Below are 70,089 nucleotides of genomic sequence, written 5' to 3'. Positions count from 1 at the left end.
CCCCCAGGCCTTCGGGGCCATTCTCCACCCAGTTGCCAGAAGTACCTGCTTCGAATTCAAATTCACTAGGTCTTCCCCCCCTATTTAGAATTCCCCAGGGGCTTCCCAGCGTTCTTAGTCCCAAGACCAACATTTTCAATAAGGCGCTGAATGATCTGTTGAGCTTCCCGTTGAGCCTCTCCGCACCTGAGGGGCCACAGTGACCGACGGGCACCAGGACTGGGTGGTGGGGGACGTTAAAGCAGGGATCTGCTCCGCCCTGCTGGCATTTGGGGCCAGACAATCCTTTGTTGTGGGGTCGTCCTGTGCATTGTGGGCTGTTTGGGAATATTCCTGGGCTCTATGATTGGTGGCCATTAGCGCTCCTTCCCCTAGCCGGGACAAGCAGAAATGTCCTAGGCATTGCCACGTGTCCTCTGGGGGACATAATACCCCCACCCGTTCAGGGATTTTGCTTTAAGAGAGACTCAGACTTAAGTCCAATCCCAACCTGTGGTGTTTGGTAGGTCACTTACCGTTGCTGCGCCTCAGTCTCCTCATCTGTGAAGCGGGCTCGCTCATAGGAGCAGCTGCATGGAGATCTGGCAATCCACTCAGATTACCTGCGCACGGTACCCGCGTGCTTAGGCGTCCAAGGGTAGCACGGACCATGTCACGCATGCACGTGTCCAATAAATAAACGTCAGTTGTTTTCATTGCCGGTGGCTTTCTCAAGGCGTCCACTCAGAGCCCTGCGGTGGGGTCAGTGCGGGAGAGGAAAGGGCCTCAGATGCACGGCGCTGCCCCCACCCCCACCTCTCCGTCCCCAGAAAAAAGCAGCAGCTTCTTCTCAAGCCGGGGAATCAACCTGTATGTTTTTTTTTTTTTTCTAGAAAGTCAGTTTCTTGAGGGAATGAGCATAAATGGCCCCTTCTCCTTTGGGACACAGTGGCCTTTTCCAGGGGACGGTTTAATCTTTCGGAGACAGATGAGTACGAGCCGCGGCAAGCCTGCGATGCTGCCAGGGGAGCTGCAGAGGGGGAGAGAATCTCAATAGGGCCTGGGAGTTTCCCGGGGGCTCCGATGGCAGCCCTCGGTGACACTTTCCTGAAACGACAGCTCAGGCAGCCGGGGAGCAAGTTCCTGGGCGGACGGGGGAGGTCAGGTCCCTGCCAGGCTCCGGTCCAGCTCTCTGAGGCAGGCAGGTGTGCCGCGTGCACCGGGTTGGCCCTCCCCAGCCGCTCCCGGGCCTCGCCGCTCAGCCCTGTGTGCAGGGAGGCCGGCCCTACGGACCACACGGGGCGGGAGGGGGGCTCACATTCTGGATTCCCTGTTGGATTCAGCCAATGGGAGGCAGTGGCAGGACACCCAAAGGTGGGGCGAGAGGGATCAGACTCATTTCCCTTTCCTTTCTCCCCAGACAAGCCCCTGCTCAGACCGGGGAATGGTGACCCCAAAATACTGCGTTAAGTCCTGTGGGTTTTCTCTAGCCTTGCCCTGTCCCTGTAAACCGGAGCCTTTATTGCACTCTCCTCGGTGACCGTGTTCGCGTAGGCGCTGGTTTCCTGCTGGGCCTCGATCAGCGGGGCTTCTAGGAGCCCAGGGTAGGGGGCGTAAATCCAGTCTTGGGTGAGTCCTCCTGTAGGGCCTGGGTTTTGACGGCCCACGTCCTGTTCGTCTCCGAGTCCTCGTTGCAGCGCCTGGCACGGGGTAGGTGCTCAGTGAACGTCTGTGGACTGGAATTAATGGCGTTTGTGGTGAATACAGGAAAGAGCAGCCAGGGCAGAGAGCTCCTCTTCCTGGGGCCTGTCTGCACTTGCTGCTGCTGCGGGCATCACGAGGACACGTCGGTAAGTAAGTGGCAGGAGACGTGGCGGGTCCTGATCCAGCCCTGCAGCCTTAACCTCAGGGTCCTGTTGGACCCACGGGAGGTCCCTTGGGGGGTTGGTGACCTACTGTGACACGTTTGGGAAGAGGAGCGTCTTAGTGGGAACTCTGGACAAGAGGGGAGTAGGAAAGGCTCAGAGGGGGGAGGCTGCCTGCCTAACCCCACACAGCCAGAGGCAGAGCAAGCCCCACTCGTGACCTACCCACCAGGGCCAGCGGTCACCTTACTGGAGCCACAGGCACTTTTTAGCTTGCCTCAGTTTCCACAACAACCTTGCGGGGAAGATAGCCTCAGTCCTTGTCACAGGTGATAAAAGTGGGGCTCAGAGAGCTGGAGTGGTTCACCTGAGGTCACCCTCTGCTTCAAATTTGCTTTTTGTGGCTGCTGCAGACTGTCTAAATCTACTCTCCTAGAATGGGATTCCTTTATTTTTATTTTTATTTATTTTTTTATTTTTTTGGATGCCTTTAAAAGGGCTTCGTGAGTCTCAAAAACAGGTTGTGGCTCAAATAGAAAGAAGGAAAAAAATAAGTAAATTGTTATTCTTTCTTTTTTTTTTTTTTGAAATTTTACTTTTGGGGGGAGGTAGGCAAAAACTGGCCAATGTGGATGGGCACAGGGAAGGCATTGGTGATGAGTGGACGGACGTGGGGAATTTTTAGAAGGTAAAGGTTATTGGACGGGGACTGGTGGAGAACGACTAGTCAAGCATGACCCTTTGGAACTAACTACCCTGTGGTTTTCCGTATCTTTGTACCCTGGGTGGGGAAGCTAGACTCCAAGATCCAGATTCCACTAGTCCTTCTTCTCCGAGGCCCCCACCCTTGACGCAACCCATGATCCTGACTCCAACACTCTTTATTCAAAAAACGTTACTGCTGTGTGCCAGGTGCCGTCTTAGCTGCTGGAATCTACAGCAGCAAACAAGTCAGACAAGATCCCCTCCCTCCTGGGTGCCAGCATTTGGATGGGGAAGACAAAAAACAATGAACAGACAAAAGAAGGTAATTTCAGAGACAGGTGCTATGAGAGCAGTAGATAAAATAGGGCAATGTGACATAGGGAGACTGGGCACAGGCGTGGAGAACCCAAAGGGCAGGTATATGGATTAGGTTTGAGGGGTTGAGCGGGGAAATAAAGAATTTCCCCGGTTATGGACCAGTTACCGGGATTACCTGTCTAGGCCCCATTTAGGCTCTGTGGCCCTCATCTCAGCTCGGGCAGCAAGGTGACCTTACTTGTCTACCTTACGTTGGCCACGGGGCACTCTGCCTCTCTAGGCCTTGCTCCTCTGCTTCACTCCAAGGCTGAAGTCTTCTTCCCAGGGCTGGGCCACCTTGCTCCAAGGTGGACATCTCTTATCTTCATTCCCAGGAACCTCATAATTCTTGTTTTTATTCTCCAAAGAATTTGGCAAGAATATCTACAGCATCTCAAGCTTTCCTTGCTGTTCTTTCATGGCCAAATGATTTGAGAAGCTAGGGAGGAGGGGATTATGGCAAGTAGGGACCCGGAGAGCCCAGGAGGCCCCTCCCCCTCGTCATCTCACCCGGTGGGGAGAATTCCTCTGATCTTGGGCCCCCTCTTCAGGTCAATCGCTGTCCTCAAATGCAGTTGTGGCTGAGAGGAGCATCGCATCTGTGTCAACCTCTTTGTCATCCCTAACACGAGGACGTCTGCCAGCTTGAAAGCTAGATACCTGCGGAGGGTCGAAAGGTCGTGGACTTTGGGGCCAGGAAGATTCACCTTCGATTCTTGGTTCCTCCACTTACCGGCTGCAGGAGCTTGAAAAGTTTCCTCATTTCCTCAAACGGAGCTTCCCCTTCGTGAGGCTCAAGCACTGCAACCTTGCAACACTATTCGAGGATTACAGGCTGCATGAGGGAAGCACCCAGGGCGGTGCTCGGTCCGTGGTTGGGGCCGCGGTGCTCGAAGAGTTCCCTTCCGTTTTCCCCTCGATTTCCGTCCCGCGCGCTGTCCCGCCTGCCCGGCCGGAGCTCCTACTCTTCCTTCGGTCTTGCATGGATATCAAGCAAGTCTTGGTTGAGACATGGCCTGTGGCTACCTCTTCTGGCAAAGGCTGCCAAATGTCAGCCCCTCTGTAATAAAACTTTCTCTCCCCTTTGGGCTCGGAGGAGGGCTGGACAGTCTGATTGTGTCTGTCCCTCCATGATTAAGGTCTGCAATCAGCCCAGCTGCTTGTTGGAATCTGAGCGGGCTGATTAGCAGGGCGCACTCTGGCCTCAGGTTAATGGATGATCTCACACTGTGGCTGCAGAGTAATTACCAGTTAAAAGGTCTGAGGCCAGGGCTCTGTGGTCTTGGGGAGGTCTGGGCCCATTTAAATGCAGAATCAGGAAAATAATCTTATATCAGCCAGCTGCACGTAGTTAAGGTGGGGGCCCAGGACCCCGTGAATGCCGCCCTAGAGCTCTGGGCTCATTCTCAAAGTGACCAGATGGGCTTTACTTGTCTTGAGGGAGACGGCTGGGGGACGTGATGTGGCAAGTGCAGAGTTGTAGGGTCAGACTGACTTGGGGGTGAATTCCAGCTGGACCATCTGTTGCTGGTGGGATCTTTGGCAAGGCATTTGAGCTCTTTGGGCTTCCACGTCCTCACCTATGAAGTGAAGTTAAAAATGCCTGCCTCCTACGATCAGTGTGCCGCGTGCTTAGGTCTGTACAGCTCGTGGGGCGTAGGAGCTCAGCACAGATGCTCTCTTCACCCTCCTTGTGGTTTGTGTCCCTGGTTGGCCAGTGATTCTCCTTCCAGTTCTCTGCCCACACTATTCTTGACAATTGATTGACTTTATAAGTATTTACTGAGTATCGATTGTGTGCCAAGTTACGACGGCAGCTGTAGGAAGAAGACACTCTCCCCAAATTCAAGGAGCCCATGGTCTTGGGAGGGTGTCAGGCTGAGAAATCAACCCCTGGAACAATGCTGTGGGAGATGGAAACGGGAGCTGGAGCCCTCAACCGAGATGGCAAGTCAGAGATGCTTCCTGGAGGGGGTGATTCTACGCCAAGCACCGGGGATGGAGATGAGCAGGGGTCAGGTCTCAGGCTATGTGAACAGTCGATGCAAAGGCCCAGAAGAGGGGTTGGGGGGTGAGAGGCATATCCGTGGTAGGAAGTGAAATGGGCTCGGTGCCTGAGACACTGCAGGCCGAGTGAGGGCATGAACGAATGTATGAACGGGAGGGTGAGAGAACTAGGGATGGGGGAGAATGAATGGTTGGTTGGCTTAGTGATTCAATAAATGAACGTCTGGGTGGCGGAGAGAGGGAATGAGTGAACGAAGGCGCGTGTTCAGGGCTTTGCTCTGACGTCACTGTGTCAGACAAGCTAACTCGTCCATCCACTGAAAACCACGATCTCCCCATTCCCACCCCACATTCTGCATCACCCTTCCCTCCTCTGCTTAGTGTCTTCCCCGTAGCATGCAACACCTTCTGGATAGCTATTTCCCAATAATTTAGTGTATGTATTGTCGACTGCCCTTGTCTCCCCTCTTATCCGAGAGGGCGGGGAGTCTTCAGTTGTGTTTGCTTAGGTGTTGCTAGTATGGTGCCGGGGCATGCAGTGGGGACTCAATAAATGCTTGGGGTATGAAGGAACTACAAGAGAAGTGAGGGTTGGGGAGAAGGAGAGGACTTCCAGAGCCTGAGCTTCTGGGCCCCATCCTCAAGGTCTCACAGCCATGCTTCCATGCTTCAGCGAACCGATGTGCCCTTCTCTCTAGGCCTTTCTTTCCAGAACTCAGCAGCCCTGGCCCTGGATCCTGAGAGTGCAGCAGTCCTAGGTCTTCTGGGCCCCCTTCCTGCCGCTCCGGAGCCGGTCCTGTAGTGGGGAGCGTTATCTCCTGGAGGAAGGGAGGGAGGAGAGGGAAGGAGGCAGCGGGAAGGCATGAGCTGCCGGTGAAAGCAATTCTGTCTCCCCCAGCAAGCTCAGCAGTGGCCACTTGTCAGAAGAATCGGCAGGGGAAAAAAATGACAAAAAAAATCAGGTCCAATTTATCACCTTGAAATCGTGTTGAACAAGCTACTGCAGCTACTTGGTTTTGAAGAACTCCCCCCTTTCCCCCCTGTACAGAACAAACACCACTAAATGCCTCTCCGCCCGCACAGCTGAGTGTTGGCAACGTTGCTGCCAATTATAGGGCTCCCTGCCGTGGGGTTGATCCATGGTGGCCGTCAAGGGGGCTGGTGGAGGGAACGGAATCATTAAAATGGGAGAACAAAGGAGGCAGGACAAGTTCAAAAGGGATTAAGGCACAGGGAGAAAGTCTGCTTATCTGGGCCATTTATGCCCAGGGTGGGGCTGGGCTGGGCATCTCTGGTGGAATTTACCTCCGGGCCAGGCAGGGGCTCCGGTGGGATCACGGGGGGTGTCCCTCTACAGAAGGCTTTCGAGGCACCCCGGGTATCTCCGTGTCTACTGAGCCCCTCTTCCCTCAGGTCCCCAGCTTCCAGACAATGATTGGGACAGTTGCCAGGCCCTGGGTTCCAAGCCGTGCCTCAACCCCAGTCCCCTGCAAGTCCCCAGTGGCCACTGTTTGCACGCCTCCTGTGACCGAGAGCTGTCTCCCCCCTGCAGCACACCTCTCCCACCTTGGTGTAACCCCGACTCTCCCAGAGTCCCCTATGACGGCAGTGATGATACAGAGTCTGAGTTCACGGAGTGTTTACTACGCACTGGGTGCTGTTTTAGGAGCTTTGTAGGTACTGGCTCCTTTACCCTCTCAGCTCCATCTCACCCCACTCTCATCTCTGCTGTCCTCTTCCACCTCCAATTCCTCTTCCAGTGCCATTAAACAGGATGTTCCCCCTGTTGGGAGCACTGACCCTACTTCTCAGAGTGCTGTAGGGGGAAACGGGACCCTGAATGTTGAAGCACCTAGTGCCTTGCTGCCCACAGTGAGGGCCCAGCGGATGACAGATATACTTACTGTCCACCCCCCAGGACCAGCTTCTGCTGGTATGAAACAAAGCATGTGCCTTCTCAGAGGCCCACAGCTGTTACATTTCTTTTTCTTTCCACCCGGATGCTTATTCTCCACCGCTCAAGGTCTTCAGAATATCTGAGATCTATGAGGTATGGCGAGAAAGTGTCATTACTGCCTGGCTTAATTAAAGGACATTATAATCTTATTTGTCATCGCTTTTGTCACTACCACCTCCATCACATTATCGTCATCACCACTACCACCATCACACCACTGTCATCACCATCATCACCACCTCCATCATCCTCATCATCATCACCACCACCTCCATCATCATCATCATCACCACCACCACCTCCATCATCATTATCATCACCACCACCACCTCCATCATCATAATCATCACCACCACCACCTCCATCATCCTCATCATCACCACCTCCATCATCACCATCATCATCACCACCACCACCTCCATTATCACCATCATCATCACCACCACCTCCATCCTCATCCTCATCATCACCACCACCACCTCCATCATCCTCATCATCACCACCTCCATCATCATCATCATCACCACCACCACCTCCATCATCATCATCATCACCACCACCACCTCCATCATCACCATCACCATCATAATCACCACCACCACCTCCATTATCACCATCATCATCACCACCACCTCCATCCTCATCCTCATCATCACCACCTCTATCATCACCATCATCACCACCACCTCCATCATCACCATCATCATCATCACCACCACCTCCATCATCACCATCATCATCATCACCACCACCTCCATCATCACCATCATCATCACCACCACCACCTCCATCATCATCATCATCATCACTACCTCCACCTCCATCATCATCATCATCACCACCACCTCCATCATGACAATTGATCATCATTGTCACTTTCTTCAGCATTAAAGATGATTATATTCTGAGCCACCTCTTTTGTGCCAGGTTTTGTATCAGTTGCTTTACATCTGTGTTCTCTAATCTTCTAAGTAACCTTTCCAGTTGAGGAGACTAAGGCCTAAAATAACTGACCTCAGGCTGCATAGCTACTAAGTGCCCAGTCAGGATTTGAACTCATGTTTGTCTGACTCAGCCTTGGTGCTTTTCATCAGACCACCCACTGGTCCGTGCATCTTTAATTTCCTGTTTCTTCTACGAGCCTCTGTGACATCCTGACTGCACATCTGAGTGTGATGCATTTGGGATAACTGTAATGAACCTAGGTTTAATTTCGGGCTGGCTTCTACAGAGCTGGTAGTTATTTCTTACTTTTAAATCTATTTCATATAATTTCTCTCCACTGGTATTTCTTCCATCTTGGACTTAGGTAGCTGCCTTTGAGATAAAAATGCAAACATTTTGCTGCCAGTTTCATGTATCCAGTGTTGTACATTTTCCAGACCCTACTTCATTCCAATACAGTTCCTCTATCCCCCAGTCTGGAGCTCCCTGAACCCCATCTGTGACTTCATCCTGCCACCAGGGCTAGGATTGTCCATAACTTGAACCCCTCCCTCCACTTCCATTCTGGCCCAGACCTGAGGAGTGTTTTCTATGCCAAGTCATGTTTCCATCTTGTTACCTCTTGCCCTTCAGTCTTGCTACTGCTGGGCTTCATGACCATTCCTCTTTATCCCAAGGCATGTTACGTGGGAACAGGACTAAGTTGAAGGTGACCTCATCTATAAAAATTTTCCTGACTTGAGCCCATTATCTCTACTGGTAGAGTTGACCTCATTCTCTTTTTTGACCTTGGACTTTGGGCAGGTTCCATCCTGCACTCACATCCCCATTGCATTCATTTCTCTGACTCTCTCCCCAGATGTTGAAATGAAGCAATTTCAAGCTGACTCCTTCTGGTCCCACTTTAGTCAGGGTTTGAGACTTGTCTTTCAGGTCATGATCATTCCATTAGATTTCTAAGGCTTCCATCCCCTCTTTTGAGGATCTTGTAACTGTCAAAGACTCTGAGATGGTTTTCGTGGGATGGACCAGTCATGAGCATCATCTGTGGGGCACAGACCAGCACCACTGAAGGTTGGGTGACCAATGGTTGATGAAGCTGACTTCTGGCCAGTGGGAGCCCCTGAGTCAGTTGGTGTTCCTGTATACCCTGACACTGTATGTTCAAGATCTTTTTCTTCCCCTAAGTAAATATCTACTCCATACTTTCTGGTCCTAATAGTCCCTCCCCAAGTTTTTTTCTTTTTTCATTCTTCTGTCCTTTACATGATCTCTGCAATCAGAAAATCTAGCTCTGCTGCTATACATCTGATTCCTTTTGCATTTGGCAGTGTTCACAGCAGCCTTTGCTTTATATTCTGCAGAGGATGACTTATACCTACATGTGCAGCCTGGGAAATGGGGGAGAGGAGAGACCCTTTGGATCCAGTGAAGAGAATTCAGTGATCCCAGAATCTGGGAGCAAATCCATAGATTAATTCTTAAAAGCATTCCCTACCACACTGCATTTCCCATAAGAGTAAGGGCTTGGTCTCATTTATCTTTCTCCCCGTAGTATTTAACCTGGTGTAAGGCCCACGACAGGTGGTCAATGAATGCCGTGAGCAATGGAATGAATGGCAGATCCAGTTTTCTGGAGCTGACTTCCAGCAGTTACTATATCTGGATGTTGCTGGGCACGTGGGACCATGATGACTCCTCTATGGAAGTTGAGGCTCAGAAAGTCTAATATTTCCCCCAAATCACCTGAGTAGCCACCTGAGTCATAAGTGGTGGAGCCTGGATGGGAACCCTGGTCTTCTTGGCTGATGCTCCTTCTATTCAACACTCATCTCCCATTTTCCCTAAGAAGCTATGAGAACTACTCCAGGTCTGCTTTCAATAACTCACGGTTACACTTCTCTTGTATCCCTACATGGACACTTACTGGCTGTAATTCTTTAGGGAATTACTTCACCTCTCTATACCTTAGTTTACTCATCTATAAAACGGGGATAACAATAGCATCTACCTAAGGGTTATTGTGAATTATTACATAATTTAAAAGTACATAAAGCTCTTAGTTACAAGGCTTGAACATAATAGCATTATATAGGTATTGTATCAGCATTAGTCATTATTATTATTGTTGTTGTTAATTGTGGAGCAGGGGATGTATTTTAATGTTCTATTCATTCTTCAAGACTCTAGTCAAAGGGCCCTGCTTCTATCAAGTCACCCTCACTCCCCTCCTCGGGTCAGAATCAATCTCTTTCCTCCTTCCTCCTATTGTCTTGGTCTGTTTTGTCTTTTGTGGACTTTCTGTGTATGTCTTTTACTGGCCTGAGCAACCAAATAGCAAGCATGCCTCGCTCATCCCAGGGACCCAGCATAGGCAGCGAGGGCCCCATAAATGCACAGTGAACCGTCCAGGACCAAGAGGAATTTTCTCCATTCATCAAACCCTGGGGGATCCTTGGGCTTTCTTCAGAAGACTGAGGGTTAAGTGAGCCATTCCCAGAAGATGCTGGAAGGTGAGCTCGTGGCTGCAGGAAAGCCTACTTCTGCCTCCGCTTCCAAGCATTCATCATCGCGCCTGCCTCCTGCCTAATGAGCACCCAAAGTGATTTTCTATTGCTTGTAATTCACCAAAATTGTTCTAACATTTGGAAGGGCCCGGAAATTGACAGCCTAATACCCCAGCTTGCCTGTTGGTCTTGATGACTTGTCGAAGGATGAGCTGATTGCTTCTCCTGCAACAATTATCTTGGAGCTTCAGACAACATCAGAGGCAATAAACAATTGGAAAGGTTAGAGACAGGGACTGAAGGAAAGAAGGCAGGGAGGGGATTTGGCAGGATTAGGGAGAGCAGCTGCATTTGAGGTGAGATGGAGGCTGTCCTAAACCTTGGGGAAGGGCATGGGTAGGAGAACCCACTTCCTGTGGTCACTACTCCCGGTCCTCAGGAAGTCTCAACGACTGTTGGAACCTGAAGTGGCACAAGAGATGGCAAGTTTGACCCCTTTTAGCATTCACTGGGACCTTCTAGAATTTCCTGCCCCACTTCTCATTTGGTAGATGAAGAAACCGAGACCTGGCTGGGGGAAGGGGTTGACTTTGCAGAGTGAATGTCCAAGGCGGGATTGAACTCACACGTGTTGTCAAAACCTAAAACGGGCTTAGAACATCTCAGTGTTGCTGAGAACGTTATACAAAGTGTAAGTGAGCACATGACCCCGACAAAGTGCCTTAGGAAGGGCGTGGTTCCACTTTACCACAGGGCAGATGATAGGACCATGTGTTTTGGTGCCAGGTGCAGGGAGGGACCGCAGCAGAAGAGAAGACACAGCCCCTCTGACCTGGAAGCCCCAAGGACTCTCACCTGCAGGCCAAGTCCTGCTCAGGACAAGGACACCGACCATCTCAGGTTAGTCTGCTGCTCCAGTGAAGGTCAGTCTGCCACGTAGCCCTGGGGTCCTATCTCCTCCTGGGCCCTCAAAGGACCCCACTAATTCTTTCTCTCTCTTTATCGAGCATCACAGATCCCCCTGTCCAGGGCTGGTCCCTCGGGCCTACAAGCAGGCCTTCACATCCCCGTCGGCTTCTGCACTGATTCTCTGCATCACTTTGAAGCAGACTTCTTCGGAAGAGTTCTACACCCTCTTCACTTCCTTGGCTCTTGTTCCCTCCTCAGTCCACTCCAGTCAAGCTTCTCCCACCTCCTTCTATGATCTGCTCACATCAAGGTCATAGAGGATCAGTCTGTCCAAAGTCACGACCAGCTCCCGGCATCACTGTCCTGGGTTCTCTGCAGAACTGAACATGGTCACTTCCTCACTCCTGAGGCACGTCATCTCTTACAGCTGCTTCCCCTGGTCTTCTGTCTACACCCACCCCCACCCCGGCCATCCCCGAGGCTTCTTTACTGGCTCCAAGGACTTCTCAATGCCAAAAGACCCCAGGGCCCTATCCTCTGCTGCGTCTCTTGTCTAGCTGCACATGCTCCGTGGATGATCTCATCTGTGTGGAGGTTCCTCAAGGAGTCAAAAATAGACCTGCCCTACGACCCAGCAATTGCACTGCTGGGGATTTACCCCAAAGATACAGATGCAATGAAACACCGGGACACCTGCACCCCGATGTTCACAGCAGCAGTGTCCACAATAGCCACACTGTGGAAGGAGCCTCGGTGTCCATCGAAAGATGAATGGATAAAGAAGATGTGGTCTATGTATACACTGGAATATTCCTCAGCCATTAGAAACGACAAATACCCACCATTTGCTTCAACGTGGATGGAACTGGAGGGTATTATGCTGAGTGAAGTAAGTCAATCGGAGAAGGACAAACATTATATGGTCTCATTCATTTGGGGAATATAAATAATAGTGAAAGGGAAAAGAGGGGAAGGAAGAAGAAATGGGTAGGAAATATCAGAAAGGGAGACAGAACATAAAGACTCCTAACTCTGGGAAACGAACTAGGTGGAAGGGGAGGTAGGCGGGGGGTGGGGGTGACTGGGTGACGGGCACTGAGGGGGGCACTTGACGGGATGAGCACTGGGTGTTATGCTATATGTTGGCAAATTGAACACCAATAAAAAATAAATTTATAATAAAAAATAATAAAAAATAAAACACATACAGATCAATACAGAAGTTATTACTTGAAAAAAAAATCAAATGCTGCCTTTTTAAAGGCTGAAAAGACTCTTGACTTTATATCTGATTTTATATTTTAAGCCTAAGCTTCTACAATGAGCTTTGAACCTTTGTGTTCGAGTGTCTACTTGAACGCTTGAATGTGTCCACTCACTATACCTGTCTCCACACCGTTGCATGGCCTGTATCCTCTTCCTGGTTGTCACCTCGCCTTTCAGATTTTGACTCAAATGACACTCCTTAGTGATCCCTTTGCCAACCACCAACCACTCTGGCTAAACGCTAACCACTCAGCCTCACAGGAATTCTCTGTTAATTGATATTATGATCTGTATAACATGGACGGATAACTGAAATTTTCTTTCCCTCCCCCCCTCCTTTCCTCTATCCTTCATTCCCTCCTCCCTTCCTCTCTTCCTCCCTCTCTCCTTCTTTCTTGTTTGCTCTTTCACCCCACTAGAAACTGAGCACATCGAGGACAAGGATCCTGTCTATCTTGTTCAGTCCTATCCCCCAGGGCTAGAACAATGCCCGGTATATAGAAGGAAAGTCAAAGTGTTTGTACCTGATTGATACTCTGCTATTCTTAAGCCCAATTTCTAGAGGGAACTAGAGGAGGCCTGGCTGCCCACATATCTGACAAATGCCAGCCTGCCCCTAACACCGTCATGATTACTCAGAGGCCCCAAGAGATGGAGCTGCAGAGTCCAGGAGATAGGGGTTCAAGTTCTGACTCTGCTACTTTCAGCTGGATGAACTCAAGATGGTCACTTGATCTCTCTGGACTTTGGTTTCTTAAATATAAAATGAGGCCCTCAGTACGTGATGGGTATTAATGTCCACTTGAAGCCGTGGCATCCAGAGCTGGATGGTTTGCCCAGTCAAGGCCAGATGGAGTGGAGCCGTCTCCTCCATCAATCTGACTGCTCTGTTTGTGCCACAGCTCTACAAACACATTCTTCTTCTTTTTTTCTTTTGGCTGTCACATGAAACATCTGATAATTCAATTTTGGGAGTAAACAAGGGGGAACATTTCTACCCCTTAGTATTCATTTTAGTTTGGGCTCAGGAAAGATGAAAGTTCTGCTCTGGAGTCTTCTCCCCATTGGGAAGCACCACCAGCTGTGCTCCCTTCTCCCCTTGGAGGCCTTCCTAGTGGTCACTGCATGGAAAGGCCATGACCCTCCACGTGTCGGCGCCCTCCGTGTCCATGTTATGGGAAAGGAAGCACCCAGTCTGAGGGCAGATGGTTAGCCAGCCCCCAGCTCACTCTCCAGCCAGTGATGACGGAGAGGCAGATGGATTTCCTCCTTCCTTGTGGCTATTTGGGGCAAGCCAGGTGGAGGAAACAGAAGCTGCTCCTAGATCCTTGGCCTCAACCTCCTTCTTGAACTCAACTTTGACACAGAGGCCTTGCTTTGGGGGTTATGGGCTCTCCTGTTAATACAGTTTGCTTGCCTCTTCACTGGAATACCTTGAAGTTTCCTCTTCAGGAGACCTCACAGTAGAAGGGTGCTGGCAATGGAATTTGGACACTTAAACCCTATCTTTTTTTTTTTTTAAGATTTTATTTATTTATTCATGAGAGATACAGAGAAGCAGAGACACAGGCAGAGGGAGAAGCAGGCTCCCTGCGGGGACCCCGACATGAGACTTGATCCTAGGACCCGGGGTCACACCCCGAGCCAAAGGCAGATGCTCAACCACTGAGCCACCCAGGGATCGCTAAACCCCATCTCATATGGAACCCATACCTTACATGTTTATTAAGAACCTACAACTAAGGGATCCCAGGTGGCTCAGTGGTTTGGTGCCTGCCTTTGGCCCAGGGCACGATCTTGGAGACCCGGGATCGAGTCCCGTGTCGGGCTCCCTGCATGGAGCCTGCTTCTCCCTCTGCCTGTGTCTCTGATTCTCTCTCTTTCTCTCTGTGTCTATCATGAATAAATAAATCTTTTTAAAAAAACTATTAAAAAAAAAAAAAAGAACCTACAGCTAAGGGCAGCCTGGGTGGCTCAGCGGTTTACTGCCGTCTTTGGCCCAGGGCATGATTCTGGGGACCCGGGATTGAGTCCCACATCAGGCTCCCTGGCTGGCTCCTGCTTCTCTCTCTGCCTGTGTCTCTGCTTCTCTCTCTCTCTCTCTGTCTGTCTCTCTCTGTGTCTCATGAATAAATAAGTAAATAAATACATCTTAAAAAAAATAAAAAGAACCTAAAAAAAGCTAGCTAAAAAGGGGCATGTCTGAAGGACCACCCCTGTTAGACATCATGCTGGGCATTTGACATGTATTTTTTTAAAAATCTTGACAACTTCATTGGGAAGTGGCCATTATTTTTCCCATTGTAGAAATGTAAAAACTGGGGCCCAGAAAGTTTGCATTTCTTTTCCAAAGTCATCCAGCTACTAAATGGCAAACACAGGATTTGAACTCAGTACACCCTTCGACCACACCGTGATTTCCCTTTATTAGTCCATCACAGCCTTTATGGGCACTAAGTTATACTTCTTTAATGTTGTTCCTTTAAAATTTGTAATTATATAACTACCGATCAAGCTAGCAGTCAGAGTAAAACTACCAGTGTTTCTGACTTGAGTTAATATAATTATGATTTCTTTTTTTTTATAATTATGATTTCAAAAAAAGAGTCATTATTAGACTTTCAGCTACTCAAAGGTAGATGAAATTCCTTAATTGTATTTATTCCTTAACTATATTCCTTATCTGCATCTCAGCATCCGATCAAGGCCTTGGACATAGTAGGTACATGAGTCAGCTATTCTGCATAATGCTGTGTAACAAACATCCCCAATGCTCAGTAGCTTCTGACAACAAGCATTGTTCTTTGGCTTTACCATCTTGCGGGTCAACTGTAGTTTAGCTGCTCCGCCCCAGGTTTTGCTGGGTAACACTGTTCCAAGCGGTGGTGGCCTGGGCTTGGCTCTAGACCATGGGCATGTTTTGGGGACTCAGCTGAAGCACAGCAGCTGTCAGAGATGCTGTCTCACGACAGGTCACTAGAGTACAAGGCCCAGCCCACCCATAGGGAAAGCTTGTGCTTGCATCACATCTGCTGGCTTTCCAGTGGCCAAAGCAGGCCACCTGGGCCACCAGCACCAGCTGGGGCAGGGGGTGGGGGTGGGGGGAGGCTATCCCATTCACCACGAGAAAGGAGCGAGGGTGAATATTTACTGAACAGTAACCTGCCCTATAACCTAGACCTTCAAGGACAGTCCAGGCTAAGGTCTAGGTCTAAGTTTTGGGGCCTGATTTTGGGTAAAGGGCATTTCCATTTCTGAGCCAGGTGTCCTGACATTGATTTCTCTGATCCTTAAAAATCTGAGGATCCAAGGTCAGGAGCCACCAAGCAAGTCAGTCTTAAAGGATTGTGACTGCCTCCCAGCATCCAGGCAAGGTGCTCAGTGAGTGCCCTGCATGTGTTTGTGGGCTGGCCCAGGCTTATACCCATACTCACAGCACGGGCTATGAGAAGAACGCGGATTCTAGACTCAGATGGACCGAGTCATCCACACACAAGAGAATCTAGACTCTACCGAGATATCGAAGGGCCTCATGGCCTGGCCCCCTGCCCTCTGCCCTCATGTCTCTCCTTCCTTCTCCTTCTTCTCCCCCTGGCTCCCTCTGCCTGGACTTCCGGTGGTTGGTGGGACACCGCAAGCACCTTCCTGCCTTGGCACCCTGTTTGCAGTTCTTTGTCCACAGGCTCTCCTCAGAGATATTCACATGGCTGTTCCCTTCTTCTCATCCAGATTCCGGCTCAAATGTCACCTGCTCACAGAGGTCTTTCCTACCCAATGGTTTTTTTAAAAAAGATTTTATTTATTTGAGAGAGAGAAAGAGGGAGAGGGAGAACATGAGCAGGGGGAGGGGTAGAAGCAGAGGGAGAGGAACCAGCCGAGTGGGGAGCCTGTCGTGGGTCTTGGTCCCGGGACCCTGAGGTCATGACCTGAGCTGAAGGCAGATGCTTAACTGACTAAGCCACCCAGACACTCCTACTCAATGGATTTAAAAAGGTGCCATCATCACTCTCTTACCACCTGGACTTATTTTCTTTCTTGCCTTTGTCTTTGCCTAAAACAGTCTTGTTTGTTTTCTTATTTATTATCTGTTCTCCCTTCTAGAAAATATGGTCCCTGGGGGAGGGACTGAATCTGATTCAGAGCTCCCTCCAGAGGCGTGATCTGCGCCTCATCCCCTGAGGGTGCCGTGTGCAGATTTGTTGAATGGATAGTTGGATGGACACGTGCATTAGCTGGAAGACCTTGTGCAAGTGACGCCGAGAACCCAAGTTTCTTTTTCTGCAAAATGGGGCCAGTAGCATGAAGGTTGGCCATTGACAGGGTTTGCGGTAACGTATGCAGCGCCCAGCACGGTGCCAGGTACGCAGCAGGTGCTCAGAGTGGAAGCCTTGGCAACAGGTATCATCACCTCATCCCAGGGCTTTCTCCACTACCCGCTCCCACCCTCAGCTCTTCCCTCCTTCTCGGGCTTCCCTGCCCGGCCCGGTGGCCCCATTTCCCGTCCTCGAGGAGCCGAGGAGGCCAAGAATGCGGCTGTGGCAACGAAAGGAAAGGAGATTGGAAAGGATACTTAATTCTAAAGGATTGTCCCCAAACCCAGAAACGACACGTTAAATCAGAGCCCTTCCCATAACTCATAGTCTATCTCCATGGAAATGGGCACCATATGGAGTTAATTAGTAGAACAACAAAACAATCAATTAGTTCCTTAATTAGTTTTACTAAGAAATGATAACAAACAAACACAAACACTTTATTCCAACTAATGCCTGAGCCGCGGTGATAGCTTAATGGCCTTGGGAAGCCTGCTCAGGCCCTGGGCCCCGCGAACGGAGATTCATCCCCGCGGTATTGACAGGTTCCCGGGGCTCGGTCCAGCTCGTGCGTTTCATCTTTATGATCAATGATTTACAATATCTGAACACAGCTGAGGGGTCGCCTGGGAGCTTTTCTTTCTCGACAGGGGAGAAAATGCATTAACTCAAATCACATGAAGTCACCAGACTCCGGGATGAGCATTCCTTGAATCATTTATTTCCCAAACATTTCCTGGGCATTTTCTAGGTGCCAGGCGTGGCGCTGGGCTGGGACGGAGAGGGTGGAGGGAAGTGACTGCCCCAGGGGCTCACATTTGGAGCAGGGGAGTAAGCACAGCTACCCGCTCTGGTTGAGTGTTGGGGGGCACGGAGCCCAGGGGCGGGCAGGCAGGGAGCTGGGAAGGCTCTGAGGGGTGGGGTAGGTGGCCGCGGGGGCGCCTCAGGGCTGATCCGCAGGGGGCCTGGGCAACTGGGAGCAGCAGGAGGCCGGGGTTTGGAAGACCTCCACTCTCTGGGCCTCAAAATCTGTTCCCTCATCTGTAAACCAGAGAGGATGACACCCTGGTGTCTTCTCCCAAAGGGTCACTGGGAGGACCAGGTGGATGTGAAGCTCCGCGTAGAGCACAGGGCCGGCGGGGGGGCGGGGGGGTTCACACAACCAGATGGTCCATCCCTTTGTTACTAAACAACCTCCAAGTCAGCAGAGGATAAAAATGACATCGCTGTCCTGTTAGGAAGGGGACAGATGACACGTAGGCACAGGTGTTAATGCGATCGCTGGTCCCTAAATGTTACCGGTTATGTGTTCGTCCCGTCCCGGTTTCCTCTCCGGCCTTAGTAACACAGATTTTCCTAGCTCCACCGGACACCTCTCACTGAAGACACTTTGTCTGGAGTTTGTCCATCAGCGATGGGGCTTTCGTGCCGACGAGGGCCTGGGGTCAAATCCCCGCTGTGCCAGGCCCTGCGGGACCTGGAGCCGCCTGTTCCATCCTTTTCAGTTTTCCTGGACAGGAAAATGACAATAATAACAAGAAGGATGATAATCAGCGACCTCACGGGGTTATCGTGAGGCTTAAATGTGCTCACATAGGGAATTGCTTCAAGAATCTCACGCGTGTAGACGGTCGTACACGGGTTTTTACTGTTATTGGTTCCTCGTGGGGCTGCGGGACCCTTAGGGAGACTCCGCGGCGGGGCACTCACTGCACAGAGAGGCTCATTGGGAGAAGAGGAGCGAGCATCTTTTCTCAGTTCTCAGCATCTGCAGTTAAACAAAGGAAACCAGTACGACCAGTGTCTCTCTCCACTTGGGGACGGGCGAGCCTCCAGCCAGACCCTCGGTTTTTCCCTAGTTTGAAGAAAATAATTTCACCCTCTCGCTTCCAATCAATATCTTTGCCGGGTCTATTGTGAGCTGATAATTTAAATACAATTGTCTCCCTAGTAACCATCCCTTCAAGAGCCTGCCTTCTTGCCTTTGAAAGAGCTTGCAGTTAGAAAATTCACAGTTTCAGCCAGAAACTTTTTTTTTCCCCTACAGGAACTAGCATCCTTTCCAAAATAAATTCTTTAAAAACTGGAACAGCCTTTTTTAAAGTAAAAGTCATAAAAAAATTCCTTTTTCCCTAATGACATAGTTTAATTCAATAGGGTTCTACACGGAGGTGAAGGGGTTTTCGGGTCAGCTCCGCCCTTAGGTCTAGGCAGGTCTATATGGGGCCGAGAGGAAGAGGGCAGCAGAACTCAAGGCTGCAGGTGACTTCGTGTGATCTACACTTTCTCCCGCCCACTTGTGCCAGAGATTTAGCAGCCGCACCCGAGGGCACACGTTGGGGGTCAAGCCTTGCCCTCCGTCTCCAAGCACAAGGGTTCTGGCCACCAAAATGGGGCCCCGACATGTCTTGGAGGAGGTGGCGTTGCCCAAATACCAAGAGCGCAGGTTTTTTTTTTTTTTTTTTTTTTTTTTTTTTTTTTTTTTTTTTTTGAGCGCAGGGTTTTGAGGTCCGGTGAACCCACATTGGTGCCCTCGGCTACGGTGGCCACTCGTCCCAGTTCGCTGACTTGGGAGGGGGTTTCTGGGACACGGGCCTTGCGATGCCCGAGGTCTTGGGTGAGCCTGGGCAATAGGCCAGCTTGCCAGTAGGCCGATCTCTGAGCGATTGGCGGGAGAGTTGGGCCCCGATTTTCTCTCCTGGGCTCAATAATAGTAGCTCATCCCATGCGGGGTGGGCGTCGTGAGGAGAAAATAAAATGACCACAGTGAATATTAGTTTCCTTCCTTCCTCTCCTGACTCATTCTGCCCAACAAGAAGCTCTTGAATTTCTTTATCTGGAAAAAGCTATATTCAGCTTCAAAGTGAGAATGATGATTCTTCCCGGGTTGGCCCCCGTGGGGGAGGCAGGGGAAGGAGATCTTTATGCCCGAAGGTCCCGTACGCAGAGGCACAGTCCTTGGAGATTCCCCCAAATGCCACCCACAATGTGAGAAATCAAAATTAGCTTCTGGGCTGCTTTTGGCAGCTGTGATTAATCATTTCGTAACGAGAGCGTCGAAGCACAGCTATTTATTTGCATTGGATCAGAAAGATTACGGAATATAACGTTTTCATAAATTTGTTAGGATTCCAGATATACGTTAGCGTGATGAATTGTTTGGGCTGCGATAGATGTTTTCGTTTCAATAAAGTTATTTTTGGGACATATTTACATGATGAAATAACCTATTATTTATCCAACTGCATTTTTATGAACTAATTTTTCTTTTTGTGCCGACTTGCAATGGTGATTCATTACTTTCTGCCTTTCGATTTTTCTTTCCTTATAAATGGGTTCTTGTTTATTATTTTCAAGTGTACGTCTCCCTTCAGATCCATCGACCAGGTTTGCATATGGGATCTTCGCTCCGAAGCAAACTGCTTTCAGGAGTCCAGGGAATTCAAATTAAATGAGGTGGTTTATTCTGATTGTGTCCGGGGCCTGCCATTCACGGGGTGCAGTCCTTGGGCCCGTCCCTGTCTTTCTCGGAGACCCCGTTTCCTGACTTGGAGGGACGGAGGTGGTCTTGGCTTATTTATAGTTCTAAGAATTTAGTCCAGTGTTTCTCAAACCGAGGTCGCGAAGCTTGGGGGTCTGTAAACATATTCTTGAGGCTCCTTGAGTTATGAAAATCTATTATTATTTTGCTTTCATTTCCTTCTTTATTCTTACAGGTTTTATAGCCCAAGCTTCCCTAGCTGTGCTAATTCACCACTGAAAGGCATGTTCCTAGAAAAGACTTATTATAGTAACTTGATGTGTTTCAAACTTAGGTTAGAGTCTCTGGAGGAACTGGGGTGGCCTGTGGAAAGCATTTTCCTTTAAAGAGGATATGGGCAGCCGCCTTCGGCCCAGGGCGTGATCCTGGAGACCCAGGATCGAGTCCCACGTCGGGCTCCCTGCAGGGAGCCTGCTTCTCCCTCTGCCTGTGTCTCTGCCTCCCCCAGTCCCCCTTTCTCTCTGTGTCTCATGAATAAATAAAATAAAAAATCGTAAAAAAAATAAAGAGGATTTGTACTTTATTCAACTTCTAGAAATAATGGTTAAATTAACGTATATATATATCTCAACACTGAGTTGTCAAATCACAAGGAGGGACGTTGAAAAACTGGATTCATGAAATTACCAAGAATGAGAATAAAATACGACAGAGCAGGGGGCAGGGGGATGATGGCGGTTCTGTGTGTCATTTTTAGTGGTGGAAGGAGGCAGGAGGTGTTTTAAGTCATTTGTTCCTTCATTCATTCGTTCATTCGACAAATACTTTTCTGTTCGGCACCCACAAAGCACAAACACTGAGGGGACAATACAGTTACTCAGTCCCCGCCTTCCCGGTGGTCATGGTTTTGTGGGACAGTTGGACCAAGAAAGCGGGTCTTGTGGTCGAGTGTGATGCACAAGCCTGGCTGCCGTGGGGTCTGGAGGAGGCTTGGGTGTGTGGCGAGAGTGAGGATGGTGAGCTGAGCCATGAGGGACGAGTAAGAGCTTTCAGACAGAGAACGTGGGAGATGGAGCTGTGGGCAGAGTGAATTGGTTGTGCCAAGGGTGATAACGAGTGGGAAGGAATGACGGAGAAGAGTTGGCCCTCTGTCCGGGTATGAGGGCTGCAGTGCGGACATTTATAGGCCCAAATTCTGAAGGGCTAAGTGGACCAGAGAGAATTTGGTCCTTCCCCTAAGGCAATGGGGGGCCATGGAAGGTTTGTAGTCAAGAGAGTGACACAATCTGATCTATGTTTCTCTGACTTCCCGGCAGCAATCTGTGTGCAGGGGACTAGAGGAAGCCATCCTGGAGGTGGGGGCATGTAGCAGCTAGGATGCCGCGTCCAGGGGAAAGATGATGGCCAGGCCTGTGGCAGCGGAGGTGGACAAGGGGTGTGGGCGCTGGGCTGCGGGGTGTTTAGGGAGACTAAGTGCAGACCAGATGCGAGAAGCATAGGAGCGGGAGCCTCCTGGGGGACTTTTGGGTCCCGATGCTATTTGCTGGTTCGAATGCTATTTGCTGAAATCTGGAGACGAACAGGTGGGGGAAGACAGTTTTGTGCCACCAGTAGAACATGGATCTGGATTTGAATGAATACTGGCTCAGTGGCAGTTGTCAGGAGGCAGGTTTCACCTTCCTTGAGGTTGAGCTACCTAGTTTCCATCTTGGAGGAGACAGTGTCTACGTCTTGTTGTGTCCGGGAGGCTTCAGTAAGGCCGTGGATGTATAAGTGTATCGGAGAAAGTGGTTGTCTCCAACTCGCTTGATGTTTACACCCCACGGAGCTCCGACCCTCCTCCACCCTCTCCAGTGGGGCAGAGCAAACTTCTTAAAAGTCGGGGCATGAATTTCTTCTAGGGAAGATGCTGTCTTTGTTCATAACAATAGCTTTGTGGGGCAGAGGGGCAGTGGCAGGAAAATCACTGGGGAGAGATGCCCAGAGGGGAGGGGAGGGGAGTGGGAAGGGAGGGGTGGGGCGAGGAGGACGGGGGCTTACGGTGGCAAGAGAGATGAGGGACTGGGGGAAGCGTGCTGGGGACTCCTTGACGCTGATGGGACTCGAGTACACCTCAAACCCTGTGATGCCTAATGTTTGCTGCGAAGCTGTTTGTTTTCATGTGATGTGCGTCTCTTCTCTCATCCCCAGGCCAAACGATGACTATGCCCGAGCAGTCTGTGTATGCACAGCAAGCTTCCGGTGGTTGTAGGGCGATCTGGGCGTCTCCCTGGGTTTAAGTGGTGTGGGATAGGAGGAAGCATGAGCAGAAGGGCACTGCTCCACTCTGCAGAAGCAGGAGGCCGGGGTTAGGATGACCTGGACGGCTCTGGGGCTCGGAGGTGCAGGATAGGTCAACCTGATGACCCCCTTCCGTCCTTCCGTCCTTCCGTCCTTCCGTCCTTCCGTCCTTCCTTCCTTCTTTCCTTTAACAAATATTTATTGGCTGTCTACTGGGTGTCAGTCATTGCCGTAGGCCCCGGGAATAGAGCTGGAAGCATAACAAGGTTCTGCTACCGCGTCAGGCAGCGTAAGAGTCATTAACAGGAATAAAAGGGAATGAGGGGAAGACACAGGGTGGCGATGTAGGAAGGCTGGTGGAGGAGGTTGTCCTTGAAGAGGTGGTGTTTGAGCAGAGACTCGAGTTAGGCGAAGGAGAAAGACACGGGGGCTCCCCGGATAGAGCTACGAGGCAGAAGGAGCGAGAGCTCTCTCCGCAGTTTGCTTGTGACAGTGGACAAGGGACAACGTCTCAGGCCTCAGGTTCTCATCTAGATGAGGGTTGACATCAACCTTCTGTAGTGGAGGGAAGGGTTCCAAGAGATCACGGAGGTTACGTGGAGAGAGAACACGCAGCCTGAATACAAGGGAGTGTGGAAAAGCCAGCCAAGGACTCGGGTTAATTCCACTTTTTGCTGTGGGGTTTGGTTTGGACCAGGCCGGGGGTGAGCTGTATGGGCCCGCTGGGGAATGTGCCAGCTCTGGGAACTCAGCTGGGCCATGTACTAAGAACGCGAATGTCCAAACTCTGCCAAAATGACCTGCGGGAAGTGCCTTAATACAGACTATTTCCAGAGGCTCGTGAATTCTGTATTACAGCGAAGCCGTCCCATGATTGTGCAATTGTCTTGCTGATAATACAGTCCCCGATGCATTTGTCATCACAACTCAGGGGGAAAGGCGCGGTAAGTCTTGGCTGCATGAGGACTTGGCTCCTTTGATCTCATTCCTTGCTCAACCCTTCACCACTGGCCAGTTCCTTTCGAAGAATTACACGGAAGCACCGACAGTATCTCCGCCCCTCCCCGGACGCGTAGAGAAGCGCCGTTCCTCCGACGTCGCCGGTTGCCTACCCACTAGTCATTTTTCTTTCTCATTAGTGAGGCTGAAAATGCCAGATACTGTTCCCAGCGTTCCTTGCAGCATGGATTTGCATACCAATTATGTGTTGTCATGATCGCGCTGTGTAACAAGCCTCCCCAAAACTCAGTGGCTTAACACGGTGAGCAGGCATTTAGCTCCTGAGTCTGGGATCATGTTTCGTCAGAGCAGTTGTGTTTCTTGGCTCTTAGCCGGGCACACTTACAGGTCTGATGGGCGGCTGGCCATCACTGGGGGCCCCTGGGGTGGCCGAGCTCTGGCGCTGTATCAGGTAGCCCAGGTGCGACCTCGTGTCAGGTCCCGGCTGCTGGGCCGGCACCTCCTCCACCCCTGGAAGCACTTGCTCACCTGTAGGACCAAGAAGACATGTCCTGGTTTAGCTGAACCTAATTTAATGCTCGTATTACGGGTAGAAGTGCCTCCTGGGGACCGGATCACCAGGTGAACCAGTACCCACTCCCAGTATCCTTCCAACGCCTCTTGCCTACCCCTAGGGCTGGTTTGATTCTTGGAGTCCAGTCTCTGTCTCTGGAATCAGACTGTTTTTAGTGCGGACCTGCTGATTTGAAGCAGACTCTCTTACTGACCCTCGTTAACCTGTGAACCCCTGGCTATGGTTTCTTGCCCATCGTTGCAATCCCTGCTATGGGACGCTGGGCCAACCATCCTGCTCCCCGAGACCCCACGTTGAAGAGTAAAGACACAGTCATTGTCATGCTCTGTGGCGGCCGCGTGCAGGCTCCTCTTCCCCTCCCTGTAGGCTCTGCTATCTTTCTCACATCGCATCCTCAACGCCCGGAACAGCCTTTGGTCCGTGGCCAATGTTTCACTCAAACAAGAGTCCAAACTAAGCTATAATGAAGTCAAACCAGAAAAGGAAGCAGTGATTATTCAGAGCCAAGACAGGTTCATTAAAAATAAATCCTGTTTCTCTGTTTCTTTTCCTTTTCTTTTCTATTTTTGTTTTTTTGTTTTTTTGTTTTTTTCCCCTTTCTGATAGAGACTAATCTACTTGGAAGATAGGTCTTGACTCTTAATCTGGGTATGCGGCGAGGGGCATAGAGGTTCAGATGCGTTCTGTTTGGGAACGTTTTCCTAACCCTTAGCACCACACTTCCTCTGCTGTGACACTTGGTTGTGACAGTCTTGGTTGGTGGCCCCTTTAGTGTCTTTCTGAGAAGGTAGAGGGACATTCCGTCTTGTTACTGTCTCCGTAGACCCCAGAGTAGCGAATGACACACAGCAGGCACTTAATAAAGAATGAAGGAATGAATTGACACTGTCTCCTTTGTGCTAATCAGAGTAACGGTCCCCTAAAGATGTCCCCGTCCTAATCCCTGGAACCTGGGGATGTGGGAAATTACGTGGCAAAGGGGAATTAAGGTAGCAGATGGCTCTCAGGATGCTAATCAGCTGACTTTAAAATAGGGGGAGTACACTGGATTATGCAGGTAGCCTTCGTGTAATCACAAGGATCCTTACCAGCGTAAGGGGGGGCGCCAGGGGAGGTCAGGGTGTTGCAATCTCAGAAGCCTTCCCCCCTTCCCCCCCGCGCTGGCTGCATATGTGGAGGGAAGGGCCGTGAGCCAAGGAGTGCCGGTGGCCGCCAGGAGCTCGAGGGAAACGTGTACTATGCACCGAGTGCCGTTCCAGACACTCAGGATGCAGTGATGGGAGCTGGTGGCCGCTAGAAGCAAGGAAGGGGGTTGATTCCCAAGAGCCTCCAGAAAGCAACGCAGTCCTTGCTGACACCTTGATTTCAGCCCAGAGAGACTGACCGCTGGGCTCCCTGCCTCCGGGACCGCACGGGACACGCGCGCGTGGGTTGTTCAAACTGCTAACCTCGTGTCACGTTGTTGCATCAACTGCGGAAAACAAATGCACCTCCCGCCATGGTCTGAATGTGTGCGTCCTCCCCAGATTCAAGGGTAGAAATCCCAAGGCCCAAGCTGATAATATTAGGGGTTTGCGTCCTCCCCAAATTCACAGGTAGAAATCCCAAGGCCCAAAGTGATAATAATAGGGGTGGGGCCTTGGGAGGCAATACGGTCAGGAGGGTGGGGCCTAGCAAATGGGATGCGCAGCCCTACAGAGGAGGTACTTGGGAAGCCTGTGACCTGGGAGAGGCCCTCCCCGGCCCACGCCCGCACCCGGGTCTCGGACCTCCGGCCTCCAGAGCCCTGAGATCACCATCTGGTTGATAAGCCGCCCAGGCTGCGGTATTTTGTGACAGCAGCCCTAGGACAGCCCCGCCCAGCCCGCACCCTGGAGGGGCCGCCCTGCTCGCCTCCTAGAGGTTTTCATTGTTAAATTCTGGACTGGGACTGGAAGGTCTGGGAAATTTGTTAACAATCCCCACGTTTGCTACTACTAATCAGCTATGTGTCTAATTAAGTCCTTTGGGCCTTAGTTTCTCCATCTGTGAAATAAGAGCCCTTCCAGCCGTGACGTCCCTGGATCTGTGTGGAACAGGCCCCCACCTTGTCGGCCGGCAGCCGCCTTCTCTCCCCCCAGCCTGGTCCGAGTGTCACTGTCTTCTAGCGCCTGTCTTCCCTCCTTCCTTCTCTCCTTCCTTCCCTCCTTCCTTCCCTCCTTCTTCCTTCCTTCCTTCCTTCCTTCCTTCCTTCCTTCCTTCCTTCCTTCCCTCCTTCCTTCTTCCTTCCTTCCTCTCCTTCCTTCCTTCCTTCCTTCCTTCCTTCCTTCCTTCCTTCCTTCCTTCCTTCCTTCCTTCCTTCCTTTCTTCCTTATTTTAGAATATTTTATTCCTTTGAGAGAGAGCGCATGAATAGGGGGAGGAGGAAGGCAGAAGGAGCAGCAGGCTCCCCACTGAGCAGGGAGCCCGATGCCAGGCCGACCCCAGGACCCTGAGCCCATGACCCGAGCCGAAGGCAGATGCTTAACCCACTGAGCCCCCCAGACGTGGGCTTTCTTTAATGCTTCTGCTTCCTACCAGGCAGATCCGATCAGTCTCTCTCTCTCTCTCCTTGATCTATCATCTATCATTTATTTTCTGCTGTTTTATATTATAGTCATTTATCTTTAAGCTCATATTCTAAATGCCTGGACTTCCGCATCTCTGCAGCTCCTGTGCTTGAAAAGTAGTAGGTGTTTTTTTTTTTTTTTAAGATTTATTTATTTATTCATGATAGACACAGAGAGAGAGAGAGAGAGAGGCGGAGACACATGCAGAGAGAGGAGCAGGCTCCATGCCGGGAGCCCGATGCAGGACTTGATCCCGGGACTCCAGGATCGCGCCCTGGGCCAAAGGCAGGTGCCAAACCGCTGAGCCATCCAGGGATCCCCGAAAAGTAGTAGGTGTTTAATGGATCTTTGTTGACTGGAAGACAATTCAATTTGAAATGTGTTGTTTAGAATCATTTAATCTGCAACCTTACAGCCAGGCTTTCGGCCAGCGCCTCGTCTACTGTCCTCACTTTACTAGAAGGGACACTGAGGCTGGAGCAGCGGGCTCCCTTCCCGGAGCCCCACACAACGTGTTTGAGGCAGAGGTTAGAACTCAGGTGCGTGACCAGCAGGTCCGGGTTCCTTTTCATTCCACCACGTGGCCCTTGGCCCACCTGTCTTCGCTGCAGGCAGGAAGCCCTGAGATTGTGATGCTTCGTGCGACGGCTCACTTAGGCTTCACGTGAAGTCCACTGCGGGATGGACAGTCTGCATCTTCAACGCGTGACCTTCAAGATGACCTGGAGCCAGGCCTGCGCCCGTGATCCGTGGGCTGGAGCAGCCTGGGAGACGGTCCGGCCGGGAGACGCAGGGCACAGAAGCTGCTTTTGCGGAGGCTGCCGGTCCCTGGCGCGCCCCCCCGGGGCCTTGGGCGGCCTTCCGCTGTGGCCTCACGCCTCTCCGCGCTCCGCACCTACCTGCGAGCTTCCTGTGGGCCCCAGGGAGCCAGAAGTACGCCAAGCAGCGTCCAAGCTATTATTATTGTTGTTATTTACGCTGATCACGGAGGCAAGCGGCGGACACGAACCACCTTGAGCTCCCTCGCGTGTTCACCCCGCACACAATTCGCCCGGCAATTCCCTCTTAATCTTTAAACCTGTGTGTATTTCAAGAGAAATTTAATCCTTGTGTTTCTGATTCATTTGCACTTAACTCATCAAAATGTTGCTTTGTAAGGCGTGTTTGATGTACAAGAAGGTTCCTAAGCCCTTTCATAAGCCTTTCAAATGCCTTTTCTCTTTGAAGCTGAAGCTTGTGCTCTTCCAGCGCTAAACAGCTGAACCCGGTGAGTCTTCAGTCGCCGGCAACCCCAGAGGCCACACGTCGGGGTGGTCTACGCAGGCCGCGTGGGAGCTGTGCCCCGGGAGCTGTCCCCTGCAGGGGGACGGAGAACACCCCGCGGCTGAGCGTCCTGGGAGTGAAGACGCACCGCCTCCTGCCTGCGGCCGGGCTCCTGCTGCCCCCCGCCCGCAAAGCCCCAGCTCGTCCTCCTCGTCCTCCCCGCTTACCGACAGCAATGCCTGCTCCTCCTCCAATACTCGGCTTCCAGCACCTCTAGGAAGAGCTCTCAGGGAGCACTGAGCACTCCCTTTTTTGTGTCTCATTCTATCCTATAAGAATAATTAATAATAATAACTTAATTGAGCGCTTAGGATGTGCCAGGTGCTCTGTGATTTGGGTTAACTCCTTTAATCCTCTCAACACTTCCATAAAGCAGGTATTAACTTCAGCTTCCTTTTGCAGAGAAGGAGGCCAAAGGACCGAGTGGGTAGGTGAGGTGCCCAAGGACGCACGGTGGGGAAGCCGGCATAGCACTGACCACTTGAGCACAGTGGAACACGCTTGGTAAATATTTGTTAGACGTTACAACTGAATGAAGAGGGGGAGCCTGGGTGGCTCAGTCGGTTAAGCAGCTGCCTTCGGCTCAGGTTGTGATCCCGGGGTCCCAGGATCGAGCCCCATGGTGGGCTCCCTGCTCGGCGGGTGGTCTGCGTCTCCTTCTCCCTCACTGCTCCCCCTGCTTGTGCTCTCTTGCTCTCCCTTGTTCGCTCTCTCTCTCTCAAATAAACCAAACCCCCCAAAATATGTAATTGACTGAATGAAGATATGCATGGCCTGCACATATCGCTTTCCAAGGGCCGGGTGCTAGGAGGATCTGTGGGTGCTTTGGAAGACAGACTGAGACTCGGAAAAGGTCTTAGCATGGGCGCCTGTGTGGCTCAGTCGGTTAAACGTCCGACTCTGGATTTTGGCTCAGGTCATGATCTCAGGATTGTGAGATTGAGCTCCGTGTTGGGCTCTGCTGCGCGTGGAGCCTGCTTACTGCTCTCTCCCTCTCCCTCTGCCCCTCCCTGCCCTCAAAAAAAAAGAAAAATAAAAGAAAAGGTCTCAGCAGCTTGCAGCTCCAGATGGAATTCTGAAATGCAACGTACTGGGGTTGACCATCTATCCCGTGCTCAGGTCTCAAACCCTGGCAGCACAGGCCTAGGATGGGGGACGTACGTCTATGGCCTGGTGCCCGTCAAAGGTCCGCAGGTGTCAGCATGGCGTCAGCCCCACTCCGCAACGTGTCACTGTGCAGCTTCAAGCCCGTCGCTAGGCATCTGCTGTCTAGAACAGGGACGAGCGCATCCTACTATCTCTCTATCTCTGGCATTCAATCTACACCAGGAGAAATGCAGAAACTTACCTGATGACTTTTACTTCTAATATATTTGTATGATTACGAAACATAGTCACCGTTCACAATTTTGAAGCCTGAGAAAAAATGAGGAAACATAGTCACCGTTCACAATTTTGAAGCCTGAGAAAAAATGAGGAAAAGAAAAGATCATCTGTGCGTGTAGAGCCACCTCCTGCCGGTTGGTCATAGTCCCTTCTCTGTAATCTGTCAGGTGTATTCACACACAGAGGTGATTGGACTTTCCCAGCCTCCTCAGATCAGGATACATTTGGCTCAGATCCTCGGTCCGGCCTCTGTGGAAGCCCCGGCAGCTCAGGATTTCTGCAGAGACCTCACACTATTACCACCATCTTGGCCTGGATGTCTTGTCTCCCAAATGCTTATTCTCGGATTTGCTTTTGGTTTCTTTCTTTGGAAGAAGTCTGCCTGTCATGCACGGAGGGTGGCTCCTCCTTTCTAGCAGTGCAGATGCGTGTGTGTGGCCGTGCTTGGGACGTGGAGGAACTTTGCTGATGGATTGAAGAGTGAGGGTGGAAGTGAGACGGTGCTGTCACCACCCAGGCGGTACGTGGCGTTGGCTTGGGTGGCAGGGATGAGGCGATGCAATTGCCTTCCTCAGGGGAGAGGAGAGGAGTCAGGGATGGCTCTAAGTTCTGGGGCCCGAGAGACGTGGCAAATGAGGAAATTAACTGAGATGGGAAATCGTAGGGGTTGAGCAAGTCAAGTGTGGTTTCTCCCCTTGAATCCTGCCCTTGGCCTCCTACCAAGAAACAGGACAAAACCCATAATTCTAGTGATGGCCTCCAAGTCCGTTCATGATCTGGCCTCTTGCATGCCCCCAATCTCATTTCCTGTTGCTCGAGAGGCAAAGAGAGGCTCTCCTCTTCCTTCCTCGTGGCCTTTGCACCCGCTGTTCCCCCTTCCCGAGCACTTTCCCTGCATAGTGTCACGGTCCTCACCGTGGTCCGTATACACTGTGTGCCCCAAGTCCCATCCAAGAACAGGGGCCATTGATCCTGAGGCCACCCCATGCCTCAGGGGTGGAGGTGGACTTACGGTTGAAACCGAGTTCATAACAGCCAAGAAAATGAAACATCCTCAAGTGGACCTTGGGATGATCCTATTTGAATGGAAAGCTACCGATCCTTGTAGCTATGTTTTGAAGGCAGACGCGGAGCAGTTGCTGAGCTCATCCCAAACAGGCCTGTTAACACGGGAGCCGTGGTCGGGTAGGACGATGATCAAAATCTCCCCCGAATGATGGGACTCCGTTTCCTCCGCTAAATGGCGTAGGCTTTACCGAATTACTTCCTGCAAGAGAGAGTTTTAAAATCCTTTTCACCTTTCTGGCCATCCATTGTTGGATAACGGAATTTGATTGAAAGTTCGTGGAATGCAGCTGGAATCGGACCCCTCGGAGCCTCATGGTCCCACCCAGCACTGGCTCTGCCCTCTCTGGCCACGCGGAGCAATCTCAATTTCTCTGTTCCGTGATAACCCGAAGGCATCTGTGCTTCGTGAACAAATCTCCCCGAGTCTTCCCTTCTTTTGGTTACATCATTCGGATTCATCCTCTTCTCAGAACTGTGGATTTTGGGGCAGCTCACAGGCTTACGGTCTGGGGCTCATGCTCCCTTTTCTTCTGTCCCTCAGGGCACCACGTAGGAGGTGCTCGGTCCACCGTGGTGGAGCTGCCGCTGCTGGTAACCGGCATGCATCGAGCTTGTGCAAGCTCTGAGTGCCCTGCACGCACTCCCGCTTCCAAGCGAGGCAGCTGATGACCTGGGAGGTTACGCCACCTCCTCAAGGTCGCTCCATAGGAAGTACTGGAGGCAAGGATCAGACCAGGCTGTTAATGGTAAGTGTTAAGTGCCTATTATTTGCCAAGTGCTTTTATATAACTTACTTATTGAATCCTTGACCCAACTGTGGGAGGTAATGCACCATTGTCTCTACTTTACGGACCAGGAGGTGGACATTCCCGAGTGAAGACATCTGCCCAAGGTCACCTAGTGTGTAAGTGGCTGAGCCTAGCTTTGAACCGGATCTGCTCTGCCTTCAAATGAGGGCCCCGCCTGCACCTCTGGGCTCCGAGATATAGAGAGATCATTAAGCGCATAACCTCTGCCCCCCCCCCCCCCCACCCGAGCATCGCATCGCACGGGGTGGGAAACACTTCACGGCGTGGGGCGGGTGAGGTTCAGACAGGAGGAGCCGCGACACTCGCTCCATCATATCGGAAGTGCGGAGCCTCCAATCAGGTCCCGCGCCCACGAGTCGCAGTCGAGTCTTCTCTCTCTCCCCCGGCGAGGGTTCCGCTCTCTGCTGCTTTGCTTCGCCTCACACAGTTATTACGGCGAGATTTCCCCCAGTGTCCCAGCCTCCCTTCCAGCTCTCGGGTTAGATTTCCCTCCTAGATGCGGCCATTTAAATGCATATCGGCAGCAGTGGAGCCCACCAGATTTCCTTCCCATTAGCAGGGAAGATGGTCCTGGTAGTTATGCACCCGCGCTGAGTGACAAATCTGGCGGGCTGGGCAGGATGGCTTTGTGGCACGACCTGGTTTTGCTGTGCTGGCGGGGGCGGGGGGGGGGGACGACTGGCAGGAGCTCCGGGGGTGCGGGAGGAGAACACAGAGGAGCAGGGGCTTGTCCAGGGGACGTGGGAAGGGGGCAGGGCAGGGCCTGCGGGCGGGGCGGGGCCTCGGGAGGGCTGGTGGGCCCTGCAGGTGGGCGCTGGGGGGGGGCGGGGGGGGAGCCGGGAAGGGAGGTATGCAGGGGAGGCGGCCGGTGGGCCCCAGGGGCCTTGTTGGGGTGTCTGAGGCGGCTCAGGCCTCGGGTGAGGGTCCCCGGCTCTGTTCGTGGCCTCAGGCTTGAGGAGAGCTGGATGGGACAGGGAGGGGCGACAGCTGTCCCCTGGAGCTCAGCTTGCTCCCCAGGAAGAGGGCTGAGGGGGGCTGAGCGTGCCTGGGGTTGCTCCCTCAGTTGACAAATCAGATACCATGAGTCTCCCCACATCCCCTGGGCGGGGGGGGGGGTGCGGGGGGAGCCCAGGAGTCACACTGATGGTGCTCTGACTCCTGGGGGAGGAAGAGGGGTTCCCTCTTACCACATACGTCCCCGTGAGCTCTGCCCCCTGGTCCCCACCCCGAGCAGATCCCCCTTCATGGTGGCCCAAGAGACGGCCAGTGGGACGCAGTAGCGCGCTGGACACGTGTGGGTGCGCGTGTTGGCACAGCATGCACTGGGCGGTGGGCAGCGCGTGCTCGCACACGGATCCGCTGCGGGTGCGGGTGTACAGAGGTCGCTACCCCCAGGTCGGGACTGCGATTCGGAGGCTGGCAGGGCGGATGGTGACTGATGCGTGGCTCTGAGGCGCTCTGGGTCACGGGGGTGTGGCGGGGGCAGGAGGCGGACAGCAGCATTGGCAGAGGTCAAGGAGCGTCTACGCAGGCCCGGGTCTGCATGCAGTAGGGCGGTGTGCACGGGCATCCCCAGGGGACGGTGTGCTGTGGGACAGGGACGGAGAGAGGGAGGGAGAGAGACACAGAGAGACAGGAGACAGAGAGACAGGGAGAGACAGAGAGACAGGGGGAGACAGAGAGACAGGGAGAGACAGAGAGACAGGGGGAGACAGAGAGAGACAGGGAGAGACAGAGAGACAGGGAGAGACAGAGAGACAGGGAGAGCGAGGGAGGGAGGAGAGACAGGGAGAGACAGAGAGAGACGGGGAGAGACAGACAGGGAGAGGGAGGGAGGGAGGAGAGACAGAGAGACAGAGAGAGACGGGGAGAGACAGAGAGACGGGGAGACAGGGAGAGATGGGGAGAGACAGACAGGGAGGGGGAGGGAGGGAGGAGAGACAGAGAGACAGAGAGAGACGGGGAGAGACAGAGAGACAGGGGGAGACAGGGAGAGACGGGGAGACACACACAGACACACCCATATACAGGGAGAGACAGACTGGGGGTTTACAGATATTTTTTCCCTTCCTTTACTCTATGTCTCTCAGTTTTTCCTTTCTGGTCGCTTTCATACCTCCTCTCTCCCCCCAAGAGCAGGCAAGATATTCCCTCACGCACCTGCGGCACACACGCCCACTCACCCATGATGCCCATGCTCACCGGACCTGTGTGAGCAGCAGGCCAACACGCGCGTGTGGAAGGAGGGGCACCCACAAGGCTCTGGGGCTGGTGTCCTCACCCGGGTGTGCTGGGCACGTGGCCATGGAGAGCTGCTGACGTTTATTGAGCACCTGCTGTGTGCAGGCTGCAGACGCCCTGCCTGCCGGTCGTGCCCCTCCCAGGCCCCCTGCCCTGTCCTCTTGCGCGCCCCCCAGGGGGTCGAGGCCTCTGTCCCCCCCGCCCCCCGCCCTGTGCCCTGCAGCCTATGCTCCACCCGGACCGCCTCCCCCAGGCCTGAAGCAGGACCCGGGGCACCCAGGGCACCCAGGGCACACCACGAAGGCAGCCGGTGACCTGGGGCCCCCAGGCCGCGGTGCGTGCAGAGCAGCAGGGATTGTGCGCGGGGCTGGGTGTGGACCTGGGTCTAGGACCTCGGGGCGCGCCGTAGGCAGGGCCCCCCCCCCTGCCCCTGCCCGCCTGGGAAGGGGTAACAGGAGCTGCTTCCCCGTGTGGGGCGGGAGCTGCCCCCAGGGCTGCGCTGGGAGCACACGTCTCCAGTCGGTGGTTCCTGCCCTACACGCCCCCTGCCCGACCCCCCCCCCTCCCCGGGGGCCGCTGTAACCTTCCTTGCACTTGGGGGACAGTTAGAGGCTCACGCCCCAGCCATCAGAGGGCGGCGGAGGAATCACCATGTCCCTCCGTCTCCATTTTCTTCAGAGGTACAGTGACTTATTTGTTTATTTATTTTTGGAAAGATTTTATTTACTTCTTGCAAGAGCTCGAGAGGGAGCAGGAGCCGGGGCAGGGGACGCAGAGGCAGAGGGAGGAGCAGGCTCCCCGCGGAGCAGGGGGCCCGACGCGGGGCTCGATCCCAGGACCCCGGCACCCTGAGCTGAGCCGCAGGCAGGCGCTGAGCCCGCTGAGCCCCAGACGCCCCAGTTTGTGCATTTTTTATCCTAATTGCAAGCTCCAGCTGTGACAGGGCGACCAAGCCGCTAGAGCAGGACGCCTGAGACCAACCTCGGTGGCTGCTCCTGGGCCTGGCTCGTGTGGCAGGGACCCTCCGTGGACACACTGTGCGCCCGCGGCCCGGGCTCAGAGGCGAGGACCCCCAGGGCCACGACCAGCTGCGTGTGGGGCAGGAGGGGACGGTCTGGTGCTGCCCCTTCCCCGGTGCCCGTGGCCGCCCCAGGTGCCCGTGGGAAGACACCGGGAAAGGTTCATGCAGCCGCCCCCAGGGGCCTGCTCTGCTGGGGCCCAAGGTGAAGGCCCGGTAGGGGCGTAGGGGGTAAGCCAGGGTCTCCCTCCGGGTCCCAGCGGGGGCACCGTCAGCCCACGAGCCAGTCACCCAGAGCGCAGGCCCGGGGTGGGGCGGCCTCCGGGGAGCGCGGCCCCTGATTCAAATCTCGTGTGGACCCGGGGCTGCGGGCAGGGACCGCCTGAGCCCGGGGGGGGGGCGCGTACCCTCTGAAGACTTAAGGCAGAGGTGGATCTCCCCCCGGGGCTTCCAGGTCACGGGGGTCAGGACAGGACGGTGCACAGGTCCCTGTTCCCTGGGGAGTCGGACCTCGGGCCGTGCCCGGAGCACAGGGCCCTGGACGGCAGCCTCCCTCCGGGGCGTCCTGCTTCCCACCCCCGCACCTGCCCGGGGGTGGGCGATGGCTACACCCCCGCTGGGTCTCGGGCGTCCCCTGCGCCGGGCCATCATGTCTGAGCCCGGCCCACCCCTCGGGAGTGGGGACCGCAAGGCCTGGGCCAGAGCCGGGGTGGGGAAGACGTGCTGGGCCCCGGGAGACCCTCCAGCACTTTCCTCAGACCCCCAGTGGGGGGTGGGGGCGGCTCGGTGGCGCTCAGCAAACCTGCAACCCCTGTCGGGGCCTGTCTGCAGCTTTCCACGTCCCCGGCCACCCGCCTGGGTCAGGGAGGCAGACAGGGACCCCTCGCCCAGGCGCGGTGCTCCCTCCTGGGTGGTGGTGACAGCCACAGGGTGGTGAGGGCGCTGGGCTGGGGGAGCGGCCCCCGAGGCCCCACTGGGAGGGCCGGGTCGCTCCGGCCACACTGTCACCCTCGCGTCCTGCCGTCCGGGGCCCCAGGCTCTCGGGGGGGCAGGGAGGCCGGGCCGGGCCTCGGGGGCCCCACGGGAGGGGCACACGGGCCGGGCTCCGCGCTCGTGCAGCCGGTCAGTGTGCGAAGCTGAAGGATAAGCGGCCGCTGGGGCCAGCCGCCCCCTCCTGCTCCCAGGGATGCCACCGCGGCCCGGAGACACCGGCTTGTGCCCCCCCGAGGTGGACGGGCCCGGCCAGCAGGAGGGCCCGGGCTGGCAGGGGCAGCGTGCCCGGCGGCCCCCGGGGGTCAGCAGTGCCGGCTTGGAGGAAAGGCCTGGAACCGCAGGCGGCGAGGCAGGCAGCCTGGCCCTTCAAAGCTTTCCCTTCTTCTTTTTTTATTTTTTTATTTTTTAATTTCATTTTTTTTCTTTATCCAAAGGCTGCAGAGCTGAAATAATTTATTTTGGATTTGAATAGGGTGCGATAAGCCGCTGAAGGGGCAGCCGGGGTGGACGTGGTGGATGCATTAGGTTTTAAATTAGTCATTTGATGCTGGTCTGGGGGCCGGAGCGAGGGCTCTGGCTGGCGGAGAGGCGCCGGCGTCCCGTCGGCTGCTGCAGCGGTGGCTGGACCGAGGGCCCCGCGTGGGGCCGGCGGGGTCGCCACGGGGGGTGTGGGCCAGGGCTGCGCGGCCCCCTTGCCGGTGTCTCTTCACGGTTTGCCAGGCCCCGTCCGCGCCCCCGCCTCTGCTCGGGAGCTGCACGACCGGGGGCAGGTGGCCGCGTCTCTCAGGGCCTGCGGCCTGCGGGCGGGACAGCGTCCCCTGTGACCCCCGAGCCCGGCTGCTGCAGCAGGAAAGCCACCGCGGATCACGCAGACAGACCAGCAGCCACCGTGTGTTTTAAAATGTTCTTTACAAAGGCAGGCGGCAGGGGGCAGGCGTCCTGCTGGCTGGAAGCTCGGGGACACCCCCACCCTCACCCCACTCAGACGACGCCCGTCCTCCAGGCCCTCGGAGCCCCGGGGCATCGGCCTCCGCCTCTGCGTGCGACGGGGACCTGGGTGAAGGGCACGGCGCATCCAACTCAGACTTGGGATCGCGTCCTGGGCCTGGGCGCCGGGGACCTCGCTAACGGGGAGAGGGAACGGAGACCCTGGTCATCCCCACCCGCCAGACGCCGCTCCCTGGGGGCTCCTGTCGCCTTTGCCTCGGAGGGTGGGGGCAGCTTTGTTGCTGTAAAGATCCTACCGTTATGCTCCCCTGTCCGCAGAGATGGAAGCTGTGGGCGGGGCGGTGGGGACAGCGGGCTTGGCTGGCACAGAAGGTCTGAACTTCCGTGTGAGCGATGATTTGTACACGGGGGGCCAGTGCGGGTGCCCCCGCGGGTCCGATCCTTTGAAATACGCCACGATCGGGGGAGGTAGGATCCACGTTCTGGTCCTCGGCTCAGTGAGACGAGACCCCGAGGTGCAGCGCCTAGCACCTGGGGGGGGGGCGGGGGCAAGGGGGGGAACCAAGAAGCCTTTCTGGCCCTTCCCAGATATGCCTGGGGCCGGATGCAAGGGCTGGGCCCGGGGCAGCGGCTGGCCCGTCCCTGCCTCCCCTCAGCCCCGTCCTCCTGCGGGGGGAGCGGGGACATCTGGACGGGCCGCGCGGGAGCGAGGTGGGGGCGCGGCGGGGAGGGCGAGCAGCGCCTTGCCCAGCCTCACCTGCGCCCATTAACCAGATGGAACTTGGAAATGAGCCTCGGAGCGCAGTGAGGGGAACGTGGGAAGGAAATAAACACCTGGCGAGAAGGATCTCTATTTTCTCTTTAGAGCCCATTAAGTTTATGGAAACTCATGAACTTAGCGCAAACCTAATTAAGCTCAAATAGGGATTCGGGAGTGCAGGCGGCGAGTGCGGGGAGGGTCCCGGTGGTGTCGAGGGAAACAGGCCCCGGAGCAAAGTGGGGCTTCATAGCAAGGGGGTCGCTCTCTGCAAAAGATGGGATGGAGGCGGACTTCTGGGTCCAGGCCTTTGAGGCCCTCTCTGCTCCTAACGGACGTGAAAGGGAGGTGGTCAGAAATACGCGGGGCTTCGTGTCCGACACCCAGACACACGGTCCTGGCTCTTCCACTCCTCGCGCCTCGACTTCCCGTCTGTAAGATGGGAATTTCTGCCTTGAAATGCGACGATGGTGCTGAATGTCTGACCCGTGTGGACGCCCAAAGAGGGTGCCCGTCGTGGTGACTGCGGTGCCTCTGGGTCCAGGCGGGAGGGGAGAGCTCTTCCCCTATCTTGGGCTCATCCCTCCCCCCCTGTGCACGCTGACTGTGTTAAAGGGCTCGGCTCCTCCCCTCTCCTTCCCGTGAGGAACGCTGCAGGTCCTCCCTCGTGACCCTGGCCTCAGCCGTGTGACTTCTTAGCAAATGTGACACCGAGTCTTAAAAAGAGCACGTGCGCATGGTGGCCTGCCCACACTTCCGTTCCTCTGTGCCCCCTGGACACTCTGCGGACGGTCCTGCTGCGGATGAGAAGCTGGCGGAGAGGTTACCGTGTTGCCCGAGTCCAGGCCTTTCTAGACCATTGGCTGCCGGACAGCACCAAGCTGCACGACGTGCCAGCCGAGGTCAACGCAGCCACTCGGCCAGGCCCAGACCCATGAGCAAAAGCCTCCCTCACCCCAGTGTCAGCAAAAGGGTGCCCTTCGGGTCCGGGGCTTCCTCTTGCGTTCTGCAGAGCGGCTGGGCTTCACGCGCGGGGCTGCCTTGTGTCCTCTACGTGCACGCTACTGCAGGCGCCAGTGGCACCTATGCCATGCCAGTGCCAGTGTGGTCCCAGCGACAGCCGGAAATCCCTTGGAGGGAGGGACCATCGTCACCTGCATTTCACAGGTGAGGATGCGGAGACACAGAGAAGTCGAGCCGTGTGCCCAGGACGCGTCAGTAGCGGGGTCTCGGTTTGAACGGAGCTTTGCTGGACGAGGAGCCCATGGCAGTGGGCTCGGTCCCGGGCGCCGTGCCCTGCGGAGCAGCAGAGCCCTGGGGGGCCGGATGGGCCTGAACGGGAAGCAGGCTTGGCTCAGTGGACAAAGCAGCCAAACGGACCGACGAAGCGATCCCATGGGTGGAAGCACCCCGCCCCCCTCGCCCACAGAACGGGGGCCCTCGGGCGTTTGCAAGGCAAAGTGTCCAGCGGGCTTTAGGCTGTTGTCCGCTTCGAGCCGTGGGCGAGTGATTTACCGGGTCCTGAGAGGGGAGAGGGGAGAGGGGAGAGCGTGCACCGTGGGTCCAGTGAATGGGGTGCAGCAAGGGGCCACGTGCTACTCTCTTCCATGAAGCAGGTGCAGCATCCTGTTCCTCTGAACCCAAGTGGGGTGCACGGCAGCCAGGGCCCCCCCAGGGGCCGGGGGGAGGCTGACCCGCAGATCCACCTGTCACCATATGCTGACTCTGGACCGGAGGGGAGGCCTAGAAAGCCCATTCTGGGCCCGCGTCCAGTCTGCCCACCCCGTTCCCCTTTAGGAGCCGAGGCTGATAGATTATCCCCAGCTGACTGGACTGCCTCCTTCACACCTGATTCAAAACAGGAGGGGAGGGAGGTGATTAGTTTTCATCCTCAAAGCCCTAAAGAAAAAAGGATGAACTTTGGAGAAAGAAGGCAATGAGGGGCGCCTGGGGGGGCTCAGCGGTGGAGCATCTGCCTTTGGCTCAGGGCGTGCCCCTGGGGTCCCGGGATCGAGTCCTGCATCGGGCTCCCTGCATGGAGTCGGCTTCTCCTTCTGCCTAGGTCTCTGCCTCTCTCTCTGCGTTTCTCATGAATAAATAAATAAAATCTTAAAAAAAAAAAAAAAGGAAGTAGGCAATGAGCTTTCTTTCACTAGAGATATGCATGTAGAGCCAGAATTGCTATATATCGGATTTTTTTGAGGATGTATTCAATGGCATCAGGTTCCCCTAAAATGCTGAAATTCTATAATTTTTCTTTGAGACCACCAATAGAAAAATTTTAGATTGTACACAGTATTAAAACTGGCACAATTACAGTAGCAGTTTGGGTTAAAGAATGATTTCCATGATTGTATATCCCCTGCAGCCCACATATTATAATAAATAGCACATCAACATTTTTTTTCTTCTTCTGGTTCTGGCAGGACCATTATCAAGAGAAGAAAGGCTCTAATGACAATTCCCTGCATCTCTTCTAAAAAGGCCTTTCATGTCTGGCCTCAAAGCGGACAGGGAGGCGGCAGGTCTGGCTGTGCGTCTTCCTGGGACCGGCCTCCTGGGTGCTGCCCGCTGGCTCTGCTCCCTTTGGTCCGGGCTGCAGAAATGCCTTTGCTGCCGTGGACATCGGCTGGGAGGACGGCGCAGGGGGGAGGTTTTGTGGAGATAAAAGACAAACAAGAGAGGGATGCATGTGGAGTCACAGTAACGTGGGTCCCCTGAGGATCATTAGTGAGAAAGGAGCCCCAAGTCACCGATAGGGGAGATGTGGTCCTACCTGCCCCCTGAAGCAAAGTGACATCTGCTGAGCACCTACTGGGTGCTCTGCCCGTGGAGTACATGCTTGTATTTATCCTCACAGCAACCCTGTGAGGTGCGTGGTTGACCCCACTTAACAGATGGACTAATTGAGGCTCAGGAAAGATGAAAAGGACATACTACAGGTCCTATAGCAAAGAAATGTCTGAGCTGGAGTTTGAACACAAGCCCGGGAGGGGCTGATACCAGTCCTCTTTTCTTGGAAGCAGGTCTGATGTGGGAAGACACATACAAAAACCAAATGCTTTCTGCACTGTGGGCGGCGGATAGTGGGCAGCCCAAAGATGCCCGCATCCTAATCACCGGGACCTGAGAATCTTAGCTTATCTGGTAAAAGGGAGTTTACAGATGTGATCATGATAAGGATTTGGAGTTGGGGACATTATCTGGGGCCCCTCGCCCCTAGCAGTAATCCAGAGGGTCCTTGCAAGAGGAAGGCCAGCGGGCCAAGGGCTGGAGACAGCGGCATGATGTCGAGGCAGGTCTAGGGGTGCCGTGGCCAGAAGCCCAGGGACGCCACAACCTCTAGGAGCTGGGATGAGTTCTTCCCTGGAGCTTCCGGAAGAAACCAGCTCTGTGGCACCTTGGTTTTCGCCGTGGCACCTTGGTTTTCGCCCCTGAGACTCATTTTGGAACTTCTGACCCGTAGACCTGTAAGAAAACCAATTTGTGACATTTTAAGCCGCCGAGCTTGTGCTTATTCGTCACAGCAATGGCAAGAAACTCATAGACGCCATCTGTGATGGGAGAGGCAACCTGGTTGTCACGCTCTTGCTGGCTTCCCCCAGGTCCTCATTCCATCTTGGCCTCTATGAGTCTGAAGCCTTCGGTCAACTGTGGCTTAGCAGAATGGCACCCGCTCGAGAAGAGGGAGTGAGACCAGGTGACCTTTAAATGATCTTGTTGACTTTGATGGTCAAGGACAGCGTCAGACAAACTGTGGTCCCCAGATTGGTGCTGGTGTGTGAGCTGCTGGGAAGAGAGCATCCGCCCTGCCCTACCCCGCCTGCTGGCTCCACCTCCTGGGGGGAGGAGCGGTAAGTCCAGAAAATGGGCGCAAGTGTTTATTTTTTTTATTTTTTATTTTTAAAGATTTTATTTATTTATTCATGATAGTCACACAGAGAGAGAGAGAGAGGCAGAGACATAGGCAGAGGGAGAAGCAGGCTCCATGCAGGGAGCCCGATGTGGGATTCGATCCCGGGTCTCCAGGATCGCGCCCTGGGCCAAAGGCAGGCGCCAAACCGCTGCGCCACCCAGGGATCCCGGCGCAAGTGTTTAAAAGTGGCAATTTGGCATTGCTGAGTCATCCAAGCATGTGACCAGAGGGCCCGTTGAACAGGGCACAGACCAGTCTGGGTGTGGTTGGAAGGTGCTGGTGGGTTGCAGGGGGAACAAACCGTGTCCCACTCACACACTGCAGTCCCCACAAAGGCCATGTTGGGTTAGGAGTCAACACCGACACCAATGGACCCTTTTCCCCTGAAAGTTTGAGAAGCCCTAGTCCGGGGCCCTGTAAGTCATTCAGGCACAGACTTTGTGAGACCCAAATGTCTCATCTTTTTCAAGCCTAGGGCTACCAACGGAATCATATGAGTATTTGTATTTATGTTTTGCTGACCTAAAACCTCTGGATTGAGTCTTCCCTGGCTTTTATTTATTTTATTTTATTTTATTTTATTTTATTTTATTTTATTTTATTTTATTTTATTATTTTATTTTATTTTATTATTTTATTTTATTATTTTATTTTATTTTATTATTTTATTTTATTTTATTATTTTATTTTATTATTTATTTTATTTTATTTTATTTTATTTTATTTTATTATTTTATATTTTATTTTTCTCCCCTAGCTTTTAAATGCTCATGAAAATCCTGTTCTTATTGTCTGTTCTGGTTTCCCCCCCATGCTCCCCACAGAGGTCTCGGTTTCTGTCTTCTATGTTTTTCTTGAAGTTGCAGCTTCCTTGCACACACCTGCCCTTATCTGCTGGCAGCCTCGCACCAAGAGGTTGGCTGAAGTGCATGGCAGCCTTTGGTGGAGTTGGGGAAAGAGTCCTCTCCCTGATTCTGTGCCACACACAGTGACCAGGGTCCCACCACCACACAGGGACTGTGCCCTAAGCCCTGTACAACCTGCCACCGGCACACCCCCTTTGGCTTCTCTCCAAAGTCCAAACCCATCCCAGGCCCTAGTGGGGAAAGGGACAGCGGCCATCCACGTGGCCTCCTCCCTGGATGCTGACTTGGGCAGTCAAGATCCGACATGAGCAACAAAACTTCTAAGAGCTTGAGTTTCATTTTGAGGCAGAAGCAATGGGATTTGTGATGAAATTAAATACAAGGGGGCAAGGGGGAGTGGAGAGGCTCAGATGATACCCAGATATCGCACCTGGGTCCCTAGGTGGGCGGTGGTTCCACTCACCAAGGTGGAGAGCACTAGACGAAGGTCAAGTTAAGGGAAAGACAGCTGGTCAGGATTGAACACTTGGATTCAGAGCCCTTGGGAGGTAAACTCTGGAACTGATTTTCTCGTGTGGCCATGAAGGACCAGAGCAGCTCCTGATTCCTGCTCGCAGCTGGGCTTCACGGCCCGTAGGAGCTGGCCTGGAGCTCCCGCTGGGCGTGGCCTTCTTCTGCGGGATATGAGCACCCCCACAGGACCCCAGAGTCGGCCAAGGTCGCTCGGTGACGGCAGAATGGGACAAACAGCAAGAGTCCTTTATAATCACGGCTGGACACAGGCAGCAGCAAGGCCACGGTGCAAATCACCACCCGCTGACAGGTCCCTTCTTCCCGCCAACATCAGTGATGGCTCTTCCCCTCCTGTGCTAGTGTCTGCCTTGCCTGGTTCTTCTCTCCCTTTTCCTTAGGATTTACTGGAACGCCCGGCTGTCGAGGAAGCCCACTCCCTGTCGGCATCCAATCAAGGAACTGGTGTCCCGGCGCCCTCCTGCACTGCCTAAGAGAGGCTCGAGGCTGGCAGTCAGCCGTTCCGGGCACCCCCTCGCTGAGACTCCTCGCAGCTCCCATGGGACGTGTTCTTCCCCATTGCGATGGGCATGGGTCAACCTTGACTCCCCGTGAGCTCCTCCCGGCTCGACTTGGAGCCTTTGCCACAACCACTCCTCCCTCTAGGCCCTGACAGCCCTCTGGAGATGTGAGGGCCGTGACCTTGTCTCCCATTGCTCAGGTCTTCTTTGCTTAAACTCTCTGTCAATTCATCACATGGCTGTACCCCTATCATCTCCCCTGTGTCTGCGGGGACCTGGGATCTCTCAAGGTAGCTTGTGGTTTTTCAAGGACACGCAGGTGTTTCTCCTTCACCTTGACTCTGTGAATGGGCCTCACTGGGCACATCAGCACGGTGGGGTAAGGAACGCTCACCGAATTCATGTGGAACCAGCCGGCGAGAGTCCTGTCTCAAGCCTCACCCGGCAGCCCTGGCCATCCTGAGGATGCAGCTCACATCCCTGGGACATGGATTGCCATTGATCCTGTTCTGAAGTCTGGCACTTCTGTTTGGCCGTTAAAAAGAGCCTGCCATGTCGATGAATTATTTAAACAGAACAGAATACATTTAGGACCAGAAATTAATAAATCAGAAAAGAGAAGCGTAGTTGAATTGGTAAATCAGGTTAAGATTTAATCAGCAAAAAAAGAGATGAATATAAAGCCATCTTTGACCATTGTATCAATTAAAGGGGATAAAACATAAGCATTCAACACTGAATAGAAGAAAGGGAATCAAAACTCTGATAAAGAGGAAATTAAGCCAACATACTGTGTAAAACTCCTTGTTAAGGACTTTGAAAATCTGGATAAACTGAGTGATTTTCTAGAAAAAAATGAAATGAGTTGAGTGAACACGATACAATATAACAACAAATATGAGAGAGCTCGTGGGGGAAACATCTCAAAGAATTACCTCCCCAGATGGTAGACTCTTAAGTGGTTAGGCAAATTCTTCCAAACCTTCATAACACAAACGACTCCTCTTCTGTGTAAAGCTTTACAGAGGATAGAAAAATAGGGAAAGCAAGCTAAATAGGAAAAGATGACACAGCAATTTTGATCAAATTTTTTTTTTTTTATTTTGATCAAATTTTGAGAGAAAAACTCACTATTCAAGATTTTATATCGAGTGAAATAAAGTCAATGGGGAGAGCTCAGCTACACAAAGCTCGTGGAATACCACTCACAACAGAGGTGACATGTCATAGTAGAGGGAAATGATGGATCAGTCGAAAAATGATATTGAGATGATTGACTATTCATTAAATGCATGGTTTTGCATCCCTCAACTCCAGGTAGATTGGAGACAAGAACATTTTTTTTTAATTTAATTTTTATTTTTTAAAAACTTTATTTATTTATTTATTTATTTATTTATTTATTTATTTATTTATTTATTATTTTATTATTCATGAGAGACACACAGAGAGAGGCAGAGACACAGGCAGAGGGAGAAGCAGGCTCCATGCAGGGAGCCCAAACGGGACTCGATCCCGGGACTCCAGGATCACGCCCTGGGCCAAAGGCAGGCCCTAAACTGCTGAGCCACCTGGGCTGCACCGATTTTCTTTTCTTTTTTTTTTTTTTAATGAGAAGTGTATTTCAGTTAAAAAAAAATAATGAACAAATGTTTATCTGATTGCAGAATGGGGAAAACCTTTCTAAGTATTAAAAACATATCAAAAAAAGACACATACTGAAGGAAAATATTGGTAGATTTAACTAAACTAAAAAAAAAACTACTATGCTTCAAAAACTTCATAGACAAATCAAAAAGCTAAATATAAACCAAAGAAACATTTACAGCATAGACGGCAGACAAATGGTTGAAGCTTAAGCATATTAAGGAGAACAACGAAGCTCTACTGGAGGAGGCAAAGGCCACATGTCTGGACTTCAATACAAGGTGAAATACAAAGGTTTGGTGCTTGGTGAGCAAGAGAAAACAATCTCACTGGTGACCAAAGAAACAGAAATTAAAGCAAGACCGATGTGCCATTTTCACTCGCCGAATTGGCAGAGAGGGAGGAGAACTACCGCTCCCGATGCTAAGTGAGCACGCGGAGGAAACGGGCGTCCTGGCGCACGGCCGGTGGTACATAAAATATGTACAATATCTGTGGAAGGCAGTTTTGCCAAATGTGACAAAAGCTTTGAATGTATACATTTCTTGGATCCAACGGTTCTATTTCTAGAGGCGGATCTTCAAGTCATAACCACGTCTGTTTATGCGGGGATTTATGTATGAAAACACGCGCTGGGAGAGTATTTAGGATCCTGAATTCCAAAACGAGGACATGGGTTAAATCGTACACTGCCAAGACATGAACTACTACGCAGGCATCAAAAATGGAATAGGAGAAGAAATTCAGTGTTACCCCAAATGCTCACGCCGCGAGGCTGAGTCGGACAAGCGGAGGGCGGAAAGTCTGACGTAGGTGACTCGTGTGTGCACGTGTCCCCTTGGACGGAACACTCCAGGGACAGACACCAAAGTATTAACAACGGGTTTCCCTCCTCATGCTTTTCCCTATTGTTCAGATCTGCCACACGTACGACCTTGGAACCAGCATGTTTTTCTTTTTATCTCTGTTCATGCAGAAAGAAACGTAGCGTCGAGGTCCGCACACCCCCATTCTCCGACCCCGTGCCCGGGAAGCGTGTGATGTCTTCTCGTAACTCCCGAGAGTTGCTGGGCCTCCTGCTTCCAGGACCGGCTCCGCTCCGCGATCCTGTGTCTGGACGCGTTATTTTCACTTTTCTTCACGTCCGTCGAGCGCGGATTCCAGCCGCCTCCCTCGGTGCCCCCGCCAGCCGCACGGGCGCTTGCACACGAGCCGGGAACCCGAGGTGCAGGGCGGGTGGGCAGGGCCCAGGTGCTCTCTGCCACGGGTGGCCTCCTGCCTATTTCCCCTCCCTCTTCCTTTCCTGGCGGATTTCTCACGCGTGACCATTCTTCTCTGGATTCACAGGAGAGGTCTCTCTTTTGTCTCACTCGGGAGAGTTTCCACGTTTAGCCCACGTCTTCCCAAATAACTTCCCCAAACACGTGCCACCTCCTTACAGAAGTTGTCCAGGGCGACGGGGAGGGGGGGTGAAACGTCCCCTCTTGGTAGGTGGGCACGGCCCGCAAAGCCTCACTCAAATGCAGTGTGGGTTACAGCCCTTTCCCCCCCTTTTACAAATTCATTTAATTTTATTTCACTGCCTTTTTACTTACATCATAAGGCTTTTTCATATTGTTACCCAGTTTTCGTGTTTTTTTTTTTTATTAGAAGAATAGGTGATCTACTTACTAAGACTACCTTTCTCTAAAAATATCTGTTTTCTTAATTCCATTTAGCTGCTGCATCCTCTCCATGTTGGATCAGACTGAATCGCTGCAGGTTTCTTTCGGGAGGAAGGTCGACGTCGGCGGAGGACCTGTTAGGTGCTAAGCAAGGCGCCAAGTGCCGCATCTCCGACCCGTCAGAGGTGCCGCGATGCTCCCTGGAGCCAGGTGGGTGCCCAAGCCCATTCCCAGCAGCGCAGCTCGTTCAGCCCGCACGGCCGGGGAAGGAAGCGGAGGCCGACGGCAGTGGAGGTGCTGCAGCAGGGGGTGCAGGGCTGGGCGCGGGGTCCCGTGGGCCTACAGGCTGCAGGCTCCGTGCGGCCGTCCGTGCCTCTCCCGGCCGCGCTCTGCGGGTGCTCATGTGCTGTGCGGTCACGGCAGACGGGAGCGACCTTGGCACTTCGACATCCAAGTTTATCTAGTTCTATCCTGCCCCCAGCTTTCCTTCTCTCTCTCTCTCTCTCTGTGTCGTCGACGATATGGGCTCTCACCCGATATGAACTGAGTGGAGCCCTGGGGCTGCCATTAGTTGCATTGACCTGGATGCAATCGAGACTCACATGAGTTGGCTAAAAAAAAAAAAGCATCTGGTGTCTTCGGGTCCTGGAAACCACTTAACTTCCCTTCTGCTGCCAGTGAGCAGAGGCAAGGATCAAACTCCATCTGCGTCTTACTAGAAAAGGCCTTATAAATGCCGCATGAGACCGTCCTCCCCTTTCCAAGCCAAGAGCATGGGTGTGAGCGGCTCACGCCGGGCCCCTTGACAGGACGTACAACAGTCTGGACCCAGAGTAACCTCGTCTGGCGTCTCCTGCCAGGGCCAGAGCTCAGCCCCAGGATGTGAGCACCACAGGGCCAAGGAAGCCCGTCCGGCCTGTCTCCTCCCCTGGGGGTCATCGCTCCAGCCCCCTGGGAACCCGCCGTTCGGCCACAGGGAGACACACACCTGTTTGCCTGAGACAGTGTGGGAACAGGGAACCAACCCCGATCTGGAATCAGGGGGCCCGGGCTCTAGGGTCCTGAGATGGGAGCCCCACTCGCGTGGCCGTTTGCTTGGCCACGTGTGTGCAGCGGCTCAGATCCTCGGTCCCACTACCTGGGCGGTTCCCGAGCCTCTGCTTCTTGCAGCGAAGCTAACAAAACAATCTGCGGAGAGATCATTCAACACCAGGCAGGAGAAAGAGTCTATTTTAGCATTATTAGGTCCTGGAGGAATTCTAGCAAGAGCTTAATTTTCGTGGTGCAAATGGTCTGGTTTTGTTTTAATGCACTTCTGCAGAGGATCTCGCCCGGTGCACTGTGCTGAAGGACGTGCGCTCAGCTTCGTGTGCACCTAGACCCTCGGAAGGTGACCTTACTTAGCAGCGAGGGCTTTGTGCATGTAATTAGTTGTCTCGATGAGGTTATGCTGGATTAGGGTGGGCCCCAGGTCCAGCGGCCAGCGGCCCTGTAAGAGGAGAGGTCACAGACAGAGGCAGAAGCCACGTGAGACAGAGACAGATGGGGGTGGGGAAGCCGTAGCCGAGGAAGGCACCGGAATGCCCGGGGCCACCAGAAGCTAAGGGACAGGCAGGGAAGGGTGCTTCCCTCGCACCTTCAGAGAGACCTTGATTCTTCTAGACCAAGGGAGAAGAGAAAGTGCAAATGTCATGTCTGGGCCCAGAGAGGAAGGTGGCTGCGCGGGGCTCTCCAGACACAAAGGAGGGGGGCCGTGTGGCCCAGACCGAGTTGGGGGCTGAGGACGACGATGCTACAGAAGCATGGACATTCCCACCATCCTGTGGGCCCTTCGTGAGGTTAAACTTAAACCCGAAGGCAGGACCCCACCCTGTCGTCCCCCGATTTCTCTTTCTCTGTGTCCCAGCAAGCGTGAGGACGGCACCGTCTGTCCCTCCCACATGGAGGGTGCTGTGACCTGTGACACGGGTTTGCCACAAGAGGGTTGGCAGCAGGGTGGTGCCCGTCCCCTCCTCTGGCCAGCTTTGCACGTGCGTAGGGTTGGCTCGCACGACTCGTGCGCCAGGCTCATGGAAGAGTCCAGGGCTGCTGCCCCTCGAATCCAGGCCTGTGTCGGAGGTAGGGGCCCCGCAGCGCCACTGTGGGTTACGCTGGTGGTGGGGGGGACAGTTACCGGGATGGAATCTACAGGCGCGGAAGCCAAGGGCCTCTCTGCCCACCGCAGCCTCCGTCTCCCCTGTTTCAGGCTGGCTGTCTCGACAGGTCCCCATTCTGGGGGGCAGCCCCTCCGCAAAGGGCAGGAAATGGTTCTTGCTTGGGCTGCGGGGACAGGAAGAAAGGCAGACACGGTGCTGTGCTGGCCTCGCCTCCTCGGGTCGCACACCCGGGCTGTGAGAAGGCGTCTCCGCTCTCCCCGCTCTCCTCGCTCTCCTCGCTCTCCTCTTCCCAGCGCCTGCGATCCCCGACGCCCTCGCAGGCTGGATCCAGAGTCACCCTTGCGGCACAGTTGACCATGACCCCTCCTGCCCCGCCCCTGCCCCGTGCCGGCTGGGCCTGCCCGCCTCCTCCCCACCTCCTCCCCCTCCGCGCACCTGCTCACCCCTGCTCCAGCCACCTGCACCTCGTCGCAGTTCCTCCAAGGACAACCAACCCTGGGGCCTGGCGCATTCTCCGTCCCCTCCTCGGCCAGCGGGCTCCTTCCCATCATCTGAGACTCAGTTTACCCTTCTTGGTGACTCTCCGGCTCCCCCGTCCCTCCGCGGCGCGGGATCTCCCAAACCCCAGGGGCCTTCCGGGGGACGCAAGGTCACTGCCGGGAGAGGGGCCGCTCCTCCCTCCCCCCGCCCTGCCCTCGGGCCGGCGCGGCTCCTGGTGAGGAAGGACTTATGCAGTGCGTGGTGAGCGAATGAATAAATCATGTAATCTCAGAATTGGAGACGAGACAGGCCCGGCGGAGTCGATCCTCTCATTATTTACTAATAAGGAAGAGCCTTGAGCGGGTGCACGGACACAAGATGCCCCAGATGTGCCCCCTGACGCGCGCCCGCTGTGCCCGCAGCCGCCTGACCCCCGGGGAGGCCTCCTGGCCACGCGCGGACTCCACCCGCGGACCCTGTCGGCTTGGCCGTCCTCCTTTGACGGTCAGGATTCAGGCGCGCTTGTCTTGAAAAGCCCAACCTCCTGTCAGATGCGAAGTTCCCGCAGCCACCTGAGAGTCCGGAGCGCGGGCCGCAGTGTCTGGGGGTGGGGGGTCCACTGTCCCCCCGTCTCCACGGCGTGGTCCCTGACGGACACTGAGGAGGGCGGGGGCGGGACAGGCTTCCCCCCATGACTCGCGGACAGGGACCCAGCCTCAGCTCAGAGCGGCGGGGGGGCCCGACAGCCCCATCGAGGTGCCCCATCCCGACGCTTTGTAAGTGACCCGTGTGGGGTGACTGACTCCGGGCAGCAGCCTTGTGCCAGAACCTTCTGAGGGCAGCCCAGCCGGCGGCCCCAGCATTGCCGACCCGGGGCCCCAACGCGGACCTCCCAGCTACGGCAACTTTTGCACGGGGGCCACGTCCCAGGTCTCTCGGGTCCCGATCTCTTTTCTTTAGGCATGCTCCGAGCAGAGATGAAAATAACAGAAACGAAATTCTATTTTCACTGAAGACTTCAAGTGGTTGCTGACAGCTAATCCTGGCCAGAGAGTGGAGGCGGGGGAGCTCCAGCCCACGTCACTGTTTGGAGGGCAGGTGGGAATATCCGTCAAAACAAACAGGGCTCATGCCGTTTGCCTCTGTGATTCTGTTTCGAGCAGTTTATCCTCCCGACAGGGTCGCCTGGTGCGGGTCGGCCAGGATGTTCACTCTGTGTTGTCTGTGGTTGTGACCCCAGCGTCCACCAGTGGAGAAATGGCCAGCTGACCTACGGTATAAGGTACCAAATAGGGATCCCTGGGTGGCGCAGCGGTTTGGCGCCTGCCTTTGGCCCAGGGCGTGATCCTGGAGACCCGGGATCGAATCCCACATCGGGCTCCTGGTGCATGGAGCCTGCTTCTCCCTCTGCCTGTGTGTCTGCCTCTCTCTCTCTCTCTCTCTCTGTGACTATCATAAAAAAAAAAAAAAAAGATACCAAATAGCACGGCGCACCCTGTTGGTCTTCTCCAGTAGCACCTAGCATGCATGCACAGTGTGTGTTCTCTCCACCCTACGTCCCGGTGTTGAGCTCTGGGAAGACAAGATCCACGAGACATTGTGCATTTGCTTAAGAATCCGAAATCTGGGTTTGAGTCCTGGACCCCCCAGGAATTAACAGGGTGACGTCGTGCGGATTCCTTAACTTCTTATACCTTGTTTTCTATTCGGAAATTGGAGATGTTGACAGTTCCTGTGTCATAGGTTGTCCTAATAATGACAGAAGGCCAATGTGAAGGGTTCTGCACTGGTCAGCTGCTCGGATGGAGGTGATGGTGATGGTGACAGTGACGGTGACAGTGATGGTGACGGTGACGGTGATGGTGACGGTGATGGTGACGGTGACGGTGATGGTGATGGTGATGGTGACAGTGAGAGTGATGGTGATGGTGACAGTGATGGTGATGGTGACAGTGACAGCGATGGTGATGTTGACGGTGACAGTGACGGTGACAGTAATGGTGATGGTGACAATGATGGTGACAGTGACGTTGATGGTGACGGTGACGTTGATGGTGACGGTGACAGTGACAGTGATGGTGATGGTGACGGTGACAGTGACGGTGATGGTGACGGTGACGGTGACGTTGACGGTGACTGTGATGGTGATGGTGACAGTGATGGTGATGATGATGGTGATGGTGACAGTGAGGACCAGCCCACTCACTCGTGCACGCTCACCACCTTGCCGAGTGCTTGGCACAGCGGAGGCCCATAAATATTTGATGAATTAATGAATGAAATATATGTACTGCTGCGGAGGGATGTCTAAGATTTATTGTTAGAGGACATGAATGAAGCTGTGGAACAGTTTGCCTGACCTAATCCCATTTGTACAAAATATATTAAAATTTCTGCTGAGGGTCAAGACATAAATTATGCATAGTGGTTCCCTCTGAGAAATGGGTTTGAGCCAGATGAGAGGGAGGTGGGATTCACTTTTTTACCCGATTCCCTTCTGTAACATTTGCTATTAGAACAGCACATGGCTTTTAAAATTGAAATCAAGAAGTCTGTTAGGTTCGAAGAGCCACAGGGTTAGTTCTTTTCCAGGGATAATGATCTTGATCATCTTAGGATTTTATCTTTGACTTCAGTCTTCAGTGAGATTAAAAATATCTGTGGGCGTCAGGGAAGAGACGCGGCGAGTGGATGGGGCAGGCGGTGGCGGATGCGGTGTTCCGGCCGATTACGGGGAGCCGTGGCCCAACGTGTGGCCGCCTCAGAAGGTGGCAGAGGGTGAACTAAGGCTTATTATTTCACGGCACAGGCCGCGCGTGAGGCAGTGACAACACAGCGGTCGCGGCCTGTAGGATTCTGTGGCAGCGCGGAAAGGGCCTGTGCTTGGGAATCAGCAACCTTGAGCTCAAGTGGACGCATTCTCCCTTGAGCCGAGCCCTGACCAACCACCTCATCTGGGAAATGGGAATGCGTAAGTGTCCCGTAAGGTGGTTGAGAGGATGCAGTGCGGTGGTTCACGGTGCTTGCCATGTTGCTCCAGAGCCAGCTCTCCATACAAGACACACTTCGATGTGATGATGATGATGATGATGATGATGATAAATAACTGCATGATCTCAGAAAAGCAAGTTCGTCATGGCTTCTGAGCTTAATTCCCTCATCCACAAAGATTTTTTTAAAGATTTATTGATTCATGAGAGACACAGAGAGAGAGGCAGAGATGCAGGCCGAGGGAGAAGCAGGCTCCATGCAGGGAGCCCGAGGTGGGACTCTAACCCAGGACCCCGGGGTCACACCCTGAGCCCAAGGCAGGCGCCCACCCACTGAGCCAGTCACCTAAGAGCGTGACGGGGCCTGGACAGAGGCTGGAGGTTCAAGTCTTGGTTTAGAAGTAACTGGCCGAGAGGCCCTTCAGTGAGGTGCGAAGCTCCCGCGCAGTGAGAGCTGGTGTGTTTCTGATCGGCTTCCCTCTCCGTGATCCAATGTCACCCGGGATGGTGGCGGGAGGACTCGTGTGGCGGTCAGGAGCCGGCAGGACAGGGAAACCGTCCTCGAGGAATCTGGGTGGTCCAGTCGAAGAGCGTGTCCTGGGGGGACCACTCACAAGGTGTGAGCGGAGATAAGGGGGCAGACACGGGAGGTTCGGGCACGCGGGGACAGCATCAGTGGGGCCCTGTTGGCATCTCTGGGGGTGAAGGGGCAGAGGGGGAGGATGGAGGGCTCTGGGGGGCCCTGGTGGGACCTGGAAGTGTAGACGGGTCAGCATTGCTAGGGACGTGCTGCTGAAGCAGGGAGGCAGGTGCGCGGGGAGGATGAGGAAGTCCTCGGGTGTGAGCTCCCTGGTGCCCAGGGAGAGGCGAGGGGTGGCCGCGGGAGAGGCTTCTGAATGTAGACTTCCTGCCTCAACCTCCCCCCTTGCCATGTCGCCTGTTGGCCTGCCTGCCAGTCTTCTCTCTCCTTCCCCTTCCTTTTGCCTTTTCTTGCACACCTGCCTCATTTGCTCACTCATCCTCGCTGCGACCTCAGCCTCGTCACTGGGACTTTGCGTGCCTCAGCGAGCTCCTCTGTAAAGTGGACACACATTCTCCTTCCTTGCGGCGTAGAAGGGCCCGGCGGCGGGGGCGGGGGGGTAACGAGGGAGAGAACCTCGTCGCTGTACAAACGTAACACATCCTCACTAGGATTTTACCCTGGAGCGCTAACGTGAGCAGGATGGGCTCATTGGGACAATTTTGTGTGAACTTCCTGCTTTGACGTTGTCACCCGAGGTCCAGCAGGACCAAAGGGACCCCTCTCTGCTCCAGTTTGGAACTGATGTTACGATGAAGTTCTTTTTTTTTTTTTTTCCACCCAGGGTCTTTTTTATTTATTTATCTACTTGCCACGGACGAGTGGAGAGATATTTTCTTCTTCTTCTTGCTTGGACGCCACGATAATATTTCACCGCCACTGCTTACCCTAAAAAAATAGATTTCCTTTTCATCCTCGGCTGGTGATTTGGTTTGCATTAATGCCTTTCATAACTCATACATTTGGCTATTAAAAATTAATGCTTGGCACTGACATAAACAAATGAAATTTGTATTATTAATGTTTTACATAGGTAAGGCTCTGTAATAACAGATTCATCACAGCAGACTGTTTTAATTAAAAGATTCACTGGTTCCTTGAACACATCCGAGAGACGGGTCCGGGGGAAGCAGGGATGCAGAGAATGACAGGTAGAGAGAGTGCACCTCGGCTCCCGGGAGAGCACGTTGTTGGAAGCTCCGGGTACCAGCGACGACCTCACATCTGGTTGTTGTCGCAGGGCCTGGCCCGTAGTACGTGCTCAACTAACAGCAGGACTTAGGGAGGAGAAGCCGAGGGCAGGGTACGTATTCCTTGGACGCTGTCCGTGCATTTGTGTAGCCGGCCCGCCTCCAGCGAGCCCCTGCGGTGTGCCGCACAGCGTCCCCGGGACCGGCGGTGGCACGGGAGACGTTGGCGACCTCGCGAAGCCGCACGAGACAGCTGAGGCACTCGTGTGGGATGCCGAGAAGGGGCCATAGAGAGAATGCAGTGGGGCTGAGGGTTAGGGAGAGCTTGGCGGGCTGTGGGCGGGCGGGAGAGAGAGATCTGCAAATTCTAAGAGATCGGTTAAGGCTCTAAGGGAAGGTGACGCGTGAGCAAAGGTCGGAAGGAGACGCGGGACTGAACAAAGTGGTACGTGGAGGAAGAAGTGCCAGGAAGAGGAGGGAGCAAGTGCAGGAGCCCTGGGGCAGGAGCGTGTGCACGGAGCCTGGTGGCTGAGCGGCCCAGCGGCACCGAGGCCTGAGCAGCGGGGTGGGGCGGGGCGGCTGGGTCCTGGCACTCGCTCGGCCGCAGCCGGTTGGCTTTGGGCCCTACAGGTGTGCTGTGAGGTTGCGAGCATCATCCCCATCTCACAGAAGGGAAACCACGGCACCCGGGGCTTCTCCCGGCGCTGACGTCCTCCCCAGGGCCTGCCGAGCCTCGTATCCCGTGTGCTGTGTCGCGTCACCCCAAACGGGGCTGGCGGGTCGGGTCAGTACAACGATGGGGGGATCGTCCCTGTGAACCCTGGACCCACACCCGGGACACCCGGGACGGGGATGTTTCCGTGCTGCACAGCTTTGGGTAATAACCCCTTAGCTCAGCTCCTGACTTCACGGATGGGGAGCCTGAGGCCCCGAAGGGCAGCGGGCCTATCTGCTCACTTGAGCTGTTTTTCCTTTCTTCTCTTTCTCTTTTTTTTAAAGAATTATTTATTTATTTGCGACAGAGTGTGAGTGGGGGGAGGAGACGGAGAGAGAGCCCTGCAGTGGACACCCCGCGGATCCCGGAGCCCTCGTGGGGCTCGACCTCAGGACCCTGAGATCATGACCTGAGCCAAAAGCAAGAGCCGGACGCTTAACTGACTGAGCCATCCCGGCGCCCCCGGTCACTCGAGCTGGAAAGAACGCGTGGCTTTGTCCTTTTCTGACAGTGACAGGCCTCGGGGGAGGGAGGGAGGGGCTGCCCCTGCCTGCTGCGGGGGCTGGGGACCCGGGGCAGGTGGGAGCACGGGTGGTGACCCCGGGGGTGCTAGTGAGTGTCGCGTGCTGAGGACGCCCTTGGCCGGTTCGGCTCCCGTGCACAGGAGCTGGCTTGGGCGGGAGGGGGGGGGCGGTCGCTGCGCGGGGAGGTCAGTGAACGGCTCTCGGCCCGACGCTGCCTTCTGGAGCCTTCGTCCCCTGGGGCACAGCGGCAAGGTGCGTGCGGGGCGCCGGGCCTTGAGGTGTCCCCTGGGGAGCAGTAGCCGGGCCCGCCCTTCTCGGACCCACGGCGTCGGGCCCTGAGCCGATGTTTTACACACCGTGTCTCCGGCTGTCTGGACGGCCCAGCAGAGCACGCGCAGGCGGAAGCTCAGCGGGTCGGTCCCTCGGTCCCAGGCCGCTAACGAGCGCTCCTCGTCCTGCTGCTACTCAGCCGCCGTTCGCTTGCTGGGTGAATCCCGTTAAACACCGTCTGGGGGCAGCAGCCTGCGGGGGCCCGGGGACGTCCTGGCGGGCAAACCCAGAGGCTTGTGGTTCAGCGTGGGAAGCGGAGGACAGACAGTTGCAGCGGGAAACCTATGCTGCGGACTCGGGGCCGTGAAGGATTCTTCATGTGAGAAGCGGGGTTCTAGGTGCGTGGCTCACGGGGCGCCCCCCCCCCCCCCCGCCATTGGGAAGTGTCGCGGCTGGAGGAGCCGGGCAGAGGGCGGAGGGGGCTTCGGGGACACGTGGTCGGAGTCCCGGCCCCACAGGTGCTTCGGTGAGGGTCCCGGGCCAGCACTCGACCTCCTCGAGCGTCTGCCCGTCCCCTGGGAACCGGGAACAGTACCCTGACCTCCCGAGTCCCCGAGTCCCCGAGAGACCCAGAGGAGACGAGCTGAGGGCGAGCCGGGCTTGCACACGCGGTTTGCACGTCACAGCTGCGAGGGCACCAACGAGTGTGCTCACGGACCAGGTGCGGCTGTTGTGCCGGGACGTGGGGACCGTCGCAGCTGCGTGAGGGCACCCACTCCGGGCACCCACTCCGGGCACCCACTCTGGGCACCCACTCCGGGCAGCGCCAGCTCCTTGCTGCGCTCCGCGTCTCCTAAAATGGCCCGACCCTGGGGTCCGCCCCTGGTGGGGCCAGCAGCCCTGCAGCAGGGACGCGGTGAGGGCGTCATCCGGGTGAGGGGTGTGCTCGGGGAGGGCAGCGTGTGCGCACCCGGAGCCCCGGCCCCAGCGGCGCGAGGCGGCTGTCACGGTGGCGGGCCCTGGTAGGTGAAGGGGTCACGGCTGAGGCCTTGCAAACGCACATGGTTCGCGGACTTGGGCCGTCGCAGCGTGATCATGTTAGGAAGTGGCCTGTGCTCTGCTCCGCCAAGGCAATGAGATCTTAATTGCACGTGACTTCTCGGGCCCGTCTGGGGTCCCGGCTCCCCAGGGAAGGGAAGCCAGTCAGTGGCAGTTCTGGGGACGGGGGCCAGGGGCGAATGGAAACGGTGGTCACCTGTCCCGTGACGCGCCCGCTGCTCTGGGCTCAGGCCCTGCTGTCGTCGGGACCCCCGCTCGGTGGCAGAGACTCTCGGGGCCAGAGGGGAGGCGCCCACCTGAGCCCCCAGGGGTGCGCCTGAGCCAAGCTGCTGGCTGCCAGGTCTCCCGTGTGAGGTGAGGGGGCGAGGGGCAGAGCTGGATCCAGCGGCCGTCGGAGCTCCCACCCATGGAGGAGCAGGAAACGGGACTTCACAGGGTCACCCCCTGGAGTCCACAGAGCTGGGTCTGTGGAAGCGTCAGGGGTCGGGGGGTAGTAGCCATTTCTTCCCACCAGGGAACCACTGAGTCGCGTGACAGTGGGGACTTCATCAGAGGGAATTCAGGATGCTGGGGCAAGCAGGGAAGGCTGTCTGGAGGAGGTGACGTTGGGGAGACGCCGTCATGAAGGCTGAGCCACTGCCCCACGAGAAGCTGCCGCTCCGGGCCGTGTCCTTGTCTGCCTCTCACTATGGTGGGGCGGGCGATGCCTGGAGCACCCTGTGGGTGCTCATCACAGAGCCCAGCACACAGTAAGTGCTTAATACATGTTTTTTTTTTTAATTTTTTAAAAGATTTTATTTATTTATCCGTGAGAGACACAGAGAGACGGGGGAGACACAAGCAGAGGGAGCAGCAGGCTCCATGCGGGGAGCCTGACGCGGGACTCGATCCTGGGACGCCGGGGTCACGCCCTGAGCCGAAGGCAGATGCTCACCCCCTGAGCCCCCCAGGCGTCCCTTAAATGTCATTAAATTCATATCTCACACGAGCTCCAGTAAAGGCTCCAAATCGTGGAAACCTGGGCAGGTGAGGGTCGTACTGAACTAACAGACTCCGGGGGGAGGGGGGGTCCTGCTGGGAGCACCCTCTGGTGGGAACAGGGCGGATGCTGCATTAATAAGAATCATTAACACCTTTGTTATCACTACGGATGATTAGGGCCGTGCAGGCAAGGATGACTGGGTAGCCAGGGAGTCCAGCCGTACTTCCTGAGCGTGTACTACACGCCAGACACGACGTCAGCACTTTCCATGGGTTTTTCTCACTTCATCTTCACAAAAGCTGCGAAGCCGGGACTACTATTGTCTCCCGTTTGTGGAAACGGAGGCCGGGAGGTGCCGGGGGGGGGTGTGCCCCGCGTCCCGCACCCAGGGAGGGTCAGGGTGAGGGCGGGGATCCGGGCCTGCCCGGGCTGCACCTCGCTTCTGTCCTGTCATTCCTCTGCCCTGTGCTGTCTCTCGGTCAGGAGGCGCCAGAGGCGGTCACTGCGTCGGCCTTTAATGTCATCGAGGGTAAAGCGCGATGTCGTAAAAGCAAAGCGAAGGGAGGTTTTCACCAGAGGACACTGCAGATCGGGGGGAACGTGCGGGTTGACCCAGTGCTATGATTTTGCCTGAGTCAGAAGCACCAAAGAGGGGCTCCTGGGGGGCTCAGCGCGTGAGCGTCTGCCTTCAGCTCAGGTCGTGACCCCGCGGTCCCGGGATCGAGTCCCGCGTCGGGCTCCTTGCAGGGAGCCTGCTTCTCCCTCTGCCTGGGTCTCTGCCTCTCTCTGTGTGTCTCTCATGAATAAATAAATAAAATCTTAAAAAAAAGAAGCACCAAAGCAGGGTGGGGTGGGCGTTCCCCAGATGACAGGATTCCAGAACCCTCGCTGCCAGCGTGAATCCCAGAGCAGCCCCTATGATTATCCGGGGCGCGGCTCCATGGGGACCCCTGGCCGGTATCCACACAGGAGAGGAGGGACTTCTGGGACTGACGCGGGGGGCACGTATCCATCGGCGACCTTTGTCCTTCTGTCCCTTCCAAGAGAGCCCTGAAGGCGGTCCGCCCGAGGGCAGCAGGAGAAGGCGGCCATGTGGGGTGGGGGGTGCCCGGGAGAGGCTCAGCAGGAGGCCCGGTTGAGGCCGGGTTGGCTGCTTCCTTCTGGAGCTTTCTAGGTCAGACAACTGCTGAACAGAATTGGAAACCCGTTGTTGCCCCCAAGTCCCTTTTCTCACTGATCCAGGACGAATCCGTTCCCTGGGGAGCAGCAGGGTGTGTGAGCCCGGGCGTGTAAGGGGCCGTGGGCCCTTCTCCTCCAGGAGCTGCTGAGTCGTGTGGAAGACCTCACGGAGGGCAGCAGGGGGTGGGCCGGGCAATCAGGGAGGCTCCCTGTAGGAGGTGGTTCACCACACACGTCCCACTGAGATGCACCCGGGATGCCCGCTGCCTGCTGCCCCCGTGAGACTGGCCGCCCACACCCTTAGGTCCCGCAGCCAGAATGGAACCTGAAGGAACAAGGTGACAAGTAAGGGGGTGGCGGCGTCTTGGAGGCAGGAACGGAAGGAGCACGGCCGGCGAGTTAAGGCCTGGGGCGTCAGCCTTGCTCTGCTCCATCCCGTGTGTCACGGCGGCCCCCCTGCTCGTTCTCCTCTGGGGCTCCCGGGCCCTGTGCGTGTGAGATGAAGGCGCAGGCCAGGCCCCCTTGGGTTCTGGAAGGTCCCCATTCTGTGGTGTCTTCATAGAGGCACGAGGATCCACGCTGAGGGGCCTGTGTCCAGGGGCCGGTGGTCAGCGGGAAGGAAGACGGGGAGCGGCGGGCGAGGCAGGGCCACGCACGACCTTCCCAGGGCCGTGGGGCTGAGCAGCGCTCTGGTCCTCAGGGAGGCCGTTGCTGGCTGAGCGACGCTCGTGGCCCAGAGGCGCCCCAGGTGGAGGTGCGGAGGAAGAGAGGGCGGTGAGGGGTCTGCGGGGGGACCCAGCCCCAGGGGCTGCTGGCCTCCGAGTCCCACCGGCGTGGCTCTGCTGGACCAGCGGCCTGCAAGCTCCCTGGGGCCGAGGCCGCGTCCCCACGGCGTGGCGCAGGGGCCAGCGTGGAGTGGCAGGGAGGGCGGCACTTCTCGGCATCTCATCACCTGCCTGCGCTCAACCAGATGCCCTTGTTCCAAAGCGTAAACGGGCAAAGGGTGAATCCTGCTGCCATGTCAGACCTTCTGCCTCGAGAGCTGCAGGGAGCCTGCCCCCTTGGAGGTGTGTGGCTCCCCGGATGTCCCACGTGATGCGGGCATCAGTCCTCGAGCCATGCTCGTCTCCGCCGGGCTTTGGGGCCGAGCCTGGGGCGTGCTGCAGATGCGCGTGGGAATTATTTTATTTTATTTTATATTTCTTCTCCCGCTTTAATTGTTGCTGAGCTCATGTTTTATTTTAATTAATGTTTTAATTTAGCACATGCACCACGAGGCACTTTCTCCGAGGGTATAATTAAGTCAGAAAAAATCGGCTACTCTAGCACTGGGGGATGAAAAACCAAGGCTCAAAAAGAGTAGGTTTGCGGCCCAAAGTCGTTCGGAAACTGAGGGATGGGTTTGGGAGGAAGGTCTTTAGGGGGTCCCCTAGGACTTCACTGACCCCCCCGTCCATTGGAGCGGAGCGAGGGGGGAGGGGGTGGTGTTTGCGGAGAACCTACCGCAGGCCCAGCGCCCGGCTGCACGCTGTACGAGGCTGCGCACTATGGTTCCCACCCTTCCGACAACCCCGCAAAACAGATTTTCTTGTTCTCATTGTCCAGACGAAGAAGGTGAGGCTTGGGGAATTCGCAGCCCCCTCAGGGCCCAGCAAGTTGAAAAGAGTCAAGTCAGAATTTGAGCCCATGTCAATGTGTTCTCTAACACCGGGTTCCTGTCGTCAGAGCACGCTTTTTTTTTTTTTTTTCTTTTAAATTTGTGAGCACGCGGGAAGTATGGGGCAGGCCCCTGGCGCTACGCTCGGGGATCGTCTCCCAGTCTAACGAGGAGGAGAGGCTCCCTGAGGCCTTCAAGAGAACTAGTTTCTCGGGTGATGTTGGGAGTCAGCTGGGGTCGCTGGTTGTTGAGAGGAGCTTTTAAGGCTCCAAACGCCGCCCAGACCCCGCCCCCTCCTCCGTCACCACGGCGACCGACAGCAGCGCCTCCTATGGCAGCTCCAGGGGGAGGTTCTGTTCTTTTTTTTTTTTTTTAATGAATTTATTTTTTATTGGTGTTCAATTTGTCGACATATAGAGTAACACCCAGTGCTCATCCCATCACGTGCCCCCCTCAGTGCCCGTCACCCAGTCACCCCCGCCCCCCGCCCACCTCCCCGCCCACCAACCCTAGTTCATTTCCCAGATTTAGGAGGTTCTGTTCTTACCCCGTCACCCGACACATAGAGCCTCGACAGCCCCTGTGGTTCCAGAGATCACCAGCCTTTCAGAGCTAGTCCCCACCTCCCCGTGTCATGGTCTTGGGGGGCGTCTGGGTGGGAAGGCCCCGGGCTCAGCCATGGTTGGACGCTCAGCTCGACGACTCCCTGGCTGTGGGACCCTCATTGCTTGAGTCCCGAGGTTCTCGTCACGGCTGTCCCAGAGGCTGGGCACGTGCAGGTGGCACCAGCGGTCACCCCGCCGGGTAGCTCCCGCGCCCCCAGGTGGAAACAGGCCGTGGGCCAGCTAGGGAATACACGGAGAACGGAAAGAGCAGACGCGGACGGGCGCTTTGTGGGGAACGTCGAAGGGGTGACCGCAGAGGGCGCCTCCTGGGGGGTTCAGAAAAGGTTCTTTTGAGACGATGCCGTCTGTGCTGAAGTCCAGGAGCCAGGGACGGCCCGGCCCGTCAGAGCTGGGAAGGCTTTGCAGGCAGGAGCCACCCCTGGCGAAGGCCCCGGGTAGGAAGGCTTCCCCTTCCATTTTCTTACATTTCCTACACTTTCTTGCATTTCTCTTTCAGGCACACTCAGCACCGGGGGCGGGGGGGGCTTCATACTCCTCGTGGGGCTACTTCACTCACACTCACCTCTCCACCGACTGTGAAGGTCAAGGGGCCAGGGCCCAGCTCTGTGTTGTCCACTCTCATAATCACAGCGTCCGCTGGGTGAACGAGTGAATGAACGAGATTGGCGGCCCCATAAATGCTGTTCCCAAGCCCTGCTCCCTTCTGTAAACGGCGGCGGGGTGCAATCACCTGGCGCTCGGCTCGGGAAGGAGGGGACTAGAGCCAGGACACAATGCTGACCCCTGGGTGGGAAGCTCTTTGCCTTGACCCCAAACACCTGCCGTGACTCGTTCCTCTGAGACCGCTGAGCGCCGGCGGCCCCTGACCTTCACACGTCAGTCCTGTGAGGCCCCTAATGGCAGAGGCCATGTTGCGTTATGTCCATTTCTGGGGGGGATGCGGCCAAGGTCATGGGTCCTCTAATGCTGCAGGGGTACGTTCCCTCCCATTTTTCCCCTCACCCGGGTCTGTCTGGGACCCACTTCCTGGGGCCACAGGGTGCAGGGCTCGAGGGAAGCTGGCCTGGGAGCCTGCAGCCTGTTCCCCCCAACGTGCACAGCACCTCCATGGTGCCCGGGGCGTGAGTGTGCCCGTGCCCGACCCATATGCTTCCTGCTGCACCCCCCGCCCCCGGCCGAGAGCCTTGTGTGTGCTCGGGACACGGTGCAGGCGCCCTGGAGGCCCCTTCGCCCTGCGGCCTGCCCCGCACACATCCTATGGAACATGGGGACCCCAGCTTCTCCGTGCCCCCAGGAGCCCCAGACTCCACCTCCTTCCACACGTGGCTCCGCGGGCGCGTAGTAGGTCCTCGGGGGGCGCCTGTTGCAGGAATGACTAAGGAGGCTCCCTGGCTTCAGGAGGCCGTCGGGCCCCAGCGCGGTCCTCTTCTCCGCTTGCCGTGTCGCCGCCGCCTCCCCCCGGGTGGCGCCCGTTCTGGGACAGATCTGACCCCGGGGGTTCAAAGCCGCTCCGTCGGGGGCCTGAGCTGCCCACAGGCCGGGGAAGCTGATTCTGCCGAGGGGACCCTTGCCAAGCCAGAGCAAAAGCATTCGCTTGCCTAAGTTTGCATCAATAATTAATCCAACCTGGTTTTACACTAAAATATTAGCTGCGGGAGCTCTCTCCTCGGGCTGGTCCCAGACGAGGGCCGCCGGAGCCCTGGGGTGGACAGCCCGTGAGACACGGGCCGGCGGCTCACAAAGTCGTGGTCTCTTTCCCTCCCCGGGCCCACCGGAGCTCGCCCCACCCGCCAGGACCCTCTGAAGTGCAGGGTCTTTCCCCTGCTCCAAAACCCCGCAATGGCGAGTCCCCACGGTGCTCCCCGTCCCCCTCCCCAACTCCCTATTACGGCCAAGCTACCCTGACCCACCGTCCCTTGGTGCCTCGGCGTGTGCTCCTCACTTGCACGTCTGTGGGCTGAACTCGTAGGCATCCCGCAAGGTGAAATCTGATGGCACCTCCTCCAGGAAGCCTCTTCTGATTCCTCCAAGGACCGTCTTCCTTGTGCCTCCTGCAGGTCCCTGCTTGGGAGGCTACCCCACCTGTCTGGTGCCCTGTTATCTACGTCCACGTCTTCATTTCCAAGGACGCATGTGTCTCTCGTGGGAAGGTGACAAGGACTGTAATGGAATCCTACTCGGCGTCGGGCCTGCTGGCTCTAGGCCAGGGAGGCGGGCAGGGCTCAGCTAGCTCTGCCTTGACACCAACTGGATTTTTTTTTTTTAAGGATTTTATCTACTTATTCATGAAAGACACAGAGAGAGGCAGAGACCCAGGCAGAGGGAGCAGCAGGCTCCATGCGGGGAGCCCGACGAGGGACTCGATCCAGGGACCCCCGGGTCACGACCTGAGCCGAAGGCAGATGCTCCACCGCTGAGCCCCCCGGGGCCCCCGTGAACTGGATTCTAGTCCCACTTCCCGGAGTGGCTGCCGCAGCAGCACTAGCTTCTCAGTTACGTGCGCTTGAAGCCTTGTCTTTTCGACTGTACTTTTTCCTCCTCCTTCCCCGTCCAGGTGCTTTCCCAGCAGAGCCCTGTTCTGCTCACACCCCGACCCCCGGCCCCCCGGCCCTGACCAGGCACTCCTGGTGCTCACCCCGGCCCTGCTGCCCCCATGCTCCACGGACCTTCCCGTTGGGGTTTACGTGTCCCCTGCCCCTCCAGCTCCCTCCCCGCCCCCCAACCCTCCCACCCGTCCCTCAAGAGCCACATCGTCCATGAAGTGGACGCTGTTTCTCCCTTTGCAGAAGTGAGGGGCCTCCTGTGGGCTCAAGGGCACGTGGCTCACCCATGATGGGCCCGGCCTGCAGGCTGCCCTGCACCTGACCCCTGGGGGACGGCCGCCACCACGGCTCGGTTCTTGCACCCCCAAGGCCTCGCCCGATGTGTAGCCGACATCCAGCAGGTGCTCAATACATGTGCTGGATTATTAAATAAACCCGCAGAAAGCTGGGGGTCGGAGAGGGCAGCCTCGCCATCCGCCGGGCAGGGAGCGTCCGTCACCCTTACTGCTACCGTCTCGGCTGCTGTTGTTTTCTGCGACCGGGAGCACACATGCTTTGCTCCCCCGGCTCCGGTTCTCAGACGCGCTCACGCTTCATGTACAGCCCACCCCGTTGTCCCCCCGACGCACATCCGGGCGCCTCAGATCCGCCGTCCTCATCTTTTGTCTTTAAACGAAGTCCCCTGAGCACGCTGTCCCGTGCTGCTGGATCCTCGGCCCCGGTGGGACGCAGGGGGCTGCTTGGACCCGGGGTCCCCGCCCGGAGGGGCCGTTGTGAGCAGGGGGACAGGGCAGGCTCGGCTAGCGGGAGGCCCGGGGCACCTCCGGGTGACGTGTCTGACCACAGAGCCGGTCCCCAGAGGCAGTGGCGCAGGACCCAGGCCGCTGCGAGGGCCTCGGCGGAGACGACGGCACCCTCCTGCCCAGGGGCACCCCTGCTCCCTGCCCGGCGGCCTTGGCGTGTCCCCGGCCACCAGCAGGCGCCCACCCTCGGCTTCCAGGCCCGCGGCCCCGCCGGCCCGTCTCCTCTCCCCTGCCAGCCTGTCAGGAGGTCCGCACGAGCCCGCCTACCCTGCCCGGGGGGCGCCCGGGCCGACGCCTTCACTGCCTCCTTCCTGCAAACGCCCAGCCGCCCGGGGCTGCTGACTCAGCTGCCGACGGAGACACGGGTGCTCGGCCCCCCGTTCAGCTTCCGAACGGTCCCCCAGGGCGAGCCCCAGAGATGGGCGGACGCTCAGGGCCTGCCCCTCTGCGGCACCCCCGCCACGACAGCAAGACCCCCTCCTGCGAGCCCCTGGGCGGCTCCCCGCGCGTGGGTCGGGGTGAAGGACCCAGGCGCCCTTGCTCGACCTCGGCCTGCCTCCCGCACCTGTGTCTTGGGTTTTCCCGTCTGCACGACGCGGGAGTAGATGGTCCCTGGGGTGCCTTCTAGGCCCGTCGTTCCATCATTTCATGAACCTATAGCGGCTAAAACTGACTGAAAATATGACTCTTTCCCGGGGATACAAAGTCAATGGGAAAAGAAGTGGTCTTGGTAATTCGCAGACCCAGGAGGGACATTCTTTTAGGGCAATAAAATAACAATAATAATAAAGTCTAGGATCGCGGTGCTTTTCCATCTCTTATTTGATTCTCCTAACAGTCCTGTGGGGAGAGAGCCAGATACACAGAACTTTCCAGTGGACCGTCGGAGTCACTGTGTACAGATGTTCAGGCTGTGCACTGCACAAGGGTGGTACGGCCGCGGAAACATCGTTCCGTCACAAGTATGCAGTAACCTCCACGTGAGGGCGCGGGTGGTCATGGAGAATCAGGCCTCGCTGCTGGCGCACGCGGTCGTGCACACACCCAGGGGACCCCCCACAGTGAACACGCGTGTCACGGCCAGTCCTGGTCACGCTCTGGATGAGTTCCGAGAGCACCTGCCTCCTCTTGGTGCCCTGGTTGCACCTTCCCTCTCTGTGACTCTGGTTCCACGGCCTCACCTGAGGGATGAGGTGGGGGCCGAGGGCAGAGCCGGTGAGGTGTGCATGTGCCCCCTGCCCCTGCCCGCCCCCACCCCCGCCCTCCCCTGCGCTCCCCCCCAGCCCTGCCCTTCCCCTGCCCTTTCCAGTTCCCAACCCCGCCCCTGCCCCTGCTCCCCCTGCCCCTGCCCAGGCTCCCTGCCCCCACCCCTGCCTTTCCCAGTTCCCAGCCCTGCCCCACCCCTGCTCCCTCCCCGCCCCCGCCCCTCCCAGGGCAGAGACAGGCACACACCCTCCCCTGTCCTGTGCGCTGGGGCGGGGAGACCTGGGGCAGGGAGACCTCGGGGCGGGAGAGCCTGGGTGGGTCGAGTGCACAGCACCATCTAGAGGTGGGGAAAGGCTTCTCCTCTCCGGCCCCTCGGCCCCCTGCCCGGTGGTGAGCCCCCACTCAGGTCCCCCTTGGCCCCCACCCGGGGAGGTGCCCTCCCTGCCCTCAGCGGCCCCTCGCCACCCCCACCCAGAGATGCACCCCCCCTCAGCCACCCCCTGGAGATGCGCCCTCCCTGCCCTCAGCCCCGCCCTTAGCCCCCCACCTGGAGATGCACCCCCCAACCCCCCCTTGGCCCCCTTAGCCGGAGGTGCGCCCCCCTACCCGCAGCCCCCCATGCCCCCCCACTCAGAGATGCACCCCCACCCCCTAAGCGGAGCCGGGTGCCGCTGCCCTCCGCCGCGGGTGGGTTGGCTTCTCCTGGGGTAAGGGAGGAAGGAAGCGAGGGATCGCCTCTGGCCCCGGGTGTTTGCTCGAGCACCCAAGGGTGCTCAGTGAAGGCCTTTCCTTCCATGATGTCGCCCGGCCTGGGGCAACGACTTGAGACAGTTCTTAGTCTCGGAAGCCGCTGCCGCGTGAGTTCACCCCGGGTTCCCTGGTTACTCCCTCCTGACCGCCACCCGCTGCCCCACTCAGGCCTGCGCCCCGCCCTGTGTAGCTACCCCGACTGCAAGCTTGTGACAGTCCTGCGGTCGGTCATTATCCGGCCCGGCTCACAGAGGAGCACGAGCGGGACCCAGCGCGTGCGTGGGGGCCACACGGGGGGAACGTGGAGGCACTGACGTCCCAACCCAAGTCCGGGGCTGGCGAGGCAGGCGCTGTCCCCCTCGCTGCGCCAGAGCCGCTCTGCTCGGCCTGCAGGTGACCGCTGACTCCCGGCTGTGCCTGTACCTGCCTGGCTCCAGGCCACGCCCCCACCCGGACCCGGAGTCACGAGGCTCCACGCACTTGTCCGCCTGGTTAGGGACTCGGACCCTGCAGCCCAACGCGCCTGACCTGCATCACGTGAGCGGAGCGACCCTGCACGAGCCGCGGCCACCGGGGCCTCTTTCCTCAAGGCGCGGCGTGGGGATGGGGAGAAGAGGGTTGAAGATCCGAGCAGGTGCCGGGCGCGGAGCGAGTGTTCGCGATGAGAGGCCACGGCCTACGCGGGCCTGGGAGGGCGCGGGGAGCCGGTGCGGCGCCCACTCAGCACGGAGCCTGCGTCCTGGTGACTCTGGCCTCCTCCCCGCTGCCGACGGAGCGGAGAACCCTCCCTCCCCCGAGACCTGTGGGGAGCGGCTGCTCTTATTTATCACGTAGGAAGCATCTGCTCTTTGGTGAAATATCACCCTCGTGAACAAACACCGTGCGGGCGTCTGACCTTTCCCGACGAGCGCCGGCTTCTTTGCTCAGCGCCGGGAATGAAGCGGGTTCGAGGAGGAGACATGTGTCAAAGGACCTTTCAAAGGGGCCACCAGATGGGCGCCCGGGCGGTGACCCCGGGGCTGAGAGCAGCCGTAAAGACGGATTGGAGGCTGCAGATGAATAAACCCGACCCTGTTATTCTGATGAGCCGAGAAACCTGCTCAGCATCTGCAGGTGCAAAGTCTGGAAACGAAGTCGGCCTGGCAGGTGCCAAGAACACCGGCGCTGCACGGCCCCCGCTGTCTCCCTCCGGTCTCCCTCCTGTGCCCTCGGCGGGAGCCGTTGGCACCTGTCAGCAGGGCCCAGACAGTGCAGCTGGCAGACGCCGGCAGGTGAGTGTGCAGGTGGCCTCGGCGAGCCCCCCCGGGTTGCGGCGGCGTCCCTGGGAGCGTCCAGGTCCTGGGCTGATGAGCAGGAGCGGCCCGCGAGGGAACGGAACGTAAGCAATCATAGGACGCCAAGACTTCCGGACGCCGCGCCCGGGTGCGCCGCAAAGCTGTAGCCCCGAGACCACCACCCGGGCCTGCGTGGGGCTCCAGGAGGAAGGGCTGACCCCGCGGACCGACCCGACGGCAGGGGCTGTGGCTGTGCCGTGGCTCCCTTGCTCCGCCAGCCCTTGCTGACACCTCTGTGATCCAGGGACCCCGAAAGGGCTGAGATGAAGTCGTCGCCTTTGCAGAGCTCAGCATCTCTCGAGGGGCCAGGGGCAGGGTCACGGGGCAGGGGCGGGGGGAGACGAGCCCTGTGGCGCAGGTAACAGGGAAGGACCCGGGGATAGTCTGGGCTGGGAGGTGCGGATGAGGGACCCGAGGGAGGGAAGCCCGCACCCTTATAGCACCTGGGTGGGCCCCAATGCTGGGAGGGGAGCCGCAGAGCCAAGGACACAGCAGCAGCTCGGATTCGAAATGTGGCTTGTGGCTGAACCCCAGGGGCCCCGGGGAGTTTTCTGGTGGCGATAAGGGGCCCCTGAGCCCCTCAGGTTGCACCCGACGGTGTCTCCTACCGAAGCCTTTTGTCGGCTGCGCTGGAGGCGCTTGGAGACCAGGCGCAGGATCATCGGTTCGGCGGCTCCGGACTCAGGAGGGCGGCTGGGAATCAGTCTCTGGGTCTCCCGATTTCCGAGGTCACCTTCGTGACCCGTGTGCATCCAGAGCTCTGGCCGCGGATGAGCTGGAGAGGGGCGGGCCATTGCCGGGAGTTCGTCCTCGGCCCACACGAGGCCGCGCAGACGGCGGGTGGTGTTTCCGCACCGGAGCCGCCGAAGGGGTTGGTCTGCTCACTCCCGACCTCTTCGCAGCCGGGATTGCACATTGTGCAAATGCTTTAAGGACAAACTCATGGAAATCAGTGCAAACTAGACCGGAGGCCTTCGTAGGCCGGAGGGTGCGCAGCGGGCGTCCACGAAGCCCCGTCCACGGGTGGAGGGCCGGGCACGGTGAGCCGTCCGCCAACGGGAGCCAAGTCAGGTCTCTACACGCGGCCACCGAGTGCCCTCGACCGAGCTTCTTAACACGTCTGAGCCCTGGTTTCCTCGTCTGGAAGCGGGTGGTCGCCGCCTTCTGCTGTCGCGAGGGTTGGGGTGACCCTCGGGAACTGAAGGCGCATCGTCCGACCCACGTCGGCCTCTCTTCCCCGTCGCTCACAGCGGCCGGTGACCAGGCCCTGGGCTAACAGACGGCTGTCCGAGCCTCCTGGCCTCTGCTGCTCCCCTGGCACCGCGCACCCCCCGACTCCCCATCACTCCCGGGGCACCCTCAGCCTCTCGGGTCCAGACCCGGTGCCGCCGTCCCTGGTTTCCGTCACATTTTGTGCACGCCCTTAACACGCACTTGTGCTGTGGCTCCACGGACACGGGTCATGAATCTAGGATGTTCCGGGCTCCGAGGGGCCCCTCCCCGTCCCACCCGCACCCACACCAGACTCCCCGCCAGGCGGGCCCGCGTGCAGAACACGGCCTGGGTCCTGAGCGTGTGGTCTAAGGCCCCGCACGCGACCTGGGCCTCGCCGTGAGCCTGGCGCTCGGTGCACCTGTTCCAGGGATCCATCTGGCCTTTGTCTCTCTCCCCGCGCGTCAGGATGCTGCTTGGGGGCAGGACGACGTTCATGAGGCTCATTTCGGGGGGCACGTGTGCCCGCCCAGGTCTCACGCCCCCGGGCCAGTGCTGTCAGGACGTTGGTTGAGCTCCTCCGTGGCACCTGACGCTGCATCCGGCCGGCGGCTGACCCTTCCCGCCCCATCGGCCCCACAGCAGAGCCTCTCGCCGGGTTCCCAGGAGGCCCAGAGAAGCCGGAGGACCTGCCCAAGGTCGCCCAGCTGGGAAGTTTTGGGTTTGACCCTGGGCCGGTCCGCGTCCGGCGTCCACACGTCCCGGCAGTCGGCCGCTGCTGTAACTCAGCCTTCCTCGGACCACAGCCTCCAGGTTCCGCACGGCGACCCCGGGCTGAGCTGCACGCGGCGTCGGGCTCCGGGTGCCGTCCTCCGCTGTGGGGACCCAGCTTCCGAGGCTCCGCCCACTGTCCCCGAGAGCCCGTCCTCCCCCCACAGGCTGGGAACGGGGACACGGGCCTGGGGGCCCAAGGACGCGCCTCCAGTTGCCGCGACTTCCTTCGGTCCGGGTCACCCTGCCCGGGGCGGCTGCAGCCTCACCGCTCACAGCCCAGCAGGGACAGCGGCCGGGCTCGGCCACCCGCCCCGTCACAGCTCCGTGTGGCTGCAAGAGGGGTTGTTTTTGCACAAACCCTTCCTTGATTTTTGCACCGTCAGAGGCTGTTTTTATATGTTATGTTTTCCGGCCCTTTAGCATTTTGCCCGGTTGGCTCTCACGCGTCCCTGGGAAACTCTCCAACATTACATCGCGGTCCTGCCGGACGTGGGGGGCAGCCCTTCCGGGCCCGGTGGATGCGGCGTGGGGAGGCGGGAGCTGGGAGCGCCCAGGAGCCCCGCACCCCGTCCTCGTCGCCAGCAGCCGGCCGGCACCCCGCTGCGGGAGCTGGGCTGTGTGCTCTGGGTGCTCCTCCCGCCGCCCTCGAGGACGCAGGCTGGCCGGGGCTCGCGGGCTCCTCAGCCGCTCACTGCAGCC

The 70,089-nt window shown here is 56.3% G+C and overlaps 2 long non-coding RNA genes across 3 annotated transcripts in view; both read left to right on the top strand.

Moving 5' to 3' along the window:
* The window catches only part of LOC118350240 (uncharacterized), a 16,030-nt gene extending 3,754 nt beyond the window's left edge, over window positions 1–12,276 (top strand). The window contains exons 2-3 of the long non-coding RNA XR_004803611.2: window positions 11,109–11,245; window positions 11,338–12,276. This is a non-coding gene — a long non-coding RNA (uncharacterized LOC118350240). The remainder of the gene's footprint in view (window positions 1–11,108; window positions 11,246–11,337) is intronic.
* Window positions 12,277–21,516: 9,240 nt separating this feature from the next.
* LOC125756084 (uncharacterized) lies at window positions 21,517–46,565 on the top strand. 2 transcript variants are annotated; one of them, XR_007414159.1, is made up of 3 exons: window positions 21,517–21,874; window positions 45,673–45,921; window positions 46,415–46,565. It is a non-coding gene; the product is annotated as an uncharacterized LOC125756084 (long non-coding RNA). The 2 variants fall into 2 exon arrangements; XR_007414158.1 differs by lacking the exon at window positions 21,517–21,874 and adding an exon at window positions 42,752–43,139.
* Window positions 46,566–70,089: the final 23,524 nt, after the last annotated feature.

The sequence above is a fragment of the Canis lupus genome, chromosome 11, assembly GCF_003254725.2.
Source record: "Canis lupus dingo isolate Sandy chromosome 11, ASM325472v2, whole genome shotgun sequence".
In the NCBI taxonomy this organism is placed as follows: domain Eukaryota; kingdom Metazoa; phylum Chordata; class Mammalia; order Carnivora; family Canidae; genus Canis; species Canis lupus.
This window is presented reverse-complemented; position numbering and strand designations above follow the sequence as displayed.